At 37.0% G+C, this 72,089-nt stretch overlaps 2 protein-coding genes and 1 non-coding gene across 6 annotated transcripts; 1 reads left to right on the top strand and 2 right to left on the bottom strand.

Annotated features, from left to right (window-relative positions):
• The first annotated feature begins 14,158 nt into the window (after nucleotides 1–14,158).
• On the top strand, nucleotides 14,159–26,332 carry LOC145057490 (E3 ubiquitin-protein ligase UPL2-like). Its single transcript, XM_079005346.1, has 16 exons — nucleotides 14,159–14,304; nucleotides 14,391–14,532; nucleotides 15,020–15,115; nucleotides 15,197–15,403; nucleotides 15,475–22,362; nucleotides 22,439–22,723; nucleotides 22,804–23,008; nucleotides 23,084–23,343; nucleotides 23,443–23,639; nucleotides 23,822–24,869; nucleotides 24,944–25,090; nucleotides 25,187–25,267; nucleotides 25,382–25,607; nucleotides 25,699–25,838; nucleotides 25,922–26,028; nucleotides 26,122–26,332. The coding sequence occupies exons 2-16, from the start codon at nucleotides 14,434–14,436 to the stop codon at nucleotides 26,222–26,224; spliced, it is 10,089 nt and encodes a 3,362-aa protein (XP_078861472.1). The 5' UTR covers nucleotides 14,159–14,304; nucleotides 14,391–14,433; the 3' UTR covers nucleotides 26,225–26,332.
• Nucleotides 26,333–29,114: 2,782 nt separating this feature from the next.
• LOC145057489 (binding protein) lies at nucleotides 29,115–45,822 on the bottom strand. Of its 4 annotated transcripts, none has more exons than XM_079005342.1 (39): nucleotides 45,556–45,822; nucleotides 44,717–44,836; nucleotides 44,293–44,356; nucleotides 43,973–44,204; nucleotides 43,729–43,875; nucleotides 42,374–42,697; nucleotides 41,947–42,169; nucleotides 41,774–41,845; nucleotides 41,255–41,680; nucleotides 40,793–41,117; nucleotides 40,278–40,709; nucleotides 40,031–40,189; nucleotides 39,767–39,916; nucleotides 39,477–39,632; nucleotides 39,286–39,327; nucleotides 38,798–39,142; nucleotides 38,542–38,715; nucleotides 38,271–38,431; nucleotides 37,854–38,169; nucleotides 37,279–37,696; nucleotides 36,673–37,195; nucleotides 36,349–36,610; nucleotides 36,076–36,267; nucleotides 35,781–35,999; nucleotides 35,531–35,707; nucleotides 34,870–35,441; nucleotides 34,570–34,783; nucleotides 34,236–34,457; nucleotides 33,537–34,013; nucleotides 32,763–33,098; nucleotides 32,226–32,675; nucleotides 31,874–31,920; nucleotides 31,706–31,799; nucleotides 31,400–31,606; nucleotides 31,199–31,324; nucleotides 30,742–31,113; nucleotides 30,411–30,642; nucleotides 29,574–30,319; nucleotides 29,115–29,489 (listed from the first exon to the last, which is right to left on the bottom strand). In XM_079005342.1, exons 1-38 carry the CDS (start codon nucleotides 45,606–45,608, stop codon nucleotides 29,613–29,615), a joined length of 9,768 nt encoding a protein of 3,255 aa, XP_078861468.1. In that variant the 5' UTR covers nucleotides 45,609–45,822; the 3' UTR covers nucleotides 29,115–29,489; nucleotides 29,574–29,612. The 4 variants fall into 4 exon arrangements, with proteins under 4 accessions (XP_078861468.1, XP_078861469.1, XP_078861467.1 ...); XM_079005343.1 differs by having other exon boundaries at nucleotides 29,115–29,494; nucleotides 44,717–44,883; nucleotides 45,556–45,821; XM_079005341.1 differs by having other exon boundaries at nucleotides 29,115–29,494; nucleotides 45,556–45,821.
• Nucleotides 45,823–58,980: 13,158 nt separating this feature from the next.
• Nucleotides 58,981–59,087, bottom strand: LOC145060768 (small nucleolar RNA R71). Its single transcript, XR_013686952.1, has one exon. It is a non-coding gene; the product is annotated as a small nucleolar RNA R71 (small nucleolar RNA).
• Nucleotides 59,088–72,089: the final 13,002 nt, after the last annotated feature.

The following is a 72,089-nucleotide window of genomic DNA, read 5'->3' as shown; positions in this document are numbered from 1 at the left end:
TTTTGGTTCTAAATACGAACCTTGTACTGTGCATCGACGATCAAAATCCTTACCAGCACCTTACCTGATGTCAATGCCTGATGTGGACGAGTGCAATGAGACTGGAGGTCGTCAATTGTAGTGCTGATGGAGATCAAAATTGTATACGACATCCATTGAGAACATGTTCATTGAGAAATTGACAAGGGGGAGCCATTCGAAATCGAGCAATGTAGATTGAATGTAAAAAAAAATTAGGGTTTGTGCCTTTTTTGCGATGGAGACGTCTAGTGGCCAGAAACGTTTATCATCTTATTTCTTAATTGAAATAGTTAGAAGTTTGATTCAGGCTCCAAATATGACAATCGTTAGGTAACTCTTATCATCTGTTTTCTTGAATTGTTATTTTGGTTCAAGCAAGTTTTGTACCTTTTTCTCTATTAGATTTTGAATCAGTATATCTCGAGATGGAGGCTGATGCTAAAGATTCTGAAGATGAAGCAGGAGGCATTTTAACTACAGTTGTATATTCTTGATAATACAAATTCTTTAAGACTGTTCAAAACCATTCTGCAAGAATAGTTTAGTCAGTAAGAATATTATTGTTGTGTTCTGATAGAATTGTAGTTAATTATTTGTATGTTTAATGTGCAGTTGTTACAAGTGTATCACTACAAATTACTTGGTAATGAATTTCTGATAGAAATTGCTTGAAGAATGGATTGAAGACCAGATGGGAAAGGCTTGAAGAATGAATTAAAGAATGATCACACTCATTGTTTAAGAATGTTGTTATTTTTTAAGAATTATACTTGTTATTCTTTCAGAATGTTTGTTATTATTCAATGAATCACAATCATACAATGTAATTATTTGGTATATTATTAGTTCAAGAATCGATTTTGTGTATTATTTCAGAATGTATTTACTAGTTTATGGTTGGCATTTTGTCATTCTGACAGAATAAAATCGAAAAATATATTTACTAGTTTATGGTTAAAATTCTATCATTCTAACATAATAAAATCATATTTTTAATTTTAAATTAATTTTAAATATTCATATATTTAAAATAAAGGAATTAATTATCCCTAAAAATCCAAAATTTCCTTTTTTAATATAGGTTAATTGACTAAAATGCCCTTATGCTCAAATTTGTGTGATTATATGGTAAATGTTATCCTATTCTACTATCATAGACCATCAGATCATGCCTTTTGATTATATTCCATCCAATGGTTCATATCTGTGCATTCTGGCACACAATAGTTACTATAAACAAAATAATATAACCATATATATATATATATATATATATATATATATATATATGACCATAATAATTATTTCAAATATCATTCGCTTTTGTATTTGGTACTTCATCTATGATCACCTATAACAAACCTACGAATCCGGAGTGGTCTAAAGTCAAATCTATCTTCATACAGTGGTTGTACGGTACTTTATCCCAGTGTCTTCTCAATTCCATTTTAAAAGTCGATTTTACTGCTTCTCAAGTATGGAAAGGTATTGAAGAGCTATTCAGAGACAATAAAGAAGCCAATAGAGCTTCATAATGAACTTATGAACATTGTCCTTGGAGACTCAATAATTATAGAATAGTGTATCATGATCAAGAATATATCCGAGTTGTCAACTATTGAAGTACCTGAACGAAATCTTGTCATTTACGCCATCAATAGTCTACCACTAAATTTCGATCAGATTACCACAATGATCTGCCATAAATCTTTGTTTCCAGCATGGTTATAAATGTAATTCATGCTCACGATTGAAGAATAACGCATGCTACATAAGCAAAACCGCATCATTCAAGCCTTTCATCATGACCATGCCTCTGCATCCACTGTGCTCAAGGTGAATCATAACAACAATCAAGGTTCTAATTCTTCACGAGGGGGCGTAAACGGCGACCATAATGGTAGTTGGAACCACCTTGGTGGCGACAATGAGGGACGCTTCGGTGGTAGAGAAGGCGGCCGCCATGTAAAAACCTAAAATTTAGCAAAAAGTTGACTTTTAGTTAAATATCGACCAAAAGGGTAAAATGGTCGATTATGAGAGAGAGATAAGATTATGAAGTTATGACTTCATGAAAATGGACAATAAGAGTTTAAGTCACTTATAAGAGGTTAGATGAGTAAGTTCAAGAGAAATAATGCATGAGAAGATACATTTTGGCCAAAAGGGTAAAATTGATATATTTATGCTTTTTTAGCCAAGTGGGTGACTTAATAGATTAAGACGTGTATTAATTCATTGAGATATGACTTATCAAATGTATAAACTATGTTCCCACCTTTGTGTGGATATACATATCATAGAAAACGGGTAAGAAACAAAGAAGATATGAAGGTTAGAAGTTGGGACAAAAATGTCCCAAGGTTATAATGGTTGGGCTGCTGCCAAGCCAGAATCGTGATGAGTGAAGAAAGGGGTTCTGTAACATCCAAAAAATCATGATAAAAACTCTCATTTTTGTAAAACATTTCCACAAACCAAAATATATTCAACAACTGTTTCAAGACAAATCCATAAAATCAGAGTATCAAAAATCTCTCAAAACATATATAAGCAATAGGATGTGTACGATCACGCATTCGTATTGCCCCAATCCTATGAGGTATCTAAAACCATGAAACCAACAACTATAAGCCAAATCTTAGTGGGTTCACCCAAAATACCCCACACGACAATACATATTCAATGCATGCATAATAGGCCCCACAACAACAAACTGGATTGCCCCTAAGCCTACATCATGAAATTGGATAGCCCACTCCCGACCCACAACTCATGATTGGCTTGCTCTTGAGCCCATAACATAAGACTGGATTGCCTCCCGACCCTTAGCTTATAACTGGATTGCTCCCGGGTTTGTTGGCTTACAAAATAAAGCAGTACCGCTTCAACCCAACTGTACTATGTCGACATATGCAACAGATAAACAATAACCAGAAAATACAGGTAATCATACAAATCTACCAATCTAACAGATCACTACAACATAACAACATCCTATACACAAGGATACATAACACAATCTATTAGGTGCCATTGGTGCCTTCGACCCATGAGTACAATGGGGAAAACCCACCTCGATGTCTAGAAGACAGTTGAACTGATCACTGACCTAAAGTCAAACTTTGTCAAAGTCAACGATCAACGGTCAAAAAGTCAAAAGTCAACATCCAGCCAATATACGCCCAACATAGTAACTCAATGCCTTGCGTAAAGCTCAAGGAAACAAAGACGGGGGAAATCTGAGCTACACCCCATGTAAGGGGATTTACGCCCTATGCAAACCCCTGATGCCCTAACTTAATTATTAAGCCCTTAATTTAGTCCAATAACTGTTCCAACTTCCAAATCTCGATTTTATAAACATCTTAATGGATCTTAATTTTGGGATTAATTTGATTAATTGAAAGTGCAAGGACTGTTTGGTTATTTACTGAAAGTTGAAGCAAGAAGACTCTAGAACCCCATGGGATGGGGTGGACGAAAATTGGCTAGGAATAGCCTAGAATTTTTCGTTCATGGGGCTTAGGATAAGGAGATAAGGGAACTTTATTATAATATTAATTAATTTAGGCCTTATCCTAAATCTAAAAGCTACCTCATGTAGCGTTTAACAAAATTCTACTGAGCTTTTTAAATCAATTTCCACACACACACATACACACACACACACACACATATATATATATATATATATATATACACATAGAGAGAGAGAGAGAGCTAGGTTCAAGTATTCTAACTAATTATTGTACATCTTGATGGGTTTTGAGCATCCTAAGGTGCACATACAACCCTAGAAGCTTTGGAACTATGTTTTCTCTATTATACATGAAAAATGATTTCCAAAGCTTTAACATATCTAACATGCAATCCTAGGTACATGAATAGCAAAAATTCTAGATAGATTTACATACTTTTTCTTTGTAGTGAGTAGCTTGGAGTTTATGAGCCTAGCACCAATAGTATGGATGCCTCAAGTGGTGTCATAAATCACCAAAACAAGTTGGAAGCTCTTGAGAGAATAAGAACACTATAGAAATCGGCTCACCCTTATGCTCACACACACACTAGTGCCAATTATTGAACCAAAGACTCCTTTATATACTATGAAGGATTAGGGTTAAACCATAATACCCATGACTCTTCATTTACCTAGGATCCATTGGTTAAAAGCTACATGGACTATCCATGGACCTCATATACTCTTAGCCCATCCTAAATAAATCTTAGCCCAATCCATATATATAAATAAGAGTCCATATTTAACTAGCTCCATTTTGATCACTAAATTAATTCTAAATTAATTCTTGATCAATACTAATTAAATAATTATGATTTCATATTAATATATTATAACTAATAATATATTAATATATCATAAACATCTTATTTGTCACACCCTCGAACCAGACGGTGGAAACGTCTGAGGGCTCTTGTGACTTAAATTGAATACCATCACAATGATTATACATGAATCATAACATCATTCATCACCATGCATTGAAATATTACAACCGATATTGTTTACATTCAGTACATTGTTTTAACATTACAATTTCATAACATAAACCGTTTGATCATTAATCTAAGCAAAACACCATGATATAACTTGATACATATTCTTATGTTTACCTGTTACCTGAGAATACAAGTTATTTTGAAAACGGTCAACATATGAAATGTTGGTGAGTTCATAAGTCATGTTATGGAAAATGATTTTTGTGAAGTTTGAAAACCCAGAAAATCCGATATTTTCTGAAAAGAGTATTGTTTATAAAAAGTGTGAAGATCCGTAAGTATGCTTGTCGATTTTGAAAACATGTATAATTGTTGAACTTTGTATACATCACATAGGTAAAAGTGTTGAACTCCCCGGGAAAACCCGATGTTTTCCCAATGCGTAAATTACATGACTTGTTTATTGTTATACCGATACGACGATTGTTTTTGATTTCCCAGGTGACATTGGATTAATTAAGGGTTGTGAGTTGTTACAATCACACATTATTGAAAATGACTAGTTTGTAACTAAAAATTATGAACGATCCTTGAGGCGTAGTCCATACTACTCACATAATCCAACCACCCTGACTTCTCTTGTTTAACGTCACGAATCTGCTTACTCGGTTTCTCATAGCCCCATAACCGAGGAGAAAGGAGGGTAAGAAGCCTCCTTTATTTCCATAAGTTATTCAAGGCTATTGGGAATGCGAAAGGCACTTGGCCCGACTCGCATTTGACTTCTCGACTTCGCTAGCAGTACTAAGGGACCCTTGGGGCCCAACAGCACAATAGAGCTATTGAAAGTCCTTTTACATGGAATTAGGTCATAGAAGGCCCATTAACATGTAAGTGCGTCCCCTTCGGGCCCAAAGATCATGTTATTGGGCTAGCAAGGCCCAACAAGCACGATTTGAAACTTTCAAGCCCAAAGATTGAATATTGACTCCTCGTAGTTGTCGTGTGTTTATTGAAGTACTACGGTTATTTGATTTTTGTTTTGTTATTGATTCGAGATCGAATCAATTCGTTTGGTAACAATATTGGTTGTTGAAAGTGTATTTGTTATTACGTTTCGCTGGTAGTCGTGGATCTCGTATTTTTTCTTAAGGGATTTATTTGTTTAAAAGTAAGATTTTTACCTTTTCACAACCCTTCTTTTATAAAGTTAGCACTTTTAGTCCTTTATATAAAAGAATTTCCATTTTAGTCCTTAAACCATTTTTCTTGACACTTTGGTATCATAACTTGTTGAAAAGATATTTTTAACCAAATTTTGTTTTGTAAACAGCTTTAGTCCTTTCAGAATAATGTTTTCTCAGTTAAAACCCTCAATTTCGCAAATTTTACAGTTTTGGCCCAAAAGAGAAAAATTTTACATTTTTGGTCCTTTTTGAATTTGAAAAGAATTTTTGACCATTGAAATAGTTTTAATACACTTCAAATCCCCTGTTTTATAGAAAACTTCCTTTTCAGCCCCTCAAACTTGAAAATCTCGCATATAGGCTTATTGGGCCGAGAAGCCCAAGTTTAGCCCATTAAGTGTAAAATTTACATTTTTAGTCCTTCAAAAATGTTTTGTTTCAGAAAAATTATTATGGAAACTGTTTGGACTCTTTTGACCCTCCAGAAACTATAATTTGTCGGTTTGGGCCCTTAGTTTTGTATTTTTAACAATTTAAGCCCAAAAATGAGTTTTATGTTCAAGTATGTTCATCCTAACCATATAAACTATTTTTCTTGACTTGATTAGTATAAAATAGTTTAGGTTATGTTTATTTCCTTCCTCATGTTTTAGATCTCGGTTTTACACACTTGTTGAATAACATATTCATCACAAACACAAGATATCACACACATACATGCATCAAATCACACATAGCATACATTTACACATAGATATACACATTTACTTGTATTCTCCCCCATAAAAACTCATAAAAACCGAAAAGAAGGGGTACGAAACTCACCTTGGGTGTGGTTTCGGTTTTGGAAGGAAAAGATGAGAAGAATTCGATCCTAGCAACCTTTCATGGAAGATCTCGAACTTGGATGCTTCTAAGGTGCTAGATCATAAGTTTGAATGAATTAAGAGATGATTCTTGAATGAAATGAAATAGCTAGCTTATGGATCTAAGCAATATCTTACCTTAGATGATGATTTTTATGGAAGAAATCCCTTGAACACCTCTTAGATCTCGAAAATATGGAGAAGAAATGAGAGAGTTTCTTGAGAGAATTGTGAGTGAAATGTGTGTGTGTGTGCTTGGATTCGGCCGAGAGCAAGAGAGAGAGGAGAGAATAGAGGTTTTGAAGTGATTTGCATGAAAACATGAGATGGTGCATGGGAATCCTATGGACAAATGTGAGGTGGCATGGGAAAGTCAACTCTTCATTCTTCGGGTTGGGCTTGGGCCGAGAATTGGAGAGGGAAAAAGAAAAGGATTGGGCCTTGTATGCTTAAGCCTTTTTCATGGTTATGTTAAGTGATGTTTGGTCCAAATAAATATGAATGTGGTTTTTATGACCTATTAGGGCTAAATTAGGTTAATTATGGCCCAATATGGTTCATTTAAATGATTTATTTCATTTTAGGCCCAATATGGCCCAAAATATTGAAATAAATGGAAGTCGGTCCAATTAGAGCCCATTTTAAGAGTTCTAAGCCCAAGATAGTCAAATTGGAAGCTTATTGGTCCATTGGGCCCAATAAGGAAGTCCTAGTCCAAAATGGACTTAAACAAGAACTTCTAGGGTTTCCAATTGCTTATTGACCACTTGAAATGCTTGTATGAGGTGTTTGATTGAAAGTTTGTTGTCATGGAGTAAGCATCATACATGCTCTCATGTCTTTGATTCATAATTTGGCTTAAGTGTTGTAGTTACAAGGCACAAAAATTTCTAGTTGTGACATTATTCTCAAAAGTATATCCATAAAAGTTGTTAGGTGAAATGCAACCCAAATGGACCATGCCGGGTCAGGTCAAGTTGATACCAAATATAGTTACGGACTTAGGCACCTTATCCAACACATCTATCGTATGCTATGAGAATAATAAAGAAAATATGTTGTTTGATAATATAAATACGCTCAATCTTACATAACTATTGTCATTAACACACATTCTCACTAATTAAATCGTCTATAAGGTTATTATATACTTATTATTATTATTCTCATTTCTGTCAGAATGTTGTCAGAATGTTTTATTGGGTCGTATTCTGTCAGAATGAAAATGAGTGAAAAACAATGTGTGAGAACAAAAAAAAATAATTAACGAGAATGCATGAAAATGACGATATTCTTGTAAGGTTGAACGTATTCGCATTACTAAACAACTTATTCTCTTAGTAATTCTCATAGCATACGATAGATGTACAATAATTAGTTTGAATATAATAACCTAAGCCTATATATATATATATATATATATATATATATATATATATATATATAAAGACTATATTATATAAAAAGACTATATATATATATATATATATATATATATATATATATATATATATAGTCTTTTTATATAATTTTATATATTTCAAAAGCTTCCAGTTATTTTTTGTCAAACACTCTGTTAGGATTAAAACCCTAATTGTGATTTGATGAGCAAGATGCGGAAAATAAGAACAAACACAAATAAGAAGATATGTCGAATAATCACTCGATTTATTCAAAACATGAAGAATAAACTACACTTTCCGAATAGACTAAAGAATCTAACTCTACATAAGAAACCTCACAATGTGGTAGCTACATTTTGCCCTGCTCTTAACCCTAATTATGAATAATACATGACTATTTATAGGGAAAAGACAAGTCTTGAGCTTTTAACCTACACTTCATCAAGGGGGCCTATTGTCATAATCCATGGAGTACTTTGAAACCCTACAATCTCCCCCTCAAAGTATGGAATGGATGACAAGGTTTCAACTTCCAAAACAAGCGTCTAGCAAATAATAAATGATCTCGCAACGAGGAATATTTGAAGCAATCCACGAATCTTGATTCTTCAATAGTCTTCAAAAACGGGTTCTAGGATATATAAACCAAGCACTGAAGTAATGTCTTTAAACTTCATTTTATAATGTAATCCCAAAGATCTTCAAGAAAGCCAAACTCGCCATAAAAACCCATTTCAGAATTAAGAAACCAAATCACTTATTGTCTTTGAAGAACTCCCCCTCCAAGTCACAATGATCTTCAAATAAGCTAATTATATAAGCCACCAAAAAATATCATGTAACAACCCAAATTGTAAGATTTGTAACGCCACTTGATCGAGAAAATACTAGAAGTCGGAGATATATCAAGGCCTTAGAAGAGCTCGATGAAGAATTGCTACTATAAAGGCTACTTCTCTGTAAAAGATTTAGAAGAGCTCGATGAAGAACTGCTACTGTAAAAGCTACCTTCATAATTCTACCACAAGCTTTTATCAAAAAATTTCAAATTTGAAAAGTGAAAAATCCAATTTCGAATGGCCATACCAAATTCTCCCCCGATTTATAATAAAAAACATGATTATAAAGCCTTTAAATGGTCATGGGATTGATCTTGAATGGATAAAAAAATTATTATGCTCCCCCGCGACAAAGTGATATAAACAATGAAGTTTAAAATCCAAAAGAGTCGAAAAAATTTGACATTGTTGCGAAAAACAACTTTCCGAACCGCCAAGACTTGATGGAATCCTTAATTTTCTGTTCACGAAAAAATATGTGCATTAAAAAATCCAAAATTGTTCACCAACCCTTAAATTTGCAAGCTTTTCGAAAAATGGGTTGAAACCGTCACATTGCTGAAAGTTAGGGGATTAAAATAATAAATCTAAATCATATTCCCCTTCATTTGTAATAGTTTCTGGAAATGGTCCAAAACTGCCAAGTCATGAAAAGTATAGGGACCAGAACTATCAAATCGTTGAAGTTACAGGGACCAAAAATGAATCTTATAGTGTTCTTCCCATTTAGACGGACGATTAAAAAGATGGATTAGAACTCGTATACAAAACCTCCAACTTCAAAACTAGAAATCATTTGTTCCGAATTCCACACCAATACAAACACGAATCTAGTCTAAAACCAGATGCGAGCCGACTGGAACAACAAATCCAGGTTCGTTCCGAGTTTAGAAGCATCGACTGCGAGAGGTTCGATTCAAGTCCAATGGTGCAAATCAAGGCAGCCCCGAACCCTTGACCTCTCGCTCTGAATCAATCGATCATGGACCTAATGCAAATCTACTGTAAAAACCGAATCCAATCACAGGTTCGCTGCGAATTGTTGTCAACGAACGTTCGTAGGTAAGCTCACAATTTTGACTTTACAGTTTGAGCAATGTTCCCGAGACCCATTACACGTCAACAACAAGAACTACGAACCATGAAGTAGTGAACAGATGAGAACATCACAATTTCAATATTGACTTTCGCATTGACCACCAAGAACAATCGCTTAAATCATCCCGATATCATTCCTTCGCAGGTAACGTCTTTCATAATATTTCAATTTTGACCTTTTCAATTTTGACCATTGTTCATCCTAATAATCCCGATTTCATTCGTCGTATCTACTATCACCGTTGCATGTCACACCAATTGAAGTGTTTCTGCCTTGATCATCGAAACTAAATCTTGATAAACACAGGCCGGTCCAAACGTATTATGGGCCCGGGGCGAATGGAAAGAAAGGGTCCAAAATACATATTCAAATAATTTACAAAAATATGATAATATAAAGAAAAATGTTTATTCTAGTTTTTAGATGCAAAGTCATTAAAAATATTATCAAAGACGTAAATATTGAAAATATATAGTTGTATAACACAAATATTTGAAAGTATGAAAGTAAGATGCAATAATAAACAAATAAATGAAGGTCTGTTGTTATTTCTAGCAATTAGTACAAAATTTGTACGCTATAATATGTACATGTCAATATGAGAAGATTACAAAATGACCAAAAAAGAATATATATATATATATATATATATATATATAATACCAAGGGAGAAGATGAAGATCTTATTTCTACATACAAGGTGTTTGCTTTAAGAGTATAATTTTAGTTTCTTATATACTAAAAGCTAAGCAAGATGTAGTATATTGAAATAAGAAACATTATCCATATAAATTTCTAGGTTTTTACGTATAAACTTACAACCACTACATATTTTACAAAAAACCATTCTTTATAAGCTTCACAACACATTTACACTTTGCTTCAAACAAAAGCCAATAAAATGCAAAAATTCAAACAATCTATTTACTAAGGTGCTGTTTGTTTTTTTTTTTAAAAACTCTTCAAACCACTTTTTGCCCTGCGGCATAGCACACGTGCAACATTTTCCCTCTCGCAGCAGTTTGTTTTTTGGAAAACTTTAGAGGGTGTTTGAGTTAGTTTTTTAGAGGCCAAAAGATCTTTTAGAAAAAGATCATAGGCAAAAGACTTCTAAAAGCTACTTTTAGATTTTGCAAAGAAGGAAAATCAACTTTTTGGAAAAGTCAGGAAAACTTGACTTTTTGTAACTTTTCCAAAAAGATCTTTTGGCCTCTAAAAAGTTAAGCCAAACACCCCCTTAGACTCCAAAACCTCTGCGCGTGTGCTGCGTAGCGCAACACTTAATTTGTCTATTCAAACATCTTCAGCTTTCATTTTTTTCAAATGTTTTTTTTTTGGAATTTTAGTATAACTTATTTTTTTCTTAAACTTTTTTTAAACTTTGATTTTTTAAACTTTTATTTACGGATTTAATAAAAATTCTTTTTATAGTTTCCACAAATTTTTTAACTTGATTTTGAAAAAAAACTTTGATTTTTGTAATTTTTTTTTACCGTTTCGGTTGATAATATTTTCAGTTTCAGTTGCATCTTTTTCAACGTGTATAATTTTTATGAATTTTGTAGGCATCGTTTGCAATACTTTCTTAATTTTTTTTATTATAATCCTTTTTGTTTTTTTTTTTTTAAAATTAGTTTTTTTATATAATAAAATTGTTAGCTTCTTTTATATTTTTAAAATTTGCTTTTAAAAAGTTTTATATATTTTTGTTTTTTTACATGTTCTTTTTAATATCTTTTTCAATGTTTTAAGACTAGAATTATTAAAATTTCGCTGTTGAGAACTATTTTTCAGTTTATAAAATTGGTTTATTTAAATTTCAGTTTACTGCAGCAGTTTGCAGATGTTAAAAAACAAACATGCTTCTTATTATAGGCTGCAACCGTTTGTTCCACCTTTTCTGCTACAGAGGATTGCAGAGGTGGTCCACAGACTTCATAAATTTTCACTTCGAAAAAACAAACAACACCTAAATTACTAATCATATTCTTTCAACTTTGAATTATGCTTTCTACCAATACCAAACAAATAGAAAATATCATTTAGCATCATAAGGTTTTCAACTTAATAAAGTAAGCTAATAATATCTGTCAAGAAGTTTTGTTTACAACTCACGCAAGCCCAAAGTTAAACTTTCAATACAACATCCAAGCTAAAATCTAAGTATACAAACAAAAATCATAAATTTCTAATTAATCATGATACACAAACAAAAGATACAGTGATATAAAAACCTGGTAAACAAAGAAAATCCTAACTGAGAAGATATGAATCGAGAGTGAGAGTAGTTCATACTTGACAAAACGTTTTGATTAACCTGGAATTCTAAATTTATAGTCTAAGAAAGCAAGAATCAGGACAAATTTGAATGAAGGAAAATTTTCTGAATTTTGCCCCTGTATATGCATCAGTTTGTGAATTCATACTACATATTAAATAAGAAAACGACTAAAGAAGTTCCACGTCCAACAAAACGATTTCAAATTTAAAATCAGAGCAAAAACTACACACTAAATTTGGCCTTGTGTGCGTATTGATCTATCCCCCTCGGTGCTTGCGTTTCAGTTCCAATAAAAAAATCTATATTGAAGGCTAACATCGATTAAAAATTGAGCAATTTGATTGTTGTTCCATTTCAAGAAAACGATTTAGATTCCGACCATTCATAACTATACATCCAACTTGGGTTTAGAGATTTGAAATAACTTGAATTACAGAATTAGTGGCTCAAATTTTAACCAGATGTCCGCTTCCTTGTTGAATAGTTGATCCAATGGGCTATTTTGGGGCTTTGGGCCTTTAATGCAAGACTTGTATTCTGTAATGTTTAAAAGTACATATAACATACCTTCATTTTTTTGGGGACGGTCGCTCGGGTCGCCCACCGTCAGGACCGGGTCTGGACAAACAACAAATAGATCTCCTCAGAAATAATTTCAGAACAAAAATTCAATTCGATCGAAATTATAGGGTCTTCATCGGTTCTTGAAATGTTCATCGCCATCATCATCGAATATTAGACAAAATCTTGAATCTTCATATTTAATCCAAAATCAGAATCAACGATGATCAATTAAACCAAATTGATTTAAGAATATGACTTATTAGCAAGTCAAAACATGAAATGATTCCACTCGATAAGAGCAACAATATAACGAACATTGATCATGTTTCGATCAGGAACATGAATGAATCAATGAAATTGATAGTAAAATTGAATAGATTTGGCTTCAAATCGAAAATCGATCACGATAATTTCAACAATTATGAGAACTTGAATCGGCAAATCAATTTGATCTCAAACCACATGAAGATGCGAATCACATTTGATTAGAATTTGGGCTTAGAATTGGATATGAACAGTAATATATTACTCATTTTGGGCCAACATAGATTGAATCATAATGAAATGAATATGGACTTGATGATTTGGCTCAAATCATATCAGATCCAACGAAAAATAATGAATTGAAAGAGAATTGGATCAAATTACCACAACAAATAGTAGAAAACCTCATAAATCTTCATGAACAGAACTTTTAACTAGAATCGTGATTCTAATCCGCCAAAACACCAATAATCTTCAATAACTTGTGCAGAACATCATCAAACCAAGAGCCGATACTTCAAAAATCAATAGATCTTCAAAGACCTGCTCTGATACCACTTGTTGGGATTAAAACCCTAATTGTGATTTGATGAACAAGATGCAGAAAATAATAACAAACACAAATATGTCGATTGATCATTCGATTTATTCAAACACATGAGAAATAAACTACATTTTCATAATAGACTAAAGAATCTAACTCTACATAAGAAACTTCACAATGTGGCGGCTACATTTTGCCTCACTCTTAACCCTAATTATGAATAATACATGACTATTTATAGAGAAAAGACAAGTCTTGGGCTTTTAACCTACATTTCATCAAGGGGGCTCATTGTCATAATCTTTGAAACCCTACACACTCATATAACAAATAAAAACTACATTTTTCAGCTACCAACTAACAACTAGTTTTGTCAAATACACACTTAATGAAACTCAAAACAACAACTTTTTTTTTTTACTTTTTTTCATTTCAATCTATTACTCTTTTTTCCTTGAACTCTGAACAATGTATTATTTATGTGTTATTTTAAAGAATAAGTTCAAAAAAAAAAATCATGACTTTTAACATTCTAATTTCTTTTTAAAAAGCATTTAATTAAAATTACGTTTTTAGCCTTTCCCTTTCGAACCAAAACATTTCTCTCTTTCTTCTGCGCTTTGATTTGCTTTGCTTTAGGGACTTCATTCTAACACACGCTTAAACCCTTTCATACTCTCTCTCTCTCTCTCTCTCTCTCTCTCTCTCTCTCTCTCTAGATTCTTTAGTCAATTTTGATGTTATTAATCCTTCTTTCCTCCCTCTACACAACCAGGTCAATATCTCTTTCTAAGTTCTTTTTCAATCGCTTTGTTTCATACTTTAATCTTTGATTGAATCCTTCTTCTTTCGTATTTTCAGTATAACAGGAGTGTAGATGAGTGAAAAGACAGTCTGATATCATATGGCGGGTACCGTAAGATCGAGCTTGCCGTCGAGGTTACGGCAGCTTTTAGCCGGCGAAGGATCAATTGGCCCAAATGTTAAACTCGATTCCGAGACTGTAAGTTTTCGTTTCTTCTTGTTAATGTTCGCTTCATTGCGTTTGGTATATTTAGTTAAATATCAAGTGGTTTTTTTTTTGCTTGAGTGATCATTTTGGCAGGTGCTTATGCGTGTTGTGTTAATCCATTGTTGCCTTTAGGATTACGAGTTCGTTATTATAGTGTTGTTATTGATTTGTATGCATTTAGGGCAGCTTCTAGAAGATAATTCATGATTTTGGAATGGCATTATTGAAAGAGCATTTAAAGTTTACTATCATAGTAATTGTCCCAGGTCATGTACTGCATGATTGGCCTATTGCATTAGGGCTAGTTATTCTTGGTTTTCATGCATTTTTACTCCTGGTCTTTAGCTGCACTATGATTTTGAATGTTAAACATAGCACTTCTTGTTGGAAGCTGATATGAATCTTCTTGCAAATACAATTTTAATTAATATGCTACATCCACAATAAGTCAATTCTATGTGTTTTGTCTTATTTGCAGCCTCCAAAAGTAAAGGCATTTATCGACAAGGTGATACTGTGTCCATTACAAGATATAGCAATCCCCCTTTCAGGTTTCTCTTGGGAGTACAACAAGGTGATAGATCATATGCCATGTCACTTTTTTTTAACGGTTTGTCCAAGTGGCACTTGGCTAAACATTTTACTTTATTTTCAGGGCAATTTTCATCATTGGAGGCCACTGTTCCTGCATTTTGATACATACTTCAAGACGTATTTGTCTGCTAGGAAGGATCTCCTTTTGACAGATAATATCATAGAAGATGACATTCCTTTCCCAAAGCAATCAGTTCTCCAAATTCTTCGTGTGATGCGTATCATTTTAGAGAATTGCCACAACAAGGGATCATTTAGTGGCTTAGAGGTATGTTTCTATATTTACTCCAAATCTGTCAAATGTTCCTCTCTAAAGCGTGCTTCTGTTTTTTTTTTCAGCATTTCAAGCTATTACTTGCATCAACTGATCCCGAGGTTCTCATTGCCACCTTGGAGACACTCTCAACATTAGTGAAAATAAACCCCTCAAAGCTCCATGGAAACGGGAAACTCATAGGATGTGGTTCAATAAACAGTTGTCTTTTATCATTAGCACAAGGATGGGGAAGCAAGGAAGAGGGCTTAGGCCTGTATTCATGTGTTGTTTTAAACGAAAGAACACAGGACAATAGTCTATCCTTATTTCCTTCAGACTTGCCTTCTGATAATGGTAATTCCCAAAACCACGTGGGCTCCACCCTATACTTTGAGTTGCATGGCACAGATACAATTCACATTCCAGATCTTCATATGTGGAAAGAGGATGATCTATCGATAATGAAGCTTTTGGTTGAGAAGTACAATGTCCCAGTTGACCATAGATTTTTGTTGTTGACTAGGGTTAGGTATGCTCATGCCTTTCGTTCTTCAAGAATATGCAGGATGTACAGCAAGATATGTCTTCTTGCTTTCAATGTTCTTGTTCAATCAAGCGATTCCCATGATGAACTCATGTCCTTTTTTGCAAATGAGCCAGAATACACAAACGAGTTGATCAGACTTGTGAAATCTGAAGAAACTATATCTCCAACTATTCGTACACTTGCTATGCATGCTTTGGGATCACAGCTGGCTGCATATTCATCGTCTCATGAGAGGGCGCGTATTCTCAACGGATCAAACATTGCAGGTGGCAACCGTGTGATTCTCCTTAATGTCCTGCAAAGGGCGATTTCGTCTTTAAACAACTCAAGTGATCCATCGTCTATCACATTCATTGAAGCACTACTGCAATTCTACTTGCTTCAAGTGATATCAACTTCAAGTCCTGGGAGTGTTATACGGGGATCGGGAATGGTTCCAACCTTTTTACCTCTTTTAGAGGATATGGATCCTCTACACATGCATCTTGTGTGTTTATCTGTGAAGACTCTACAAAAGCTCATGGATTATAGTAACTCAGCTGTTACCCTTTTCAGAGACTTGGGAGGGGTTGACCTTTTGACCATCAGACTGCAGACAGAAGTGGATAGAGTGATTCATTCGAGTCATTCAACTACAGGAGATGATAGTTCAATGAGCATCGGGGAGTGTTCTCCTACAAGTGAGGATCTGGTTTCTTCACAGAAGAGGCTCATTAGGGTTTTATTGAAGGCACTCGGTTGTGCTACTTATGCTCCAGCAAACACTCATCAGAGTGAAAATGACGTTTCTCTCCCTGCCACTCTTGTAATGATCTTTCAGAATGTGGATAAATTTGGAGGCGATATATATTCCTCAACCGTGACTGTGATGTGTGAACTGATTCACAAAGATCCCACTTGTTATCCTGCATTGGATGAAGCCGGTCTTCCTGACGCCTTTTTATCAACAGTGACAGCTGGCATTCTTCCTTCTTCAAAGTCTCTCACTTGTGTTCCTAATGGTCTTGCAGCTATTTGTCTCAATGCCAAGGGACTAGAAGCAGTCAAAGAAACTTCGGCTCTGAGATTCTTAGTTGACGTTTTTACCCTCAAGAAATATGTCCTTCCAATGAGTGATGGTATTGTGCCTTTGGCTAATGCTTTTGAGGAGCTTATGCGCCATGTTACTTCCCTAAAACCAACCGGTGTAGATTTGATTATTGAGATTATCAACAAAATTGCTACAATAGAGGACAGTAAAAGTAAAGGTACAGGGAAATTTGGGGAGGTCAATGGGAGTGATGTTATGGATGTGGACACCGAAGAGAAGGAAAAAGGAGTTAGTGATGAGCAGTTCATCCAATTATGTATTTTTCATGTAATGGTGTTGGTTCATCGAACAATGGAAAATGCTGAAAATTGTCGATTGTTTGTAGAGTTAAATGGCATTGAAGCATTGTTGAAGCTTTTGTTAAGACCAAGTATAACTCAATCATCAGAAGGAATGTCCATAGCTTTACATAGCACAATGGTTTTCAAAAGTTTTACTCAACATCACTCTGCTTCTTTAGCACGTGCTTTTTGTTCCTCACTCCGGGATTATTTGAAGACAACTTTAGCAGGATTTAAGGTTGTTTCAGGTTCTTTTCTGTTAGATCCGGAATCCACACCAGATTCAAGAGTTTTTCCTTCTCTTTTTCTTGTTGAATTCCTTCTGTCTCTAGCTGCCTCGAAGGACAATAAATGGGTTACTGCTTTACTCCAGGAATTTGGGAATGGTAGCAAAGATGTTCTAGAAGATATCGGAAGAGTCCACCGTGAGATTTTATGGCAGATTGTGTTGCTTGAAGATGCTAAGATTGAAATCAAGGATGAAAATATTGACGGGGAAGAATCACAGCCTTTAGAAACCGATGAACAAAGATTTAATTCATTCAGACAGTTTCTTGATCCTTTAATGAGAAGGCAAATGTCGGGATTGAGTTCTGAATCCCAGTTTTTTGATTTGATCAATCTGTATCGCGATCTCACTCATTCTTCTGGAGCCGGTCAAAGATCACATCCCACTAGTCAACGGTCACATCCTGCTGGATCTTCAGACATGATGAGGTCACTCTCTTCACACATCACAAATTTGTTTCAAGAGCTAGGAAAAGCTATGTTGCTTCCTTCTAGAAGACGAGATGATACAGTGACAGTTACACCTTCTTCAAAATCAGTGGCTTCCATGATTGCTTCCATTTCACTAGATCATTTAAAATTTGAAGGTCATGTGAAATCAGTGGCATCCATGTCAACAAAGTCTCGCTACCTTGGAAAAGTTGTGGAATTTATCGATGGTGTTTTACTGGATAAACCTGACTCGTGTAATCCTGTTCTGTTAAATTGTCTGTATGGTCTTGGGGTTGTTCAGTCAGTTTTGACCACATTCAAAGCTACCACTGAGCTGATTTTTAGGGCTCCAATGGAGACTGATGAGGGGGTCTTGAAGCAAACTGACACAGAAGAAACGGTTAATGGTCTATTAGCCAACTATGGTAAACTTATGGATCACCTTGTGACATCATCTTTTATTTTGTCTTCATCTACAAAACATTTGCTTATACAACCGCTTGTAAATGGAGACATTCTCTTCCCGAAAGATCCCGAGGTTTTTGTGAAGGTTCTTCAATCCATGATTCTGAAAGCTGTGCTTCCTCTATGGACTCATCCCCAGTTCACCGATTGCAATGATGATTTTGTTTCTACAGTGATTTCTGTTATCCGTCATGTGTTTTCTGGGGTTGAAGTGAAAAATTCTGCATCGCGTCCCTCTGTACCTCCAAATGAAACAACTATATCCATGATAGTTGAAATGGGGTTTCCAAGATCTCGAGCAGAAGAGGCTTTGAGACAAGTGGGGTCCAATAGTGTAGAGCTGGCAACAGAATGGCTTTTCTCACATCCTGAAATAGTACAAGAAGATGATGAACTTGCTCAAGCACTTGCTATGTCTCTTGGTAATTCTTCCTCTGTTGCAGTTGATACTAATCAGCAGATCGAAGAGGAAACTGTACATTTACCTGCTGTTGATGACTTGTTGTCTACTTGTAAGAAGCTTCTAGAAACGAAGGATTCTCTAGCATTTTCAGTTCGGGACCTTCTTCTAATGATATGTTCTCATGAAGATGGTCAATACAAGTCAAATGTTATAACATTTGTAGTGGAGCAGGTGAAGCTGTGTAGTGGAAATGATGTCATGCTGTCATCCCTCTTTCATGTTCTTGCTTTGCTTCTAAACAAGGATGAAGACTTACGGGAAGTTGCTTCTAAAAGCGGTTTAGTTAAAGTTGCTTCGGATCTTTTGTCAAAATGGAACTCTGGCGTACATGAGAATGAAACTTTGCAGGTTCCTAAATGGGTGACAGCAGCCTTTCTTTCTGTTGATCGCCTTGCTCAGGTGGATGAAAAGATGAACACTGATATTTCAGAGCTGTTAAAGAAAGACGATGCTGGTAATGCAATAGATATAGAGGAGCAAAAGAGACTTGTTGAGATATCTTGTGGCTATTTGAAGAACCAGCTTCCATCTGAAACGATTCAGGCTGTTTTGCAGCTATGTTCCACACTTACAAGAACTCATTCTGTTGCTGTTAGTTTCCTAAATGCTGGTGGCTTGCCTTTGCTGCTATCTTTGCCTTCAGGTAGTCTGTTTGTTGGCTTTGATAACACTGCTGGATCTATCATTCGCCATATTCTTGAAGACCCACAAACTCTCCAGCAAGCAATGGAATCTGAAATAAAACAGAGTGTTGTTACAGCTGCCAGTCGACAATCTAATGGAAGACTTACACCCCGTAACTTCCTCATGAATCTGACATCTGTCATTTCAAGGGACCCCGTGATTTTCATGCAGGCTGCACAGTCTGTTTGCCAAATTGAGATGGTTGGTGAAAGACCATATGTTATATTGCTAAAAGACCGTGATAAAGATAAGTCCAAAGAAAAAGAAAAAGAAAAGGAAAAGGAAAAAACTCCAGTGAAGATCAAAGTTCATCGTAAACCTCCTCAGAGTTTTGTGAATGTAATCGAGCTGCTTTTGGCTTCTGTTATAACTTTTACACCTCCTGTAAAAGACGAGGACTCATCATCATTAACAGATATGGACATTGATGTTGCTTTGAACAAGGGGAAAGGGAAAGCGGTTGCTTCCACATCTGAAAATAATAGCCAGGAGTATTTTGCATCTATGGCGAAAGCTGTGTTCATTTTAAAGCTCCTAACAGAGATTCTGTTGATGTATAGTCCATCTGTTCATGTTCTGCTTCGAAGAGATAATGAAGTTAGCAGTGCCCAAAAGGGTGGAGTATTTCATCATATTCTTCATCAATTTCTTCCTTACTTGAAAAATAATAAAAAGGAGAAGAAGACAGATGTTGACTGGAGGCATAAACTTGCGGTCAAAGCTAGTCAATTTTTAGTAGCTTCTTGTGTGCGTTCTGTAGAGGCAAGGAAGAGAATCTTTGTGGAGATTAATAATGTTTTTATTGATTTCTATAATTCTTCTGAGGTTCCTCGACCCCCAGGTCAGAATATCCAAGCTTTTGTTGATTTGCTGAATGATGTGCTGGCTGCTCGCTCGCCTACAGGTTCTTCAATTTCTGGAGAAGCTTCTGTTACTTTTATTGATGTTGGTCTGGTTAAGTCACTTACACAAACCCTAAAAGTCATGGACTTGGATCATGTTGATTCACTCAAGGTTGCTCCTCTGGTGGTTAAGGTTCTAGAAGTGGTTACAAAAGAACATGTCCATGCTGCTGAGGGTAATTCTGGAAAAGGTGATAATGCAACAAAACCTCCTGATCATACTGAACATGAGCAAACTGAAAATGAAAATATCGTAAGTTCTGGCCCCACAGAACGCATTGAGACTTATCGTGGATCTGAAGCTGTTATAGATGACATGGAACATGATCAGGATATTGATGGAAGTTTTGCTCCCCCAAATGAAGATGATTACATGCATGAAACTTCTGAGAATAATAATATTAGGGCTCTTGAAAATGGTTTTGATTCTGTTGGAATAAGATTTGAAATCCAAGATGACAATCAAGAGAGTAACGAAGATGACGATGAAGATATGTCAGGGGATGAAGGGGATGAAGTTGATGACGATGATGATGAAGAAGAAGAAGATGGAGAGGAAGATGAGGATGAAGATGAAAACAATGATCTTGAAGAAGATGAAGAAGTCCATCACTTGCCGCAGCTTGACACGGATCAAGATGAACATGAACATGAAGTTGATGAAGATGATTTTGATGAGGACATGATTGAGGAAGAAGAAGAAGAAGACGAAGATGATGATGATGATGATGAAGACGACGATGATGATGGTGGAGTGATATTAGGACTTGGTGAAGAAATGAATGGGATGAATGTATTGGACCAAATTGAGGTATTTGGAAGAGACCATGGTTTTTCCAATGATGCCCTCCAAGTGATGCCTGTTGAGGTTTTTGGTTCTAGACGTCAAGGGCGTACAACGTCCATCTACAATCTTCTTGGGAGGACACGTGACACTGTTGGCACCTCTCAGCATCCACTCCTCTTGGAGCCTTCTTCATCTCATGATGGGCTTACTGACAGAAATCCAGAGTCAACCTCATCACGATTGGAATCAGTATTCCGGTCTTTAAGGAATGGGCGCCATGGACATTCACATCGTCTAAGCATGTGGGCTTATAACCAGCAAAGTGGTGGAACAAATTCATCTGTTATTCCCTCAGGCCTTGAAGATTTATTGGTTTCTCAATTGAGTCCCCCAGCTCCTGAAAAGCCACCGGAGGTTGAAACTAACGAACCTGAACCCACTACTGACAACAACAGTGTTGGCGATTCCATTCCTCCTGAAGGTACGGGTACTGAAAACAATGAATCTCAAAGAGACATATGTCCATCTGTTGAAGGTGTGAGCCAAGAAAGCAGTGAAAGTGGAGCCACGTTAGGAGAAAGTCTTCAGAGCCTGAATGTTGAAATTGGAAGTGATGATGGTGGTGAGAGGCAACCAAGAACAAATGGGAATATGACATCACTTGATAGTGTAACCGAGGTTTCAGAAAACCCTAGTCAAGAAACAGAACAACAAGATCAAGATGCACGGATTGACCCTGCGTTCCTGGATGCACTTCCTGATGGGTTGCGTGCTGAGGTTCTTTCTGGTCGCCAGGGTCCAGTGGCACAACCCGTAAATACTGAACCACAAAATGGAGGGGACAATGTCAATGGAAATGACAATGAAATTGACCCTGAATTCCTTGCAGCACTCCCACCAGATATCCGAGCAGAAGTTTTAGCACAACAACAGGCACAAGGGGCACAACGGTCACACGGATTGGAAGGTCAACCTGAGGAGATGGATACCGTATCAATAATCGCTACTTTCCCTTCAGAAATACGCGAAGAGGTATGTTTTTTTTTTGGCCTTACATTTTCCTTTCGAGTAATTAACCTAATTTTTATATATATATATATATCTTTAGGTTCTTTTAACATCGTCAGAAGCTGTTCTTTCCAATCTTACCCCTGCTCTTGTGGCGGAGGCAAACATGTTGAGAGAGAGGTTTGCGGGTCGGTTCAATCGGACACTTTTTGGTATGTACCCTAGAAGTAGGAGAGGCGAGTCTTCTAGAAGAGGTGAAATAGCTGGATCCAATGGGGTTGTGACACGTAGGTCAACAGGAAGTAAGCCTATTGAAACTGATGGAGCTCCTTTAGTTGACACGGGTGATCTCAAAGCAATGATTCGGTTGCTTCGAGTAGTTCAGGTAGTAATCCAGCCAGAGTGATTCTGCTCATTTTCCCTCACACATTCTCATCATTCTGTTGTTTTTCTTTTGTTATCCAGCCAATATACAAACCTCAGCTACAAAGACTGCTTTTGAATTTATGTGCTCATGCGGACACTAGATCTGATGTGGTGAAAATATTAATGGACTTTTTGGTCCTTGATACAAGAAAGCCCAATAGCATTTCAAATGCTTCTGAGCCTTCATTTCGGCTTTATTCTTGCCAGAGTCATCTCATGTATTCTCGCCCTCAAAGTTTTGATGGTAATACATTACAGAGCATATTAGGGTTTGGGGTTTATGTTTTTGTTTTATGTATATATTTGTCTCTATTTTTAGGTGTACCACCTTTGGTGTCACGGCGTGTTCTAGAAACCCTAACGTACCTAGCCAAGAATCATAAGTTTGTTGCCAAACTGTTGCTTCAGTTTAGAATCCTTCCAGAAGCTTCCGTGGGGTCACAAACTCTTGATAAGGCTCGTGGTAAAGCTGTCATGATTGTTCAAGATGATGAAACAGAAGGTTTCTTGTCCATCACATTGTTGTTGAGCCTCTTAAAACAGCCACTTTATCTGAGAAGTATTGCACATCTTGAGCAGGTAAAAAACTAAAAACTGTCTCTTCTTCACCCATATGCTAAAATTTCAACATACTCATCATTCTTTATCATCTTTTCTTTTTGTGTATTTCTGTCCCAGCTGTTAAACTTATTAGATGTCATCATTGATAATGCTGAAAGCAAGAAAGAGTCTGATCCTAAATCATCAAAGGATGATGATGATGCCTCTAAACCCTCATCATCTGGTGCTAATCAAGAAAAAGAATCTCATGATATTCTGTTAAACTTACCACAGGCAGAACTTCGCCTTCTCTGCTCGTTGCTTGCACGTGAAAGGTCTGGGTTTTTTTTTTCTTCAGCTATGCATTTTGATTTAAGGGTTTATGTCACATTTGATATTTACCTATTTTACCAATTAAGTTTTTCTAAGGAAAGTATGCTTACTTAACTTGATATTTTCATTTCATTGATGATATGAGAATGACATGTTTTTGTGAATAACAAAATCTTTATTTCAGTTTATCGGACAATGTATATACTCTTGTGGCTGATATATTGAAGAAGTTGGTTGCTATTGCTCCTCACCATTCTCATTTATTCATAACCGAGCTAGCTGGGTCCATGAAGAACCTGACTTCATTAGCAATCAATGAGTTACATCTGTTTAGTGAAATTGAAAAAGCACTGATCAATAATGCCTCCTCTACTTCAGATGGAACAGCAATCTTAAGGGTTATACAAGCATTAAGCTCCCTTGTTTCTTCACTTAATCAAGAAAAAGCACACACAGTTGTCGAAAAAGAGCAAGCTTCTGCCCTTTCACTAGTAAACGACATAAACACCGCTTTAGAGCCATTATGGATGGAACTGAGTGCTTGTATAAGCAAAATCGAGACTTATACCGATACTACCCCTGATGAATCAATACCCTTAACCTCAAAACCTTCCGGAACATTACCTCCAGGCACTCAAAACATCTTGCCATACATCGAATCTTTCTTTGTGACATGTGAGAAGTTGCATTTTGGGCAACCAGAGGCGGGTGATGATGTCAGCACTTCCGGGAAACTTGACGAAAAGAATGTGGCTTTTATGAAATTCTCAGAAAAACATAGAAAACTATTGAACGCTTTTATCAGACAAAACCCGGGACTACTTGAGAAATCGTTTTCAGTGATACTGCGGGTCCCACGTTTTATTGATTTTGACAACAAGCGGGCACATTTCAGATCAAAAATCAAGCACCAAAACGATCATCACCATCATCATCATAGTTCTTTGAGAATCTCTGTTAGAAGAGCATACATTCTTGAAGATTCGTATAATCAGTTGCGAATGAGGTCAACGCAAGATCTAAAAGGAAGGTTGACTGTTCATTTTCAAGGGGAGGAAGGTATTGATGCAGGTGGGCTTACTAGGGAATGGTATCAGTTGTTATCGAGGGTTATTTTTGACAAAGGAGCTTTGCTTTTTACAACTGTTGGTAATGAGTCAACGTTTCAGCCAAATCCAAATTCTGTTTATCAGACAGAACATCTCTCATACTTCAAATTCATTGGAAGAGTTGTAAGTCATTTTTATTAAAAAACTGAAAAATCCATGAATGAGTTTATGTGAGTGTGGATTGTTTTTATTTGTAGGTTGGGAAAGCAGTTTTTGATGGGCAGTTGCTTGATGTTCATTTCACAAGATCTTTCTATAAGCATATGCTTGGAGTAAAAGTAACCTACCATGACATTGAAGCTATCGATCCAGGTTACTTCAAAAACTTGAAGTGGATGCTTGAGGTGAGTCAACCCATTTTCTCCTACTACTACTACTAATAAAATTAAAAAAAAAAATCCATGTTTTTTACTTACGTATTTGAAAACTGTGACGTGCAGAACAATATCAATGATATTTTAGATCTGACATTTAGTATCGATGCGGATGAAGAGAAGCTCATCTTATGTGAAAAAACAGAGGTAAGAATTGTTGATTTAATTTCAGATTTTTTTTTTTTTTTACCTTAATCAATCAATGTTGAATGTTGTAACTGGGAGGGGTATTTTTGTAATTATTTATGGTGTTGATTGAAGGTAACGGACTATGAACTGATCCCTGGTGGAAGAAACATCCGAGTTACAGACGAAAACAAACATGAATATGTTGACTTAATTGCTGAGCATCGGTTGACCACTGCTATTCGTCCCCAAATAAATGCATTTTTGGAGGGTTTTAATGAATTGGTCCCTCGGGATTTCATATCCATCTTTCATGATAAAGAATTGGAGCTGTTAATTAGTGGACTTCCAGATATCGACTGTGAGTCAACTATTTTGACTTTTAGTTTGTTTTTTTCTTCCTTCCTTGTTATTGTTTATTTACACAGCAGTTTGTTTGTTTTGTTTGTTAGTGGATGATATGAGGGGGAATACAGAGTATTCTGGATACAGTGTTGCATCTCCTGTTATTCAGTGGTTTTGGGAAGTTGCTCAAGCTTTAAGTAAAGAAGACAAGGCTCGTTTATTGCAGTTTGTCACTGGCACTTCAAAGGTACATACGTGTATACCTTTTTTTTTTTAAAAAAAAAAATTAGTTTTGGCCCTGTATTTAGTATTTACATACATACGATGCAGGTGCCTTTAGAAGGGTTTAGTGGTTTGCAAGGTATTTCTGGATCCCAAAAGTTTCAAATTCACAAGGCTTATGGAAGCACTGACCGTTTGCCTTCTGCTCATACATGGTAAGATAACCATGTTTTGCTGTCAAATTACCTTTTTGCCCCTGAGAGTGAATTTGATGTTTTTAAATTAAATTTAAATATGGTTGGATGCAGTTTCAACCAGTTGGATCTACCGGAATATCCATCAAAGCAGCATCTGGAAGAGAGACTGTTGCTAGCAATCCATGAAGCCAATGAAGGATTTGGTTTCGGTTAACATTTATTATTATAATAACTTAAATCATATCAAAACTCATGACTCAGCAATGAATGTATATATATAACTCTACAAATATCAATTGGACAATATATATATATATATATATATATATATATATATATATATATATATATATATATATATATATATATATATATATATATATATAGTTATATACTGTACAGTTTGAGTTATACTTAAATGCCAACTTTTTTCTTTCATACCCTTTTCTTGTTTCTTTCTTCTAATGGTTAAACCAAACAAATTCCAAATTATAATGTTTTTATATAACTCAAAGTGTTTAGTGTTTTTCTTTTTATTGAAAATAAAAACACTCTCATGGTTAAAAACAGAAGAAAAAAAATCTTTCATTAGTTAGGCCGAAAAGAAAACCCAAATTGTGGAGGTTTTTATAGGATTTGCCATTTTTATAATAGCATATTACTAATTTAATAAAAATTTGTCCGCTCAAAAAAAGATGATTTAATCTTTGATCTCATTTGGAAACAAACAAAACTCTGCGATTTGTCCTAGTTTTAAGAGTTCTTTTTGATTAGTCAATAAGAGCCTACATAACGGTAAAAAAAAAAAATGTTGTAGTTTGTTAAGGGTGGAGGATATCGGACAATTTATGGTTAGACGTAAAACATAAACTATATAACGTAAAACATAAACTATATAAAAATTATTTGATACTAATTCTAATTTCTTGTTTTATATTTTGTATTTATTTATTTGTTAAAAAGATGGTTTATGGGTCGGAGAGAAAAAAAATCATTTTCATGTTTGTAAGCTATGGTTTCACCACATCTCATTTTTTGTTTGGCTCAGTGTCATATCACTCAACTCCTCTACTAATTTTCCATTTCACTTAGAAAAGAATCATTTTTCACTGTTTTTTAATGTTAAAAGACTTTATATGTACATGTGAAAACACAATTGAAAGAGAAAAATGAGGTGAGGGACAACACCTCATACTCCTCAATTCATCACACCCCACATCCCTTAGCCTTAGGGAAGATAGCAAAGAAATGAAAAGAAACAGAAAAATTCGTCATCCTAAGAACATCCATAATAGGAGAGCTTTGTAGAGGTTGTCTCGTTATGATTGGTTAAAAATCTATGGGTCACATACAATAAATGAAAAAACTCTTGTTAAAACTTGTTAATTAACAAACTTATCCAAAAAGCTTTCAATTAAAAAAACTCTAATAACATATATATATATATATATATATATATATATATATATATATATATATATATATATATATATATATATATATATTACAAGATTTATTTGTTATCACACACTATATAATACACATACATTGTTTTAAATTACTGCAATACTTATCATCTTTTATAATTACTTTTAGTGCAATACTAATACTCTTTAAAAAATATTTCTAATGGCATGTCAACAACTACTTTATATTTTTAACAAATATCCTAATTAATTATAACTAAAATCATTCAAGTTTATACTCTTGTATTTGTATGAAATTATTTTATAATTTAGAATTATTTAACTAATATCAATAAAATATAAACTAAACAATTTCAATATATAATTATCTTTATATAATAATATGTTAATATATGTAATAATCAAATTATATATATATATATATATATATATATATATATATATATATATATATATATATATATATCTCATTAATGCTAAACAAGATATTTAAATTAATGTTAACTTGATATTTTAATGATGTATTTTAAATGAATACTAAATTGATATTTAAATGAGGTTTTAATAATAAAAATGATATTGATTTAGAAATAAATACAGGAGAAAAATAAAACATGATGATAATCGAAAGCTTACCGAATTTTTCTTCATAAATAACTCTTCCTTGAGTATTTTTTTTCTTTGTTTTTGTCTTCAATGGTCGGAATCATAATAGAGTTTTTGACTATAGCTCTCTTATTATTCATCTTTCTCTTTTTTTGAAAAGTCATATTAAATTATTTCTTGAATGACCAACAGGCGTTGTAATGACTAACATGATTTTAATCAACGTTTTTCTTTAGAATAATTGAGCTTTCTTTTCATAATAATATAGAGCACCTGCAATTCTTAATAAAATTTTTGAGAAAATGCTATACACAAATTATTCACACGTATACTCATATAGTTTTTACATACTTTTGAAAAGCTAGCAATTTTCTAACTATGATATGGTAATGATTCTAGAATCAAAGTATACACTGATCACACTGTGTGGTTTTGGTCGGGCTTTCTTGAGGTATCTAATAACATTGTTTCTGCTCGCCGCCACAAATAACCAATTATTGAGTGGATTGAGGAAGAAAGTCAAAGAAATGGATACATATAGTGATACATGTGAAGATGATATATACTCAGTCATCTCAGACTTATCAATAAACCATAAAGATGATGATGAGGTTATACCAATAAAGAATTCTACTCATTGGTTTAAGTCACAAGAGAGGTAGATGGCGAGTTTGAAGGCGACATAGAAGATACTCATTTTCTTGTTTATGATCCCAAACAAAAATAGGACACAATCGTACCCATTTTAGGTATGAGATTATGTGACCATTCTAAACTTAAGCAAATAACCAATTATATTGTTGCTATAGGTTGTAACTTGTGGTATGAACAAAAAAAAATGATTCAAGAAGATTGCTAGTGAGTAAAAGTGAAGGAAAGTCATCTTGCCCTTGTAGCCCGTGGGATACTTGGATGAATCAAGTCAGCTAAATTTTTTTTTATTACAACTGGGTGAACAATGTTGAAATTCGCATAAAGTATATTTTTACTTTAGTATATACAATCTCTTAATTGTTTTATTAAAAGGTTGTAATGATTTTGCTTTGTTAACACTACAAGTACAAAGCATGAGATGAAAAAAAATATTTATAAACCCCTGAAAATGGGGATCGCCATTATAAGTTATAACTAACAATAACAAGAAAGGAGTTGATCTCATATGTACAAAGGGATCAACACATCTATGGTTACATTTATCATGATTAATTCATTATGTGTAATACATATAAGTTTATTAAAAAAAAAAAAAAAAAAAAAAAAAAAAAGGCCACATATAATGTACATGAATTAGTGTGTGTTAGAATGTGTCAACCCATAGTTTCACCGTTTTCCTTGGGAGTATTGAAAGGGGGAAAATGCACGAATATTTATATAGGGTACTACTGTCTGTGTATTGTTGTACATCTTGGTAATGTCATCATGTAAAGGGATCGGTTATATCATAATCTGCACTATAAAATACACATATGTAATAACGTCAGCAAAATACTTAACATATCTTCCTAATCATTTTTTTTTTTTTTAAAATACCTGAAGTGAAGTCAACTAAAGGTATGAACGTGCATGAAATCAGGTCCCAGAAGTAGGTGTAGGTGTAGTAGGTCTGGCTTTAATTAAAGTCCTGGAAACAGTGGTCCTACGAAGCTGGGGATTCTGAATGGAATACAAAAGTAAACTCCCATCCTTAGTCCCAGCCAACACACACTCCTCCTGTGTCACAGTCAAACAAGTAATGATCTTTCCAGCACCACTATACCTCCCAACTATCTCAAGCGACCTCATCAGCCTCACCACAATCTGTCCCTGATCCCCCCCACACACCACAAACTCACCACACCCACTCAACTCGATACAGTTCAACCTCCCGTTTGACTCGCATGAATTCAGATGCTTCCCGTTAATCGAATAAAGATGCAAACTCAAATCATCCTCAGCATAAAGCAAGATCCTTCCGTGCCTTGATGCCACCAGTTTTGACACCTGGCACCCCGACGGGTGTTGGAGGGACCGCAGGTATCTGCCTTTCCGGAGGGTGTGGAATACGCACGTCCCATCTTTTGATCCGCTGATCACTATGTCCAGCTCTGTGCTCGCGTATACACATGTGATGACGTCATCGTGTCCACATAGGATGTGGAATGGTGTGTCGGCGATGACGTGGTCTTTGCGGTGGGAGGTGTCGCTTGGGATCCCGCGGGTCCGCATTCGTAAAACCTCCCAAATCATCACGGTTGTGTCGTAGCTGCCTGTTGCTAAGATGCTGCCATCCGATGTGACTGTAGGATTTTTTTTTTTTTTTTTTTTAATATAATGAGATTTTTTTTCTTTTTTACAAAAAAGAAATGAAAGTAGGTTGCTATCTCTTACCGTAAACACAGCTAACAACATCTTTATGCTGTCTGACACTCTGCACCAATCGTCCATCATTAAGGGAAATGAGCTGAAAGCTGTTTTCCCAGTTGCCACATGAAACAAGAAAATTGCCAGATGGCGTCTGCATTGTTGTAAAACATTGTGCTCCAAGTTCAATATTTTCAGCCAAAGGGCTACCAATTCTACGAGGCGAAACCACATCAGCACCAATCGCAAAGTAAGGATCCTGAAAAAAATATATATACAAAACCAACATTTTATAAAAAAATAAAATACACCAATTATCATATATATCATCATGAACGAATGAATGAAACCAACCAACCTGTGAGCTAGAAAAGGTGAAGTTCCCGCCAGATGCCAATTGGGTGGTCAACCATAGTTTGACTGACATGGAGAGTCCCTGATTCACAAGGACAACATGTGACTCTGATATACCCACATACAACACGGCTGAAGGATGTGTACTTGTACTAGAAACTATCGAGGATAAAGTAATGGAAGAAGGGGCAAATCGTAGAGGGTGGGCGATTGGGATTGGTGGGCCCCTTCGAGGATGTTTCTTCCGGAAGATTTGAATCGGGGTTTGGCCGAAATTAGCAATCTGGTCTTCAATGGCTGCCCTTTGTAACTCGTCGTCCATTGTTTCTAAATCAGCAGCACCTTCGTATGTTAAATAATAGAAGATATTTGCTGCCTGTTATATTATTATAAATTATTAAAATATGCACCAACAACCAAAAACTTGTAATGAATTGTTGAAGTTTTTTTTTAAAGTTAACCTCAACTGCTGGTTTTCCACGTTGTTTGTAGCCAAAGATTAAATCAATCCAGTGGTGGAGATTTGAACTAACATATTCACTTTCTAGTGCTTCTCTGTTTATACTAATGAATTCTTCAGGTGATCCCTGAGCCAAAAACAGTTATAATGAACAAAAAGATATCTACCATTTACTTGAGAGAAGCATGAAATACATACATACCTTGGCCCAAGGAGGGAGGCCAACATCATTCAAAGGTTCACCATCTTGTTTCACTCCAAAATGGTAAGAGTTTGAGTTAACAAGAAAGTCTGACATGTAATAGAATTCAGGCACCAACTCCTTCACATCACTTGTATTAGAAAGGCAGTTCCGATATGTGCTCTCAATACTTTGAAAAAGTCGGTCTGCATGGTCAAATTTACCACCCTATAAAACAATAACACACATCTTATCTTACTTTGATCAAAATTCTACTACTTACTTTATGGAAGAAAAAAAACACACACACACACAAATAAGTATTACCTGCAATGTACGGTGGAGGCCTGTAAAAGGCTCTAACCTAAGGAGATAATATAGCACAATACCCATGCTTGAGTAATGAGATCCATAAAAGAAACTGCAAGATAATATTAAGCATGTTACTAATTTTATATATATATATATATAGGTCAAGATCACTAAAAGAATTACCTGGGGATATCAGGGTCAGAGAAGTTACGGTATCTATCTTCAAAAACCTGAAACAATAGCCAAACAAGTACCCTTAGCAAACTTCTGATCAAGACAATATTTTTAAATGGGCAAATGCATGTATTTCTTTACATATAGTAGCAATGTACTTGCAATCCTTTACTCATTACATTTCTTTATTGATAATATCACTATGTAACAAATAAAGTGTAAAGAACATGTTGTACAATGCTATTGTAGGCAAAGATATATAAGAACATTGTTATTATGGGTAAGTAGTATATTAAAGTACATTGCCATTCTCCGTGGTTTGCCCTTTTTTAAATTCATACAGAAAGTTTAATTAAATAACCTCAAACCGTTTTTGATCCAGTGCTCCAACAGGCTTTGAAAGATCACGAAAAGTAGAGGACTTGCTAAAATCAAGTTTGTCAGATGAATAATCTGCCACTACCCAAGGAAACACAGGATACTGAGTCAAGTCATTATATGATCTGCCCGAAAGGGTATTGAGAAGCATTAAATATTCAAAGTTTGTAATGTCTCTTCTCCTCCAGCTTTCTCTTGCAGTTTCAGCAAGCTCCAATGAAACACGTCTATCAATGAAGGAAATAACTCCAGATTTGTCTCTGTACCCCTTTGGAGAAACAGATTCATTTTTAGTGGAAACTATCAAGCTTCCAACATCTTTGGCTTCTTTATTTGATGCAAAATTAAAAAATATTGGAGCGGTTGAATCGTTGAAGTAAATCTCTATGGCAGTGTATCTGAGCAAATAGCGAGTCCAGTGGACAGCCTTTATCTATTATTAAAAAACCAAATATTTAAGGGAAATGAATTTGAAAAGGAGGAAACATTATTGATTTATAAAAGAAAAGAAAAAAAGAACCTTGCCAATTTCCCATCTTCTATGGCGCTTGATGTTTTCAGATTGCTTCTGAAGAAGATTACCAAGAACTGCATTTATGTTATCAGAGGCTTCCCCCTCGGATGTTAAATCTAAATTAAGTGGCCATTTCATGAACTTTTGCTTTTGTGCTGCTAAATTATCGCTTCTATTTGAATCAAAACCACCCGATGCTTGAATATTTCTAAAAACAGATGATCCACCTGTGCCTTCAACCAAGAACTCCCCAAAAAAATGTAGAAACTTCTTCATCACAGCCAAACGACCTGCTAGTTTCCTTTTTGGTGTAACAAGTACACATGGAACAGACATGAGCACCTGGCAGTTGATCAAAGTCAAAGGTATGAAGATATACATATGGTATATGATTATTTAGGCTTAAAATCTGGAGAGAACCTTTTTTTTTTTGTGATGACTAATCTGATCCATTGATTTGATCGAAATTCATTGGAAAAATGATGTTATTAGGAGTTAGACGCAATGGCATAATTGTAAATATGCTGACATTCAGCTACACTTTATCTATTTAACAAAAGCCACATGTCAATTTGTGGTTGGTGGGTTTGTTTTTTTCCAACAAACTTTATTTGGTTACAAGCTTGACATCATATTTGATAATCATGCCCTTACTGAATGAATTGATCAGATTAATCCTCACAGTTTCTCACGAAAAAAAAATGGTTTCTCATTAATCTCTCTTCTGATTATTTATTTATTTATTTATTTAACAAGTTTTCATATAATTAGGAGACATACCTCCGACTCTATTGAGCTAGTAGTAGTAGAGGAATGGTCTTTCCTGTCATGAAAATCCCTCTGCTGCTCACTTTCCTCTTTTGGAGCCTCTGAGTTCTGTCTCTCCAGTACATCTTCACTGGTGGAAGCCTTCTGCTCACTGATTTCAGCATCAAGTTCTACAGATTCCAAAAAACTTTCATCTGTAATCCTTCGAATCCCTTTAAGCAAGAACTGTTTCATTTGCTGTGGAATGTGAGCTGCAAACCCTGACTTTGTTTCGAGTGGAGCAGGAATAGTCCCATTGGTAGGAACAGTTGAAGGAGGATGACAAAGCTTTTCATTAAAATGATAATTTTGTCTTAACTTCTGCCTACGCCTCCATCTGTCTTCTGTCTTGTCAAGCTTCCAGTGTGTAACAATTTTGTTGGGGAATGGATTAGCTGACCATGGACCTCTTTCATCTATCAGAGTGCGAAGTATGTGTATCCAATTTTCCTGTTACAAGTTTGGCTTTTGTGTGAGAACAGTGCTACAACAACATTAAAAACTTGCCATAATTTTAAAGATATAATTAGCTTTGCATTATTTTTAAGTCTGTTTATTGTGTGAAAACAGTGTTGCAACAACATGTATGACTTGTCAACAGCAGAATCTGGAAAATGGCAATCATAATCACAAGCAAACACAGGAATAGCCAAGATAAAGCTTTAAGCTTACAGCAGTGACTTGTTGCTCCTCATCATGAGCAAGCTGGAAGGAAGCTCTTCTGCTGTCATCTGAGGCAAGAATAGAATTTAAGCTACTGCGTATATCATCTTCAAAAGCTCTCCATTGATTCAAATCAGAAGATATAATTTCATTCATTCTAACACGAAACTCAGCAACTTGTTTTGTTTGCTCGGCACGGCTATTTCTTAAATATTTAACCTCATCTGAAACCTGAAAATCGCATAATCATTGGATTTAATAAGATTCCATTGGTATTCAAACTAAGACAGAATGGAAAGTAATTAATGTGAATTAAAACGGAAGTAGCAATAATAAGACACACCGCAATACGCACGCGATCCTTTTGTATCAAGTTCTGGATTGTTCCGGATTCCTTTGAGACACTGCTTGTATCCAATAAATCATCTCTTCCAACAATACTGGTTGCCAACATCAGCTTCCCACAGTCAACTGCTTCACGGATCAAATGAGCAATGACATGAAACCGAGCACCATCATCCAACATCCCAAACTGGGATCTAACAGCAAGCAATGCCCTATGTGAAAGAAAAGCTTATAATCTCACATTCACCAACACTTACACTTATGAAAGAAACTTCAAAAGAAAAAGAAAAGGCAATACCAGATAAAAACTTGTAGTCGACTTTTGCTTTGCTCATCATCAGCAGAGAGGATACAGGGCAGTATGGGAATAAACTGTTGGACGCATCGTGAAGCTCTTTCAAGAGAAGATTTGCATAGATAAACAATCATAAGTCGAAAAGCAATTCTTGAACACTTTTCAGACCTTAACAGCATGGCTTTATCGATTACTTTGTTTGGTTTCCCACTGAGTGCATTTGTGAGTCCTCCTGACACAACAACCGCAGCCATTTCTGCAGCAGGAATGTTAAGTGACTCGACCAAACCACGTGCTCTTTGACCAAAAGATGGCCCTACAGATGATGATGATTTTGGTAACAACCTGCTTGGCCCTTTCCCATGCATTTCACTAATCACAACCCATAAATTGTCATACAGATTCCACCATGATTCATCCATCTTTTCAATTTGATTAGAGACAGACTGCTTGTGAGCCTTTGAGATATGATCATGACCATCTCCCTGAAGGGCCTCGTACAAAGCAGAAACAAGATCTCTATCATTTTCCAACCGAATGTGTTCAGGAGAGAAATCATAGCCACATGCTGGAAACTGCAATAGAATAAGAGTCAAAGAACATGCCATACCACGTAAATTACAGAGTCAAAGAAGCCAACCAAAAAGATATTAAAGGAACATACTGGAAGCTTGTTATCAAGTTCAGAGATCAGCAGCTCATCAACTAGTTTCAGAAGGTACAATGTATTGTCACGACATGGCTGTGAGGAAAGGATATTTTCTCTAGAAGATAAGTCCACAAGACGCTTCATCAAATCCTCATATATATCACGTAGCAGATACCAATACGACTTGCCACCCTGTATAAAGTTAGAAATATAAATCCAAAATGAAACTAGAAAGATTGTGTGACAAGTAAAGGGAACAGCATACATGTTCATATTGCATCAGGAGAAAATTCACAGTCTCTTCCAGAGGTTGCCATCCACCTTTTGATGACTGTATGTAGTGACATAGAACTAGAGAAAATAAGGTCTTCACATGGTTCTGCTCAACTAATTCAGGGTCACCATCACGTTGTGGTTTCATTTTGTAGGTTTTCAACACATCAAGCTTCATGGAAGCAACTAACCATGCTTGCCATCCATTTTCCTATAAATTTTTTTTTGAGTTATCTTAAGATTTGCAGTAAAAAAGTGGTAAGAATAATGCTCTTTGAACCTCTTACCATAAGTGCCTCAATGTTAGAGGTATTTGAATCTAGCAATTCAAGCAAATCTTCAAGTATTTTTATTCTTGAATTTGCATCCTCACAGTTAGACAGAAATTTGAAAATGAGAACCAATATTTGAGGTAGGAAGAACTGCACGTTGGTTCCTTTGTTTCTTTGCTTCTCAGGCTGATTATGTCTCTGTATAACCTGCAAAATCATTAGAGTGTTTCAGTTAACTACAGCCTTATAAAAGTAGAATGACAAAACTATCCCCACAAGGGACATCACCTGTTTCGGGCTAGCACCACCGAGAAGAACATCGAAAAAAGTTGCACAAAGAAGATCTGTCTGAGGAAATCGGAACAGCCTGTCTGACATGGCAGAGAAAATGGGCGGCAGCCTTAACTCGATTCTCTTGGGGCCTTCTAAAAGAGTCTTTGATCTTCCCATGGCTAAAGTAAAGAATTTTGACTCCTTTTTCTCAGATGGGATGCCAACCAAAAGTCTTCCCAGGAATTGCAAACCGAGCAATCGGATTGGTTCATAGCCCCTACAATAAATAAAACAAATCAAAATAGGATTGGCCATGTTTTAAACACAAGAGAAACATACCTTTGAAGCAGATTGACAAAAAGACGACAGCCACCAACTACAGTGACTTGCTCAAGAAAAGATGCAAGCAGTGATTTTTGAGAAAGAGCTCGGATAATCATATGTAAAATGTCCTCAATGCATGCCATGTCTTGACTTGTCTCAAAAAAGGATACAAGCGATTCAATATCCGACACTGCAATATGCTCCTTAAGACTCATTTCACCAATACTCAGTAAAAGCAGCCGGATTTTTTGTATTTCTTCTTTGTTGGGTCTCTCTCCAAAATCTTTGTTGGTTATAGGCTGCAAGAGAGGTTTGCTTCCAGCAATGGGAGAAGGCATTTTATCCCAGTAAAACTGGTGGATTATATCAAGAACACGTGGAAAACGACATAAAGATTTTAGAAGCCTTGGATCATTATCGAATTGCTGAATGAGAAACATGTATAGTTCTCTTTGCACGTTGTAGGCTGCATATACCCAGATGAAAGGATTGAGAAATACATGCGATATTGCATCCTCCACAAGGACTTCAGCCAAGCCTGTATGACGATTAATAAATAAACAATTATTCCATGAGAATATTTTAAAAAGACTACACCAAGAAATCTCAAGAGTTACCAACCACAATTTGAGATGACATTTAGCATATGTTTGAGAGCCGATAAGGTATCCATATTAAGTTGTTGGGAAGGGAGTGACTGCAACAGAAAACCAAGAACCGAAAATCCAGAAAGATTGAGCATTTGCTGTTGATTTGAGAGGTTTTCATCTAGAACAGAGGCAATAAGCTCAATGATTTCAGCAGTTATGCGCTCTTTAGTTATAGGTGTCAGCAGATTCTGACTGTCATTCTCGTACAAATCGATGCGGGTGAAGAGAGGGAAAAAGACAGAAACGCCCCCAGCACAGTAGATAATCTGTTGCAACAATCGGCGAGAGCATAGTTGAGTCCCATTTTTAACAGTTGCCTCAAATGAACTCTTGTCAACCGCATGATCCAGCAAAGATGAAACATTAAATAACGCCCTGCGATTACTAGCCTGAAAATGAGAACAAACGTAAGAATTCTTTAATGGCCATAAGCAATGTAAGAGAATAGAAAATTTTGCCCTTCTTTAATTGACTAGCTTTTAACAGCAGACTGTAAGAGAAAAGAAAATTTTCATGTATATTATCAGGGAAACTTGTAAGGAAAACCTGTGCATTGAGTCCAAATATAATCTTGGAAGCCAGACCATCTTTGGCATCAAGAACCCCACTGGGCAGTTGGTTATCAGCAGACACTGTAAGTTCATTATCAAGAAAAGAGTACATATAGTTTGGGCCTAGGAAATTGATTCCCTGCACTTGTTCAGGAGTGATGGCATCATTGAAGAGATAAACTGGACCGATTTGACCAAAAAATGGAGATGATTCTTTGCTGGAAGAGGAAGTGATATCTTCTTCATAAGAAAGCAAATTAATCGGTGCTCCTATCATGCAACCGGTCAACGGTTCATTGACTTTGGGATAGCTGAGCAAATAAACATAAAAAAGACAAGCAATTATTTATTTACTAAAAGTTAGTAATAGAACAAAATCATAAAATTCTTCTTAAAACCAAATGGTTCAGACCTGCATTTTTCTGATGAAACAAGAGCTCCATCCAGATAACATTTTACTAGACTCCCTCCTGAGAAAGCTCTGCCAATACTGTGAGTTAGGCACAGAAAATGCCATTTTTTACCAACAAGATTGAGAGGAAATGAAACACACTGTTGCTTCTGATATCTTGACTGCAAACAATAAACAAAACACAATTAAAATGTGCTAGAAAACAAAATATACATATATATATATATATATATATATATATATAGTCTCTTATAAAAACATATCATTCTACCTCAAAAATAAGCCTATCCTTTGCAAGGACAGCCAAGCATCCTCTTCTACTATCCGAAAGAAAACTAAAAAGCCCCATTGTTCCATTTGTAGGAAAGCTTTCTACACGAAGCCAACAAGAAAAAGAATATCCTTTATAAAGAGGTAACTGCAGTGGCGTGTTGATTATTATTCCCTGCAAGAAAAAAAAACTGAGTATGCAGATAAATAAAAACAAATACCCATCTGATCAGTCAATTAAATGCAACCAAACTTACAGAATCATTTCCATCAAAGTTAAAGAAGGCTGTGGGTCCCTTTTCATTTAGCATAGATGAAATATTGGTTAATAATAATGAGCAGTACTGCTGGCGGGTCCCCACTCTCTCACTTCGAAGTAGAGCAAATATTTTGCGAATTTCTTTCCCAGATACACTATGTCCACCAGTGACCTGAATTAACTGCCCAATTTTGAGGACAACACTGTCATTATCTTCACAAGGAAACCAGTCAAGAAGAAAACTAAGTGTTCCCACTCGGACACATGAAGCTCTATTTGATATGGAATCTCTCAGTAGATGAAGAAACATGTTCAGCCCTTCATTTCGCATCGAGTCACTGCTCTGCCCAGTTTTAAGATGGAACAGTAAAGATTCAGAATGATTTATGCGTAATCATTATAAAAAAGAATCATTGCTAATTTGCTAGCTTCAAAGGAGACCAAGATAACAAAATAGAGATATAAAGTGGAAGATGATTAACCAACCTTCTGCAATACACTCAGATAAAGCAAGATAACATCTTCATTCTGATACCAAAAAAAGGAAAAATATCAGCTCATGAAACACAAAGAAAAAAAAAACTTATGGACTTAGGGGACTGTTTCTTTTTTACTTAATGGTAAGGGTAAAATGGTCATTTAGTCTCATTCAGAAGGTTACTTAATACCAAACTTACCCTCATAACAGGATTTTTTTTGAGATCAAACTTTCCATCAACAAGCATATCAAGTAGAGCAGTTAAAAGACCTGCATTGGGTCTTCGGTGGCAGAAGTCCAACAGCAAACTTTGCAGTGTCCGATAACCTTTTCCAACAAGAGCTCGGAAAGCAGTCTACACAAAATTCAGGTGTCAATAATGTTTTATTAGAATTTAGAAACCAAAATAAGCTTATTAAACAAGACACAAAATTGCAAGGAGCAGTAAATCCTACACAACAAATAAGAAAAAAAAAATGAATCTAGTACCTTGGAGGCATCATTACCCGTAAGCAGAGAGGTTAGAGTTTGAAGAACATTTAAAACCAGTTTTTCACCCTCATCATCTTCAGCATACCCATGCAATAAAGATACAACATGAAGAAAACACTCACCATCACGGAACAAAGTCTGGAAGTACTGCAAATATATAAAAGAAAAAGAAAAAAAAAAGTAAGACTCGTTTTGACTTTTGACTACACCACAATGTATAATCATATACAAAATTATGAAATACATATCAAGAAAATATACCATCCGGTCTTTCACAAGCATGTCTCTCATCCCAACCAGTAGATCAATTGATAGTTTTGCAAAGTTTTTCTCCCTTTCTTTGAGATGTGTAAAGGTTTCCAAGTATTTGGAACATAAGTATAACTTTGCCTTTTGGTCTTCTTCAGAAGATGGAATGATCTGCCAAAGTCGAATACAAAAAAAGGCATTGATACGCAAACACACATATGTATATAGAATAAAGAGAAGAAGAAACTAGAAAGTATACCTTCATGAGGGCAAAGATATAAGAAAGCATGGAACTTCTCAAACATTCTTCCCAGAAAAGATCAAACAAACAATCGATACAAGTAGAACTATTCAAAACCAAAAACTTTGCTTCTTCAGTAACCGAAAAGAACTCTGCAAAAAGCTGCATGCAAGCTTCCATACTATCCCGCCAACCACGAACATTCTCTGGTGACTTTGATTTCTTTGAAATTTGTGAACTACTCCTTTTACTTTCAGGTTTTTTGGATTCTTGAGCTTGAATACAAGTAACTTTGACCACACGAGGAATTGCATCAAGTGTCTTAAAAGAAGTAAATGTTTTCTCAGGTGCAAGCTGCAAAATGTGGAGTAGACACTTTGCTAGACCAGTGGTAACCTCAGGATTACAAGCAAACAGTTCCAGGGCATCTAACAGCACAGAACATTCAGGCTGCCATAACAAAAACAATTAGATGCATAAGCAATACTATCTGATAAAATAAGTTGTCAGGAGAAAAAAGAGAAGGAACTTACCATATTATGTGAAGTTGCATCCAGTGTTGCAGCAAATTCCACAACAGAAATTACATTTGTTTGAAGGATATCAGTTTCATAGCTTGGTACTCGATTGTTAGTGGATCTTGAACGAGTAAAAGGCTCAGTGCTCCATGGGCGATCATCACTGTAGTTAAAATAAGCTTCAGGAATTACTTTTGAACCACTTCCAAAATAGAAGTGCTCTGAAAAGATAAAATCCCACACCCCTTCTGACCGAAATACATCCAGTGATGAGGGGGATAAAACTAGAATCTTCCTAAATACAAATAGCACATAATGCTGCAGCGAATACAGAAATATTCTGCAATCAAATGAAGACGAAAAAAGTTAAATGTTTTTTTTTTGGAGGAGACCAAAGCCTCGGCAAACAATAAAAAAAAAAGTTAAATGTTAATGTGAAAAGAATATGAAAAGAATAGTTGTGAGAAAATGATTCACCTTAAGTGGCTAGGAAGCTCATTTTGATTTGAAAAGGCCTTGATGCTTGGAAATACAGTTAGAAGAACCCTCATCATGAACTTTATTGAAAGTTCCCCATAGACAGAGGAAAATGGAAAAGTACTACGACCCGATTGCACTTGATGTGATCTTAAATCCTCTAATGGGATGATAAAGGAATAGAGGGTTTTGCTCAAATTAACAGTATAATTACTCCAATATTGACAACTAGGTTTATTCACAGACGAAGAACTTTCTGTTATTCCTGTACTCTGAATATTGGCTTTCAAATCATCCTCCACCGATGAGTTGCTTCTTTGTTGCATGAATTCTTGAAACACAAATGCTGGCAAACAAAAGCTATTTGCAAATTTGTGCACTCTTCCATTTTCACATAGAAATTGCAAATTGTTCAAGTTGCCAAAACTGTAACATGGTTAAGTGCATCAAATCAACAGTATAACGAAGTGATTTCTATTTTTCACTGATATAAAAAAATGGGCATAAATGAAAGGATACACAGCTTCTCTGAGGACCTCCAAAGAAAGAACATGGAGCTGCAAAACCCACATTAAACGATTTCCATCTCCACTAAAAAACAATGTGAACCAAAAAGTCATGTCAACAAAACATAAAACTATCAATGAAGAAGATATCCAACTAAAAACACAAAAAGACAATGGATATGTTACCTTCCATGATCAGAAGAAGATGAATTCCTTGAACTTAAAGAGTTAAATGATGGAACTCCCAAACCATCCAACAACACCTCAAGGCCCCCAATGCTCCGAAAATGATTTTGACCACGTGGGTTATCAGTCAATGCCAACTGAAGAGTCCTTAAAGTCATATACTGAAGAGACGAATCTGTCCATTGTTCTTTTAAACTTAATCGTCTAATCACCCGCAACAGCTCTGAAAACACCATTAAAAAGATTAGCTCCCTTTATACAAAAAGCCTAATTTAAAGTGCAAACAGGCAAACAAAAAAGATTCATGGAAACCAATAAATCTAGGAAAGAATGAAAGTGACCAATAAATAGCCCATTTTTATTTATCTCAGATATTCAAATGTGTTTAGTTCTCAACAGAAAGTAAATCTGAAGATGCATACCTTACCTACTAACCAATTAAGACCACCAGCTTCCATCACTGATATGACTGCCTTCTGATGCCACTGCAATCTTTTTTCAGAAAGAGGATCTCTTGAATCAATGAAAGGTTCTGGAGTTGTGGCCATCTTTTCAATACTATCCTCCAAGTTGTCAACATCTATCTGAGCTTTTCCATATATATCTAGCTGTAAATTGATAAACCCGCATAAAATTGAAACCACATGTACAAGTATTTTTTGTAAAACACCAGCCTTTTGTACATTAGAACTCGATAAAGTTTCATCAGCTGAAAGCGCGCCAGCAATGGTTTTCAATTGGACAACAGCAGCTGAAACAAATATTGCAATGTTAAATGCTAGAAAAGAATAAATACAAGAACACAATGACATATACAAGTTTGCATTGTCTACTTCATATACAGAAATGCAAGTGTGTAGTAATCAGATCTGGTAAATGTTTTAGGTTTTTGTTTCTATTATGAGATTAGGCCTGCATTTTATAAATAGGATACAACCTAAATAGGAAATTTAATTTAATAACGTAAAGATCTCATGTAGCCATGTTCTATAAATAGTTAAATACTATATCTAACACTCCTCAAGTGGGAGGAAAGATGTTAATGATACCTAACTAGTTGCAAATAAAATCTATTTGTGTTTTCTATAGAAAGTGCTTGAACTCTGAAACCCCAAAAAATATCATTTTAAGTGATAATAATGTCATCAAGATTCGATTGGACAACCCTAGTGATACCTCAAGAGCATTAAATAATCTTCTGAACTCCTCAATTACTCTAGGGGATTAGGGGATAGTCTAAGACCATATAAGAGCATTGTCAACATTCATTAGATGTACCTTCCTCAACAATTAACCTAGTGGGAGTTTTGTGTATACTTCTTGAGTTCTTTCTAAAGAATGATATTAAGGAAGGCAATCTTTACATCCAACTAACAAAGGCAAGTGATCGATGATATCTAAGGCAATACAAATACAAATAGATAGCATCTTGGCCTAAAGAAAAGGTTTCATCATAGTCATATGAATCCCATTATTCCCATAAGCCTACAAATAGTCCTTTAAAAATACAAACACAGATCTCCTAAAGCAATAAATCTTTTGTTGGCAAACCTCATTGGTCAATTACAGCATACAAGACGACAATCTGAGCATTAAAAACTACACAATATCTTAGTCAAAAAGCTAATGGCTAAAAGAGAACATTAGGATCTGTAGATCGAATCAAAGACACTATTCGTTAGGTTCTGAACAAATCTGGAAGATTATTGATTAAACAGACAAAACATATCACAAACAATTTCAGACAAAAAAAAGCAAAAAATATTATAGCCTGAAATATACCTTTCATTAGTGCTGTCAGCTTTTGAATACCACCATAATAGCCCAAAACTTTACAGTTATGCATTGACCGGGTCATGATAGTCAAACATTTTAAGACACGAAAACCTTCAGGTGTAATGACCAAGTTACTTGAAGAACCTGATATGCCTGTCAATGAAGGCAAATCATTTATGTTTATTGAAATAATTTCATGCAGGAAATATAAGCCAATGAAGATTAAAAAGTGAAAAATAGGTTAACTTACATTCAGTGACCATAGCTGTTATATTTGTAACTTCTTCTATCAAGATCACTATGATTTCAGCAGGATGTGCAGTAGAACAGCCAATGATAACCTCATCAGGATTTTCAGACTCCTCCCCAGATGCAACACCCAAAGCAGCTTCTGTGGAATTATCTAAATCTAATGGCTCCCAATTCTTGTATATTACAAAAAATTGTTTAAGAAATATATGAAAAGCCTTGTGTATTTCTGCCTGGAAATTAAGACAAGTCAATGTTAAATGATGTATGACAAACTTCAATTTTAATCGATAAATAGTTTATGCAGTGACATCACAATACCTTTTCAGAGACACTTTGATATCTCTCCCATAGTGCAGATAAAATTGCCTCATCACCAATATCACTGAAAAGAAAACAAAACTGGAAGTCTTAAAAACTCTGCATGTACTCAAGAAATAAAAAAAGAACAAGCAATTAGACTGCATTTTTACCTAATAACATATATTTTTCGTTTATAGATGAAAAAAAGCAACTCTATTTAGGACAATGCATAGAAGAAACAATGCTCCACAAATGTATCAGTTATTTAATACATGTAAAACTTCTGTATTTACAAATAACAACACTAGATATAATCATCTAACACACATCAGTAGTCCCAGCCTTTACACGTAAGGTAGACAACAGAAACACTACAAATGTAACAGCTGTTGACTATATGATAATACCTAATCACTTTCTTGAAATCAGCAAAAAAAAGTACCTGAATTTAACTTTTGGAGATGGAACAGGGAACTTATGAGACGCTGACCCTACACTATAGTCACCACCATAGCCAGATGTCCTTCGAATAAGACCAGCAACACCTCTTACAATGTTCATTCTTCCACCGCCAATATTCATACACAATCAAGACTTATACCCATCAAACTTCAAAACAATACAATCCACATTAAAACAAAAACAAAATAACTCGTTTAATTCAACATAAGTGATCAGGTTTTCTTGCAAACAAAATATGATAGAACAGAAAATGTTCAAATAACTGGTCTAACAGCAATTATAATCCACACATACACACACAGAGCTTAAGCATTCATTTGTTTTTCTTGGAATGTAAAATTAGTTTTTCACTCTCAGGTATGCTATTTATGTATTAATTCTAGTTCATACTTTAATCTGAGAAGCTAAATAATGATGGAATAAACTTGTTGGACACACAATCTCAACATTACTTTTGCTTTCACTGTATCTAATCATCTATATATAGTTGGGTGATTGCTGTCAAATATATGTGATACGATCAAGGTAGTTAGCTTACTATGCAAAGGAGCATCATACTATCAACTGTCAACAATATTGAGAAATACAGATACACAGACACATTCAGCATTGACGTCCTTTCGCTAACTTCATAACTTTTGTTACTTAAGTCGCATAGAATACAAATGAAATAGTACAGACAGTGTTGGCTTATATTACTTTCGGAAAATTGATGATTAGCTATGTGCTCCCATGTTAGCTTTCCGGTTAACATAGGCAAACAAAATAGCAGATAGAGAAATTATGATTTTTAATTGTCAAAGATATCCATCGAAATACCTAATTCGCCGAAACTTCGTTGACGAGAATCCGCCCTTCCGATTGCGGATCATCGCTTATGTAGCGAAACCATCGAAAAAAACTGAAATTGTTCGACAAAATTCCTCTTCTACGTAGACGTTCAATAGATCTAACTGAAATTATGGTCTTATTCTGTAATCTGATGCTGATTTCTTCTCCAAGGTAATTAATTCCACTTGTTCACAAAAACCTTAGTGAGGAATTTAACGAAAAGGGAACAAGAAACAAGAAGAGGATCGATCGTGGAGGTTGAAGATGATCGAGATTATAGCATTTCCAAGAAGCACCCTTTGGTTTTTACTCTTGTTCATTCGGGACACCCTTTTTGTTTTATTTACGTTTAGTAGCCCCTTTTACATTTGGGAAATCTTCCTTAAATTCCTACATTCCAACTTTATTTATGATTTAGCTATGATTCTTTTTTTTTTTTTACAAAATAGCCCAAAAAACCCTTCAAAGATATTTGATTTTGGGAAATGTGTCAGGTTTCTCACCCCCTTTGAACCAAAGGTGGGTTAATTGCAAACGGATTTCAACCCTTCAATCTCGTCTTAGTTATTTATTCACTAAAAATAGTTACATGTCTTTGATTTTTCACATTACCACGATTATATAATGGAGTAATCATCCCAAGAAAATTAGGAATTTTATGTTTACGATGAGTAAGAGGATGGGGATTTTAAGGATGTTCTAATAGATGTTGAATTAGAATATTATTTCAAAGCGGACGAATGTAATGATGATTTTTTGAACACTCTATATGATGAAGACATCAATATATTTTCCTGATGGTGTAGTCTGGTGAAGGAGATAGGAGTGGAGTATAATACACCACACACGATCCGATTGTCATATAAATTAAGATGAAGATAGGAGTGGGGTAAAATACACCACACATAATCCAAACTGTCAAATGAAATAAGATGAAACCAACTATTGGTAAAAGGTATGAATCATCATATCAATCGCAAATTTATCAAACTAATGTTAATTAGTAAACTCTTTATATAAATTGACAAGTGCCCCTATTGTTTTTGAATTGAGGAATGATTGTGATTTGTATATTGTTGATTTAGATGCTCATGTATGTACTTGTAGACTCTAGGATATATCAAGAATATCTTGTATGGTGTATCATGTACAAGCTTCAATAAGAATGATGAGGTCTGCCTCATTTAGAAGCCTCGACCTTGGTCAATGCCTCATGTGGATTCGGTGTCAGCGCACCTATGACACCATCGACGTAACTGAAATCTAGACATTGGCTAATGCCTCGAGGCCGATTTGGAATTCGTGCTTTCAAATTTAAACCGATGACATATCACATCATCAACATAATTTAAAGGAGATGAAGTTGTATCTGAATCTAACCGAGATGCAGCTAAATGATATGTTGAAGAAAAGACTTTAATATTATCAGTTTATTATAAACAAATACAAAGACCGACCAAGCCATTGAAACCACTAACATCTCGACAATATCAAAGTCATGATTGATGATATCAGGCTCTGTCTCAACATGTCTTTTAGATCCAGTTACAACTCCATATCCTTCAGTTATGTCGACGATGTAATACGTCATTGATTCAACGTTTGGTAAACGTTGACACCGAATCGGCCCTAAGTCATCAGTCGAGGCTGAGGTTTTAATTTTGTTGACAATATCATACACTATCGGTTTAGCTTTCAGTGTGTGTCGATGTTAAATCTACTAGAGGCATTGGCTGAGGCTGAGGTTTTGTAACATCCCAAATTTTTTTCAAACTTTGAAATACTATGGTTATAAAAACATTCGAGTATTAACCCACATTTAACAAAAACCAATCCCACAAAAACATTTATGATTAAAACATTAAGTGTTACCATTAAGCATCATAAAAAAAACACAGAAAGCAAATACGAATTACATCTATATATATATATATATATATATATATATTAAGGAACTCAACAAGTTCCATTTTATATGTCAATACACATCATCTAGCTTCTATCAATCATCACTCTATCCTTCTGTATAACTTGAGATACATGGCATAAAAGAGATATATAAGACAATAATGTCTCGTGAGATACGTGGGTTTGTAACCCAAAACATTTGTCACATTTTTATCGAAAACAATTCAAAACATTTACATGAAAATCATATCATATAATGTCATATAATTTGATTTGTTTCCAAGTTAAGTGGCAAGGTGAAAAGAACAAAATCATTCCATCAAGGTATCATGCTATATCAGGATATCTACTTCACGAAGGGAAGGTACAATCTCAATAGATTTTTCTAGTTTCTCTTATGAGGTATCATGGTTCGGAAAGTTTTCATTATACAATTTTTACTTTCTTTCTAATTTCTCTTATGAGGTATCATGGTTCGGAAAGTTCGCGAAGGGAAGGTACCATCCCAAGGACTGGATGGTCCACCAGAGTTATGGGACTGGAGGGTCCCACTGAGACACATTAACCGGAGGGTCATACATAGTTATAGCCTCGAGTGGCTAAAGAGTTGTATGTGGTATTTTGGGGAACTCACTAAGCTTCGTGCTTACCGTGTTATGTGATATGTGTTACAGGTTTTCTCAGGATCACGGAAAAGCACCGACTTGATTGTACACACCAAAGCAGGAGTTATGTTTTGAGGATCTTGGAGTACGAATCAAACAATTATGGAGTTGTGTTTTGTAAATTAAATCAATGAGATTTTTGTGAAACGTGTTACGAGAATTATATGATTTTAAAATGAAAAATTTGTTTGAAAATTTATGTCGTTACAAGTTGGTATCAGAGCCTTGGTTTGAGGGATTCGGATGCACCTTCGGGTATATCTGGACTCAAACTGAGGATTTGAAAAAAAATTCAAAAAGAAATGATTTTTCTAAAATGAGCAAGAGTTTCTAAGAGAAAAACAAGAATGAGCAGTGTGTACAATCAGCCAGAGCCCGAACGGTGATTTCCCAAAATACCCTTACTTATTTGTGTTATGAGTTATTATTAAGATATTAGATATGCATGCTAGAAGAGAGGCTAGGTATTTCATATTTTAGGGCTAGAGTTGCCTGATTTTTGTTGCCTTGGCCTAGCAATTTTGCTATCTGTGATGTGCTTTGAGTATGTGCGGAGTAAAAGTATCCAGCAGAGATCTTTTAGAGAGAACTTGAGTAGAGGAGTAATCTAGGAGAGATACTTAGAAGATCATCAGAGGAGCCTACTGAGAGAGTAATTAGATACCCGCGAGGAGTAGAGTTGCTTGAGTTCGGTGATACCTTTTGAGTGTGACTAGAACAAGTGGAGTGGTAACCTGGAGTGGTTTTACGTGTTGGTAGGGATTATTCAATGCTCGAATGTTGCTTGATCCGTGCTTTGCGGAACTCTTGATGATGGGAGTCAACTACTAAGCGAATATGACGATATCCAGGAGGTAGATGGTTGACATCATAAGGAGTTCTTCAGCAGCTGATGACAGAGAAGTGTGAGAACCTAGGAAGAGCCTAGGGAGTGACCTTTGTCAGATGAGTACGCTGATAGAGGAAAGTATTCGCAGGAGAGCGACCAGGTATGACGGTATTGGTGATTGAGGAGGTTGAGCAGCTACTTAGGAAATCTAGAATAATTCGTGTGGAAAGTATGGGTAGATGTGACATGTCACAACTAGAAATTTTTGGTGCCTTGTAACTACAACACTTATGTCAACTATGAATCAAAACATGAAAGCATGCATGATGCTTACTCTATGACAACAAAATTTCAATCAAACACTACATACATGCACTACAAATAGTCAACAAATAATTGCAAACCCTAGAAGTCTTTGTTTAAGTCCATTTCGGACTAGGACTTCCTTATTGGGCCCAATGGACCAATAAGCTTCCAATTGGAATATCATGGGCTTAGAGCTCTTAAATGGACTCTAATTGGACCCACTTTCATTTATTTCAATATTTTGGGCCATACTGAGCCAAGAATGAAATAAAATATTTAAATGGACCATATTGGGCCATAATTAACCTAATTTAGCCCTAATAGATTATAAAAATCATATTTATTTGGGCCAAACATCACATAACATAACCATGAAATAGGCTTAAGCATACAAGGCCCAATCCTTTTCTTTTTTTTTCTCTCCATTCTCGGCCCAAGCCCAACCAAAGAAGGAGATTTGACTTTCCTATGCCACCTCACATTTATCCATAGGATTCCCATGCACCATCTCATGTTTTCATGCAAATCAACTCAAAAACCTCTCCTTTCTCCTCTCTCTCTCTCTTGCTCTCGGCCGAACACAACACACACACACACACACACAAAAATTCACTCCATTCTCTCTAAGTCTTCAAGAACATCTTCTCACTTCTTCTTCAAAACTTTCGAGATCTAGAAGGCTTTCAAGGATATTCTCCATAAAAACTCATCATCTAAGAACCCACTAAGTTCGAGATCCATCCAAGGAACTTGATAGGGCCGAAAATAGCACCAAACTTCTCCAAATCTTCTTCAAAACTGATCCACAACTCAAGGTGAGTTTCATACCCCTTCTTTTCGGTTTTTATGAGTTTTTATGGGGGAGAATACAAGTAAATGTGTAGATCTATGTGTAAATGTATGCTATCTGTGATTTGATGCATGTATGTGTGTGATATCATGTGTTTGTGATGAATATGTTATCTAAAAAGTGTGTAAAAACCGAGATCTAAAACATGAGGAAGGAAATAAACATAATTTAAACTATTTTACACTAATCAAGTCAAGAAAAATAGTTTATATGGTTAGGATGAACATACTTGAACATAAAACCCATTTTTGGGCTTAAAATGTCAAAAATACAAAACTTAGGGTCCAAACCGACAAATTATAATTTTTGGAGGGTCAAAAGGGTCCAAACAGTTTCTATAATAATTTTTCTGAACAACAACATTTTTGGGGGACTTAAAATGTAAATTTTGAACTTAATGGGCTAGATTTGGGCTTTTCGGCCCAATAAGCCTCAAAATGCGAGATTTTTAAGTTTGAGGGGCTGAAAATGCAACTTTCTGTAAAACAGGGGATTTGAAGTGTATTAAAACTATTCCAATGGTCAAAAATGCTTTTCAAATTCAAAAAGGATCAAAAATGTAAAAAATTTCTATTTGGGGTCAAAACTGTAAAAGTTGCGAAATTGGGGGGTTTTAACCAAGAAAACATCATTCTGAAAGGACTAAAGTTGTTTACAAAATAAATTTGGGCTAAAAATGTCTTTTCAACAAGTTTATGATACAAAAGTGTCAAAATAATGTTTTAAGGACTAAAATGAAATTCTTTTATATAAAGGACTAAAAGTGCTATTTTTATAAAAGAAAGATTGTGAAAAGGTAAAAATCTTACTTTTAAACGAATTAATTCATTAAGACAAAATACAAGATCCACGGCTACCGACGAAACATAAAAACAAATACACTCTCAACAACCAATATCGTTACAAAACGAATTGATTCGGTCTCGAATCAATAACAAAACAAAAATCAATAAATCATAGATTTCAATAAATACGCGATAACTATGAGGAGTCAACATTCAATCTTTGGGCTTGAAAGTTTCAAATCGTGCTTGTTGGGCCTTGCTAGCCCAACAACATGATCTTTAGGCCCGAATAGAACGCGCTTACATGTTAATGGGCCTTCTATGACCCAATTTCATGTAAAAGGACTTTCAATAGCTCTATTGTGCTATTGGGCCCTAATGGTCCATTAGTACTACTAGTGAGGTCGAGAAGTCAAATGCGAGTCGGGCCAAGTGCCTTTCGCATTCCCGATAGCCTTGAATAACTTATGGAAATAAAGGGGGCTTCGTACTCTCCTTTCTCCTCGGTTGTTGGGCTTATGAGAAATCGAGTAAACAGATTCGTGGCGTAAATCAAGAGAAGTCAGGGTGGTTGGATTAAGTGAGTAGTACGGACGATGCCTTAAGGATCGTTCGTAATTTGTAGTTATAAACTAGTCATTTTCAGCAATGCGTGATTGTAACAACTCACAAACCTTAATTAATCCAATGTCACCTGGGTTATCAAAAACAATCGTCGTATCGGTATAACAATAAACAAGACATGTAATTTACGTATTGGGAAAACATCGGGTTTTCCCGGGGAGTTCAACATTTTAACCTATGTGATGTATACAAAGTTCAACAATTATACATGTTTTCAAAATCGACAAGCATACTTACAGATCTTCACACTTTTTATAAACAAATACTCTTTTCAGAAAATACCGGATTTTCTGGGTTTTCAATCTTCACAAAAATCATTTTTCCATAACATTACTTATGAACTCACCAACATTTCATATGTTGACGTTTTTCAAAATAACTTGTATTCTCAGGTAACAGGTAAGCCGAAGAATAAGTACCAAATTATGTCATGGTGTTTTGCTTAGATTTCCTAACGAACGGTTTATGTTATGAAATTGTAATGACTAAAACAATGTAATAGATGTAAACAATATCAGTTGTACTATTTCAATGCATGGTGATGAATGATGTTATGATTCATGTATAATCATTGTGATGGTATTCAATTTAAGTCACAAGAGCCCTCAGACGCTTCCGCCGTTCGGTTCAGGGGTGTGACATGACAGGTAGTATGGGCCCGTACTATTGAAAGAAGAGGACCTATACTCGATACAGGGAGAATTTCCAGAGGTTCTAAGTAGTAGATTGAGAGGAGATAACATGGTTGGGGTACCATGATTCATAGCAGATTGAGAGGTGATCACATGGTTTGAGTGCCATGATTCGTGGCGGTTAGTGCTTCTGGTTTTACCAGTTATCCTGTGGTGGTTGATTAGTTTGAGATCAGATAATACAGTGTGGGGCCAGAGGGCCATGCCAAGCAAGTTTTAATGGAGTATACCTTGAAAGGGAAATCGAGTTCGTTTCCGAGGGATTTTATTGGTGAGATGATAGTTAGAGTCGCAAGGGTCAGGGATGAGTAAAGATGATGCTTATTAGAGGATCGAGGTATGAGTCGAGCCATCGGCTGATGGATGAGAGATCACCTTCTGCGGAAAGAGTTGCGTTGTTCCCGTTTATGGGAGAAGTGAATGAGATATCGAGTTCAGAGTTTGGAGGTAAACCTTGTGGGGTAACATATGGTGGTGGCCTTTTCATCAAAGTATTTGGGAAGTTTGTTTGTTGCGAGGTATTTTTATACCACGAGAGAGTCGTCAGTGGGACTAAGATGGAAGAGAACAAGAAGGTGCCTTATTGATGGAAGCATACTTTTAGCAATAGTTCGAGGTGATCAAGAGGAGTATATCGTGGCGGTGACTCTCGTTGTTTACGTTTTGTATATTCTGTGAAAGTAAGGCTCTTGCTTTTATGATGATTCCCACAGTGAGAGGCTGGTCGAGGAATCAAAGACGAGGTGTGTGATAGTGCATTATTCTCGGACCGAGAGTCAGGGTTATTTTGGAACAGTTGAGGTATCCAGCGATGTGTTAGTCTGAGGTTTTGAGATGACCAGAGGCAATCAAGTTGGGAGGATTCTGAGATTCTTGTATGAGTTACTGGATATTTGGAGTCACTTGGTTTCCATTTGGGAAGATCATTGAGTGTTTGCGTGGTACGTTCCAAGAGTCAAGTTGTAACGCCCGTAGATCCGGGCTAGTCAAATTAGAAGCAATAAGTGTCGAAAAAGACTTTTCGGAAAAAGATTATTTATAATAAATAGTATTAACCAAGTTGTAGAATATGTCTCAAGGTTTCCGTACATATAAAGAACGCCGAAATCCGAGTTATAACGAAGAAGTTATGGCCCGTCGAAGTTTTACGGCAAAACCGGCATGACACCGGGAGACGTAAATAGTGAATTTACGATGGAGGACTTTTTAGCCTTAGTGATCTAAACCAAAGTTTTAGTATATGTTAAACCGAGAACATCCATAAAAAGAACGCCCAAATCTGACTTCGTATGAGGAAGTTATGATTTTTCTAAGATTCGGCTTAGCAGTGCATGGCCCGAAACTCGAATTTTAGTTCGAGAGGTTTTTGGCTTACTCAACCTTAATGAGAGTTGAAGATCTCACTAATAGGAACTCAACGGTAAAAATATGGACGAAAACGGATTCTGTATGAAGGGGTTACGAATTCTTCGCGGTCATTTAGCAATCTAAACTCCTCCTACTGTTAAATTTGAGATTGGTTGAGAATTATCCGACAGAGTCTAAACTAAACTTGTAGATCTTATTTTTACCTACACGTGGATATAAAGAATGTCAAAAACGGTAGGCCTGTCGAAAAAACCCGAAACCCGTTCTACCCACCCGACCCGTTCCGAATTCGGGTAGAATGGGTCGGGTAGAACGGGTAACGGGTATGAACATTCGGGTAATAGGTTAACCCGATAATAATATAGGTCGGGTTTTAGGTATGAATATTTATTTTCGGGTATACCTAAATACCCGAATTCGTTTTTTAAATAATACCAAATATACAATGCAGTCACGTACGCACACTTTAAATAAAACAAAACTCTTCGCCTCCTTCTTATGAACGACAACTCGACAGTCAACGCAAACTTGCAAAGGGAATACGGCGCTGAAGCTAAAGTCCTGAACCGTCATCACAATTCTCAGTTTCTCTCTATCGCACGTAATGAAATTAAAAAAGTACATAACATATTATAATGATTTGTATTTTTATTATAGATGTACTTGTTAATTGTATGGAGTATTTTCCTACCCAATTCTCTATTAAACCAACCAACATGTAAAAAAAATATCAGTAAGTGTCATTTAAGAATTTTTCGGGTATACCCGATAATTACCCGACCCGACCTCAAACCCAAATACCCGAAACCCGAATTACAATATAGGTCGGGTATCGGGCATTATTTTCTTAAGGAAATACCCGTTCTACCCGAAACCCGAAAATTTTACCCGTTCAACACCCCTAGAAAACAGAGCTCGTATGCGAAAGTTATGAATTTTTGAAAATCGGCTGATTTCCACCCTATGTGCGATGCCACGTGTCAGCACCAGGTTGCGCCTAGCTGTAGCCAGCCTGGCTCACGACGTGAGCACCTTAAAACTCACTACGTGAGTGACCCTCCAACCTCCTATAAATAGAGATGCCCCCTCCATTCATTCTCACACCTCCCCTCACTTCCCTCTCTCTCTAGAACTTCTCTCTAGCCCCAACCCCCCCCCCTTCCCCCCGAAAAAAAAAGCCTAGGGAGCCTCCCTAGCACGAGGCGGAAGCCCCGGAGCGCCCAACGGCTTCGAGAAGAAGAGCCTTTCGGCTTGGGAACGCTGCTCCAGCGGTGCCTGGTTTTGAGAAAAACCCGCTGTAAGTGAGCTATGTCTACCCTATCTTTAGTATAGCTTATGTTTTAATATAGTAACGTTATTAGGAACTTATAATGAGTATGTGGGCTATTATTATGAGTTATATAAGAGTGTTTCTTAACGATTATATAATAGTAATAATATCTAGAGTATTAATTAGTCGCGGTTAACGTTAGACTAAACTCTAGTGGTAATGATACTAGGTTTTGTCCGAGGGAAATTGTTTTAATAGTAACGAAGTGTTGTCCGAGTACCGAGTCATCACCTTATCAGGTGAGTGCATAGTTACTTTCATCTTATACATAGATATGAAGTATTTTATATAAATTACGTGCTATGTGTGCATATTATCTGAGTGCTTGATGTCTATGCTAAATGAACGATTGTATACATGTTTTAAATGATTTAAACTGTATATGTATTTTATATCTACAATAATGTTGGGGTAAAACATGGGTAGATGTAATAGATGGAATATGAGTTGGATGATGAGTTGAGAGGTGTTATAGACCACGAGGTGAGGGTGAGAGGTGGACGATGTGAGAATCCTTTTTTCCAAATGATGGCTCCATCATTCAACAGAGTTGGATGACAACCACAGACTATTCTAGACAGTCCAGTGGAGCACTACCAGGCTTGCAACATGTAGGTGTTGTGAACGATGTGTTCAGCCGGTGTACTCTAAACCCTGGTGTCCATGCATACTTGGTGCCTAAACCTTGGTGATCATGCAGACTTGGTACCTAAACCCTGGTGATCATGCAGACTTGATGCCTAAACCCTGGTGATCATGCAGACTTGATGCCTAAACCCTGGTGATCATGCAGACTTGATGCCTAAACCTTGGTGATCATGCAGACTTGATACCTAAACCTTGGTGATCATGCGGACTTGATGCCTAAACCCTGGCGACTATGCAGACTTAGTACCTAAGCCCTGGCGATTATGCAGACTTAGTACCTAAGCCCTGGCGACTATGCAGACTTAGTGTCCGTTGTGTAAACCGTGGCAGCGATGGACTTCGTGCCGATTCCTTAGGATGATCCTTAGGAATGAATGAACGAGAGATAGTTGATTCTTAGGGTAGATCCTTAAGAATAAAGAAGATAATGGGGATGGGTAATTGGGTTGATTACTTGATTGATTAAACATAATAATTATATTATTGTGGGTTGAAAACCCTATGTACTCACCAGGTTTCCCAACCTGACCCACTCAGTTTATTTGTATCACAGGTGTCGATATGAAGTTACATTTCACTGAGAGATTTAAAAGAGATGTAGATCACTAGTGTAAATAAATGTAAGTTCGGTTTATGCTTATGTTTCTGTATTGACGATGACATCCCAAACGTTTTAAATGAATAAAATATGTTTCTTCAAAAATGTTTTGATAACGTATTTATCGTGTTTTTCTGGGAACAAATTCCGCAACATTTTTATGAAAAGAAGAACTCTGATTTTTATAAAGCATCAACAAAATCGGTCTTTTCGGGCCGTGAAAATGGGGATGTCACACAAGTGTGATGTACCTGGTGAAATAGTCTATGGAGTAGATTGTTGGTATGCCAATTGGTGATGGTTCGAACCCTGAGTGGGGGAGAACTGGGTATTCTATTGAGAAGATCAACAATTCATTCAAGTGCAACTAGTTATGGAGATCTATGGTGCGGGCACATGAGACCTGAGTTATTGGTGGTTGAGGCAAGACATCGTGATATGCTGTGATGATGTACCAAGGTACCCGAGTGATTTTGTTCCAGTGGGAACCTGATATGTGCATAATTAGTTAATTATTTAACGTATATTCTTAGTTATTTTTGATTAATTATGAGAATAATGTGGACAAAAGGTACTTAAAATGTTGAGAATTGTGTTTTCAGTCCAAAAGATATGCTTGGATGCAAAAAGGAGAAAAGGAGAGCGAGTGAAGATTAAAGAGTGAAAGAAGGAGATCTACTCGGCGAGTAGATCGACCCTACTCGGCGAGTGCACGACGATATGCCAGAAGATAACTACAACTGCTAATTCCAGACGGATAAGTATGGACCTACTCGGCGAGTTGATTCTGCTACTCGCCGAGTACCCCCTGTTTTGGGATATCTATAAAAGACGAATCCTTATTCCAGGAGGAGGCACTCCTGGCGATTTTTGAAGGATTAGCTGCAACTAAAAGATTCAGAAGGCGCTAAGGAACCCTAAGCTTCAAGAGTTGGAAGAATTCAAGCAATTAGGTTAATTCTACCACTTAGACTTAGGAATTAAAACATGTTTGCTTTCATAAACTTTGTTTTTATGCTTGTTTCTACTGCAACTATGAGCTAAACTCGTTTTTGTTTCTGTTTGGGGAATACCAAAGAACTCCTATGGTTTAATTATTGATTCTTGTTTAATTGTCTATTGGTGATTTATTAAATTAAGTTTGTTAAAGAACCTTATGTATTAATCACTACTATTTTCTGTTAATTGGAAGGCAATTAGGTTGCATGAACATCACTTAATTGTTAACCTCATATGTCTATGTGAATGCTAAAACGTATGCTTGGAAGTAATGAGTATGAAACTAAGATTAATAAGAAAATAAGAAGATTAATGTGTGAGCTTGTTTGAGAAACCATCAACAAGAGGTTAATTGAATTAATAACTTAATTGACCATTACAAATCTTATTTAATCCAAATAATTAATCTAGGGAATTAATTAGTTTAAACACTCGATCAATGCTTAAATTAGTTAATTGTCTAAGGGTTAGGAGTAATGAACATGAACCTAACTATTATCATTGGTAACCAATAGCAATTAATCCACCTTAACTTAAATAACCATAGGAGTGAATTGGTTGAACCTAAATAGAAACATCTTTATCAAATTTGGTGAATAGTTGTTGCTTTAGTTAATTAGTTAATTTAGTTTGTTTAAGTTTCTAGTCTTGCAAAACTAGAGAAAAACCCTTTACTTTCATTATTTGTTTTAGTTAAAATTAGCTATTAGTTTAATTGTCCGTTCCCTGAGTTCGATACCTTACTTATCAATCTATACCACTTAAAGACAGGTTCACTGCCTTTGTGTGCTCAAATTACTAATAAAAAGTAGGGATAAAACTAGTTGAATTTACACACATCAAGTTTTTGGCGCCGTTGCCGGGGAACGGTTCTAAATAATTAAGCTAATTCCTAATTTTTTCGATCCTTTGTGTGAGTTTACTTGCATAAAGTTCATTTATTGCAATTAAGTAACTAGTAATTAGGTTTTAGTATCTATTTTAGTTAGGTTAAAACTTAAATTTTTTTTTGAAATATCACTAATACTCGCCGAGTGCACTCGCACCTACTCGGCGAGTAGCAGTTTAATCAGCAAATTTTTTTTTACAATCTTTTTGTTCTTTTTACGTTTTTTTTATTTGATTAATTTCAGGACTCTCATGACCAGAGGAGCAAACACACCACTGGTACCCCCGTTTGAAGATCCCGAAACCGAATTGAAAAGAAACAAAGGGAAGGACGTGGAGAGTTCAAGCACACCAAAGAAATCACCATTGTCCAACTTGAAGACTGTTTTTGGGAAAAAGAAGAGCAGTAAATCAGGAGCTTCTAGCGCCTCCTTGACAATTGAGGAGCCAATTCAAGAAGATATTGGATACGAGACCGAGGAAGAAGAGGAGGCAACGTACGAACAAGAAACCGAATCGGAGGAAGAGTTAGCATTCACTATGGCTAACATTGATGAAATTCCCATGGGGGAATGGAAGAAGAGGATGCACGACAACCATGGCCCGGGACTTGTGCAACCCGCAATTCCCGCAACTGCTACCTTCGAGCTAAAAGGTCATATCCTAGCTGCGCTCAAGGAAATACCTTTCTATGGGAAAGATCATGAAGATGCCTACAAACATTTGGATGAAGTAAATGATGTTGCTGATTACTTCAACATTCCAAATGTAACCCGCGAACTCAATTACTTCGGATGCTTCCGGTAACCTTCAAGGGTGCTGCTAAGGACTGGCTCAAATCACTTCCCCCCGGGTCAGTCACTACTTGGGCCAAAATGAAGGAAGAATTTATAGATCACTTTTGCCCACCATCCAAAATAGCCAAACTCAAGAAGGCCATTGCAAACTTTGAACAGCAAGCTGGAGAATCTTTATATGAAGCATGGGAAAGGTACAAAAGTCTGCTACGAAATTGCCCACACCATGATCTAAACAGCCAGCAAGAAGTTTCCATCTTTTATGATGGAGTCAATGTCACAACCCGGCAGTTGCTAGACTCACAAGGCCCACGATGTTGCTATCCAAGAAACAAGAACAATGCTCAGGAACCAGCAAGCATCCATCCACAACATAGAAACACAGCTTGGGCAACTTGCTCAACAACTAAACCAAAGGTCACCGGGTGAGCTTCCTAGCAAAACCGAGAACAACCCACGAGGGGCGCAAGTAAATATTGTTACCACAAGAAGTGGGAAGATTATTACTCCCCTGGCCCCCATTCGAACTGAAGCAAACAAGGACTCACAGAAGGAAGGAAAGGAAGTACAAGTCGAAAATCAACACTCACAATCTGAGAGTCCTACTCGCCGAGTAGGACCGATGGACTCAGCGAGTACCTCTGCTAAAACAAGTGATCAGCCACCCTTGAAACCATACCAGCCTCCAATACCGTACCCAGCCCGAGCCAAGAAGGAGAAGTAGGAAGAGGAATATCAGAAGTTTCTTGATCATATTAAAACTCTTCAAATAAACATTCCTTTCATTGAAGCCGTCATGCAAATGCCCAAGTATGCAAAGTTCCTTAAGGAACTCCTCACTAACAGAAGAAAGATGGAGGAAGTGCAGAAAGTAGTACTTAATGAGAATTGCTCCGCCGCAATGCTAAACAAATTACCAAAGAAGAAGGGTGATCCGGGGAGCTTAACTTTGCCTTGCCAATTTGGCAACTTGGCTGCAATTCATGCCTTAGCTGATTCTGGAGCAAGTGTGAACCTTATGCCATACTCGTTCTTCAAGAAACTGGACCTTCCGGAGCCAAGGCCAATTCGGATGGCAATTCATTTGGCAAACAAGACTGTTACTTTCCCAAGAGGCATATGTGAAGATTTGCTAGTGAAAGTAGACAAATTTGTCTTCCCGACTGATTTCATCATTCTCGACATGGAGGCGGATTCGCAAGTACCAATCATCCTTGGAAGGCCCTTCCTCAACACCACTAGTGCCATCGTAGACATGAGAGATTCTAAGCTCACATTGCGAGTTGGGGACGATTCAGTGACATTCGGGGTAGACCAAGCCATGAAGTACTCAAGGAGTAGTGACGACACGGCATTCTCAATCGACATGCTTGACGAATTATTGGAAAAAGACATACCTGAAGACTCCAGCAAGTCTGCAGCTTTGGAAGAAGAATTTGATCCAGAAAAGGACTTATTAGAGATTGAAAGGCTGTTGGAGGAAGCGGAGTATGAAGAAATAAAGAACCAAGCTGAACGCCCTACTCGCCGAGTAGACCCGATCTACTCGCCGAGTACAACTGAAGAAAAGCAAGAAGTCGCGAATGCCGCCACCAACTCGCCGAGTACCAAACCTGCACTCGGCGAGTCCGTTACTATGCACAATAAATTGGAGCTCAAAACACTACCTGACCATCTGGAGTATGCCTTCCTGGAAGAAGGAAATCAGAATCCAGTGATTATAGCCTCGGATCTATCCAAGACGGAAAAGGAGGAACTTGTACGGGTGTTGAAGAAAAGGAAAAGAGCCATCGCATGGAGCATCTCTGACATCAAGGGAATAAGCCCGTCCTACTGCTCTCACAAGATCAACTTAGAAGAAGGAGCAAGACCGGTGGTGCAACATCAAAGAAGATTAAACCCGAACATGCAAGAAGTCGTCAAGAAGGAGGTGGTCAAGCTTTTGGATACGGGAATCGTCTACTCCATCTCCGATAGCCCATGGGTGAGTCCGGTCCAAGTGGTGCCCAAAAAAGGAGGAATGACGGTCATTACCAACGAAAAGAACGAGTTAATTCCAACGCGAACGGTAACCGGTTGGCGAGTGTGCATCGATTATCGAAAGCTAAACGATGCCACTCGCAAAGACCATTTTCCCCTTCCTTTCATAGATCAAATGTTAGAGAGACTATCTGGCCATAGCTACTATTGTTTCTTAGATGGGTTTTCAGGGTATTTCCAAATACCCATAGACCCAATGGACCAAGAAAAGACCACCTTTACATGCCCCAGTGGGACCTTCGCCTATAGACGCATGCCATTTGGACTATGCAATGCACCTGCGACATTTCAAAGGTGCATGACCGCCATATTCCATGATATGGTAGAAAAATTTATGGAGGTCTTTATGGATGACTTTTCGGTATTCGGATCTTCTTTCAATGACTGCCTCACAAATCTTGACTCGATGCTTGCTAGATGTGAGAAAACCGACTTGGTCCTAAATTGGGAAAAGTGTCACTTCATGGTCAAGGAGGGTATAGTTTTGGGACATAAAGTCTCTAAAAAGGGAATTGAGGTGGATCGGGCAAAGATAGACACCATTGCCAAATTACCCCCACCAACTAATGTGAAGGGCATTAGAAGTTTTTTGGGACACGCAGGTTTTTACCGGCGTTTTATAAAAGATTTTTCCAAAATCACGAAACCTCTAACACAATTATTACTAAAAGATGCACCCTTTAATTTTACTAAAGAGTGTTTAGAGGCATTTGACTTTCTAAAAGAAAAATTAACTAATGCCCCGATCATCATAGCACCAAATTGGAACTTACCCTTCGAGATCATGTGTGATGCTAGTGACTATGCACTAGGAGCGGTCCTTGGACAAAGGGTTGATAAGCACTTTCAACCCATCTATTATGCAAGCAAGACCTTAAATCCTGCCCAAGAGAATTATACTACTACTGAAAAAGAACTGTTAGCCGTAGTTTACGCTTTTGACAAGTTTCGCCCTTACTTGGTTTTATCTAAAACCACTGTTTTTACTGACCACTCGGCTATCAAGTATTTGTTTTCCAAACAGGATGCCAAGCCAAGACTAATATGATGGGTGCTGCTTCTTCAAGAATTCGATATAGAGATACGAGATAAGAAAGGAATGGAGAACGTAGCGGCCGATCATTTATCTAGGCTCGAGAACCCGGCGTTGCAAGAAGATAACGAGGGAGACGACTTTCCGGATGAATACATTATGGTGTCCGTGGGAGAGGAGCCATGGTTCGCAGACATAGCTAACTATTTAGCTACCAATTACGTCCCGAAGGATTATAGTAGTCAGCAAAAGAAGAAATTCTTTGCAGAGATCAAATATTACTTTTGGGACGATCCATACCTCTTTCGAAGCTGTGCGGATGGAATTATAAGAAGATGTGTGTTCGGAAAGGAGAGTCGACGAATACTAGAACATTGCCATAGCGGGCCCACGGGAGGACATCATGGAGCACACTATACCGCGAAGAAGATCTTTGACATTGGGTTCTATTGGCCCACGATCTTCAAAGATGCAGCCCAATATGTCAAAGAATGCGATGCTTGTCAAAGGGTGGGAAACATTTCATTCCGTAATGAAATGCCACAACATAGCATTCAAGTGTGTGAGGTGTTCGACGTGTGGGGCATTGACTTCATGGGACCATTTCCCACATCCAAAGGAAACAAGTACATCCTAGTGGCGGTAGATTATGTTTCGAAATGGGCGGAGGCGCAGGCTTTACCTACAAATGACGGACGGGTAGTGGTACGATTCTTAAAAAAACTATTCTCCTGGTTTGGTGTTCCGAAGGCCCTAATTAGTGACCGTGGCACACACTTTGCCAATGATCAATTGGACAAGGTGCTCAAGAAATATGGGGTGACCCATAAGTTCTCCACATCATACCACCCACAAACGAGTGGACAAACGGAAGTGACCAATCGAGCCTTGAAGCGTATCTTAGAGAAGTCGGTGGGAAGCAACCGCAAGGAATGGTCGGATAAATTGGATGACGCGCTATGGGCATTTCGTACCGCTTTCAAAACACCTATTGGTACTACACCATATAGGTTAGTTTATGGAAAGCAATGCCATTTACCGGTTGAAATCGAGCACAAGGCATATTGGGCGCTAAAGAGGTGCAACTTTGACATGGAAGAATTGAAGACCAACCGTCTAATGCAAATGAATGCCCTTGAAGAACTCCGAAATGAGGCTTATTCTAGTTCGTGGCTCTATAAAGAAAAAACCAAGAGATGGCATGACCAACGAATCAAAAGCAAAGACATCCATGAAGGCCAAAAAGTACTACTCTTCAATTCCCGATTAAAACTTTTCTCGGGCAAACTCAAATCAAGGTGGGATGGTCCCTTTTTGGTCAAGACGGTGTTTCCTCACGGGGATATAGAATTGATCTCAAAAGATGGCACACCATTTAAAGTCAATGGCCATAGAGTGAAGAAATATGAAGAAGGAGTCCCCCGAAATGAAGGATTGGAGGAGCTGCTGCTGTGCGGAATCGCAAACACGTAGAAGGGGCGGAGTCTAGCTAATGACTCCATCAAAAGAAGCGCTTCTCGGGAGGCAACCCGACTTTCACGTTTGCATTTTCTTTCCTTTTCTTTATTTTTCATATTGTTTTGTTCATTCTTCTTCATTTATTCTACTTCTCTAAGTGCTTGAGGACAAGCTCTACTGGAAGTGTGGGGTGGAAAGGCTAAACAAAGGAATTAATATAGTAAAATTGGCAAATTTACAAAATTTTTTCAACCTGAGACATATACTCGGCGAGTATATCGATTATACTCGGCGAGTAAATGTTCGCTTACAGTCAAATGACCATAACACGCGTATCTACTCGGCGAGTAGCCGGTTTAAACTCAGTAAATTAAAACCTGTAAAAATTACTATTATTCAACATTTCATCTCCACACTCGCCGAGCATCTTCCCTCAGCCACCTCTCAAGGGTTCTTCAAGATCTATTCAATTTTCTTCCTCTTTCTCTTCATTCAAGCAACAAGGTAACATCTTTACCCTCTAATTTTATGAAAGGTCCAATCTTTATCACATATCTTCTCTTATTTGTTATGATTCCGGATTTGGGGAGTTTTTCCCAATTTTTAGGGCTTTGATTTACTCATGAATTAGAGGTTGTTTGGAGTAATTTCTTCAAGAACTATGGTTAGATAAGTAATTACAACAAAACCCTATGAACAAATCGGACTATTACACAGATTACACAGATCCGATCTCGATCTGTCAAAAAGTTCATACTACTCGGCGAGTATGTTCGTGTACTCAGCGAGTAGGTCCCAATCAGATCAAATTTTTTTTTTCCTGTTTTAACTATGGGGTGTTGTTTGTTGCTGTTTTTTGGTATGTTTATGCAGATAGCATGGCAAGGAGAGGACAGTCATCACGTGGAGGAGGCCATGGTGATATGCCATGGTTAGCCTTTCAACGAATCACCTCCAAATCCTCCAAAACTCGAGCCCTAAACAGGTTGGAAGCGCTGCGACAGAAAGAAATTCACTTGCCCACTGCAGTGGATTGGGGATGGATGGGTAATGTCGGCTTGGAAGAGGAACTTACTCCATATTTGGTAAAAGATTATAACTTGGGTTATGCCAACATCACTTGTGATGGTTGGTTGCAATTGTTTAAAATCCAAGAGCCAGTCTACGCGGAGTTGTGTTGGGAATTCTTTGCTACCATTTCATTCCGAGGTGGTAGTGAGTATTACAACCCAAACACGATTTCGTTTTCTTTGGGAGGAGAGCTGCGACAATGCAGCATGGTCGAGTTCTCTTGACGGTTGGGCATCTACGATCAAGACATGTCGATGACAGAATACTTTGAAGCCTTCTTGGAGAATACCCACAAAGAACTTCCCGAGGGGGTGGTGGCGTCGACATGGTGGAGTACAATTGCTAACCGGGTCTATATACCTTCCACTGCTCAAGAAGGGCATATTCGTTCTCCAATCCATCGACTCATTCACCGATTCGTTGCAAGCACGATCAACATGCGAAAGGATGGGGATAAAGTTTCCACCCTTGATATCTTTTATATGTGGAGTATCATCACCCCCGATGTCTTCTGCAACCTCCCATATTGCATTGCTAAATTTCTTGCGGAGGGAGCGGTTAAGGAAAAAATCAACTCGAAGATCAATGGGGGTATGTTCATTACTCGGCTTGCGCGATCATTTGGGATCTTGGAATTACCGCAAGCTCAAATGCTGACGATTATCCACCCTCCTCCGTTCAACACTGCACTTTATAGGAGGGCTCGGATAGTGGAAAAATTTGGTGATTCTTTTACTATCCCGAATGAGGACGAGCCGGCGGTCCCCGAGGAGCCGGGAAGGCGGGTTAGGCCGAGAAACGAGCGGGTACGAGAAGACCCACCGGTGATTCCGGTGGAGGATAACGAGGGGTGGAATCAAGTGGAGTATCGACGATACTTGGATGATATAGGGCGAGGGGTTAATTACACCAATCAATCCTTCGACTATCTTTTCCAACAAATGCATATTGCCCCGCGACCGGGACCCGGCTATCCTTACATCATGAATTGGGACGAAAGGATGCAAAGAAGGGGTGGAGAAGGAGGTAGTGGAGCTGGGATGGACGAGGAAGAATGAAGATTTTATTTGCGTTTGTTTTGTTTGATTATGATGTTTGTTTTAAGACAATTGTGGATATGTTGAACTTGGCTATGTGGTTTGAATATTAGTGTTACTTTTAGTTTTCTTTTCAGGTATTGAAGATAGGAAGCATGCTATTTAGGAATGGTCAAGAGAGGAATGAGAGTCTTTATGAGTGCTTGTGGAGTCTTGTTCCTAGGATCGAGTCCGTACGAATCGAGAGTTTATTAAAGTGTTGCTGTTTAGGAAGTTTACTAGAGAGTGCATTTATATCAACACTAGAGTAAAGAGAGACAGCGGTTAAAAATTCTGGAAATACACCCTATACTCGCCGAGTGCACTAATACTACTCGGCGAGTACATCTGCTTCTGCCCGAAATACGTTGCCAGTCAACTTCTACTCGCCGAGTTTAATCGCCTACTCGCCGAGTAGCCTGCTGCGAGAGGAATTTCTGATTTGTTCTGGCTAGTTTTTCTGCGCCATTCATACATTCTTTATGAGTTACTACTGAAGATTGTGCAACAACCCTTTTTCCTTGGAGTTTTCGAGCTATCAACCACACGAGACGTATGACACCCGTGCCATGGATGAGCTGTTCCCATGGTTAAAGTCACTAGAAGAAGGAGTTGAAGAGGAGAGTGTCAACCTAGCGACTGCTACCCCAGGGGAGTTTGTTCCAACTTTCTCTCTATTTGCATTTTTAGTTGTTATAATATGCAATGAGGGCATTGCATAAAATAAGTGTGGGGTAGGGGGTTAGTCACATCTTAGAACACTTAGAATCTTAATTTAGGCTAATTTTTAATGCTTAGGTCTTAAATTAGAAAATTTTGGTAAAAATTAGGATTCCGTATTAGAATTGTGTTAATAATTGCATGAGAACCCAAATGTTTAGTTGAGCCTATACACGTTCTAGTGCATCTGTGGCTTCCTTATTTCAGTGAAATCATGAGACAAAAACACGACCTTGCTCAGCCTGAGGGATGCAATATGTTTAGCAGCCTAAACCTGAAATGTATCCAGGAAAGTTTTTATCATTAGCCAATAAAGGTTGAGATTGAGCGCCCCTGCTTAAGCATGTAGGTTTTGAGTGAAAAAAAAAGTGAGTTAATTAAAAAAAAAAAGAATTGCAAGAAAAGTTATAAGAATTTTGGAGCTATCAAATTATGAAGATCAAAAGATCAAAATTCCAAGAAATCCAAAAAGTTGAAGATACCAAAAGTCAATACAAGTTGGTGAAATTCAAAGAAATCCAAGATCAAATTATCAAGAAAGTGAAGAATTCAAAAGAATTCCATAGTGGTATCGAAAAGTTGTAATTCTAGATTATGTATGCTTGGGTTGCTCAATTAAAAATACCTTGAGGGTAAAGAGATTTTCTGAGGATGGATTCGGAGGGTTGCATAAAATGAGCATAGTTCAGGGTGAGTGGGCGAATGTTTATGAGGATTGTGAGTATTTGAAGTATGGGGGGTTTTTAGGAATTTTAGACACAAATGCATGCGTTATGGTCTTGGCATAATGGCTGGGTTGGATTGGAGTTATTAATGTGATTTTAATATGTTTAAAATTTAGTTTTGCTTGGGGGCAAGCAAAAGTCAAGTGTGGGGTATTTTGATATGTGCATAATTAGTTAATTATTTAACGTATATTCTTAGTTATTTTTGATTGATTATGAGAATAATGTGGACAAAAGGTACTTAAAATGTTGAGAATTGTGTTTTCAGTCCAAAAGATATGCTTGGATGCAAAAAGGAGAAAAGGAGAGCGAGTGAAGATTAAAGAGTGAAAGAAGGAGATCTACTCGGCGAGTAGATCGACCCTACTCGGCGAGTGCACGACGATATGCCAGAAGATAACTACAACTGCTAATTCCAGATGGATAAGTATGGACCTACTCGGCGAGTTGATTCTGCTACTCGCCGAGTACCCCCTGTTTTGGGATATCTATAAAAGACGAATCCTTATTCCAGGAGGAGGCACTCCTGGCGATTTTTGAAGGATTAGCTGCGACTAAAAGATTCAGAAGGCGCTAAGGAACCCTAAGCTTCAAGAGTTGGAAGAATTCAAGCAATTAGGTTAATTCTACCACTTAGACTTAGGAATTAAAACATGTTTGCTTTCATAAACTTTGTTTTTATGCTTGTTTCTACTGCAACTATGAGCTAAACTCGTTTTTGTTTCTGTTTGGGGAATACCAAAGAACTCCTATGGTTTAATTATTGATTCTTGTTTAATTGTCTATTGGTGATTTATTAAATTAAGTTTGTTAAAGAACCTTATGTATTAATCACTACTATTTTCTGTTAATTGGAAGGCAATTAGGTTGCATGAACATCACTTAATTGTTAACCTCATATGTCTATGTGAATGCTAAAACGTATGCTTGGAAGTAATGAGTATGAAACTAAGATTAATAAGAAAATAAGAAGATTAATGTGTGAGCTTGTTTGAGAAACCATCAACAAGAGGTTAATTGAATTAATAACTTAATTGACCATTACAAATCTTATTTAATCCAAATAATTAATCTAGGGAATTAATTAGTTTAAACACTCGATCAATGCTTAAATTAGTTAATTGTCTAAGGGTTAGGAGTAATGAACATGAACCTAACTATTATCATTGGTAACCAATAGCAATTAATCCACCTTAACTTAAATAACCATAGGAGTGAATTGGTTGAACCTAAATAGAAACATCTTTATCAAATTTGGTGAATAGTTGTTGCTTTAGTTAATTAGTTAATTTAGTTTGTTTAAGTTTCTAGTCTTGCAAAACTAGAGAAAAACCCTTTACTTTCATTATTTGTTTTAGTTAAAATTAGCTATTAGTTTAATTGTCCGTTCCCTGAGTTCGATACCTTACTTATCAATCTATACCACTTAAAGACAGGTTCACTGCCTTTGTGTGCTCAAATTACTAATAAAAAGTAGGGATAAAACTAGTTGAATTTACACACATCAGAACCCAACAGTTAATTATCGCCGGAGTGAGATTGTCTAAGGGTGTATATGTGCTGAGACTAGCGCCTTGCCTGCGAGAACTTACATCTGGAGTGGTGGTGCATAAGCTAGGTGGGTGTAAGCACCTATCTATGTCGAGCTGCGGAGCATGAGTTGGTGAAATCAGTGTGGTGAGGACTTGATGATGAGGTTATGGGGTGATAAGAGAGCAAGTGAATCCGAGTGGGAGTAATCACTTGGGATTATCATTAGAAACTGTTGAGTGAGCCCATGGTGAGTCAGTGGAAGAAAGTGTCGTGATACTACGGGGAGTCGTAGTATTCACTAGATATTGGGAGAGAGTTGTGATATTGCGGGGAGCCGTGGTATTCACTAGTCAACGAGAGAGTGTCGTGATACTACGGGGAGCCGTAGTATTCACTGGTTAGAGAGAGAGAGTGTGTGTGTGTGTGTGTTGCGATACTATGGGGAGCCATAGAATTCACAAGTCAGTAAGAGAGTATCACAAGACTACAGGGGAGGTCGTAGCACTCAGTAGTTAATTGATAAGGGTGAATATTGTTCTGTCGGGAGCTGTAGTATTCACTAGTCAGAGTATGGCGCAAAGGAGTTCTTAGGCTTGGGTAGCCTTACCACTTGAGTCTTCAGGGGCCTGGTTGCCGAACCAGGGGCGAGACGGGGGTCTCCGTGTCAGTCGAGAAATTGTTATATCCCAGGTTGATTAGGGATTATCGTAATCGGAAGGAATTGGAGAGATGGTGTGTGCATAAATCCGCAAATTTTGGGTCATGAGTTGAGTACCAGATTGGAAATGAGTGGTTCCAATTCTCCTGTTGAATCAGACTCTCGAGCTCAAGTCTGGATCCATTCGTATTTTGAATAGGCGAGATGAGGTTCCGGATTCGTGGATGGGTTTCATTTTGAGAGGGGTATTGACCTTCATCTGATATCTTAGGCCGGAGTGGATCAGTTTCGTTGGTATGGGAGGAACCGCGAGACGCATGGAACCAGCGGATAATAGATAATAGAGGTCGGAAGTGAGACGATTTCAAATGAGTTGTAGCATTCTCTTAGGGTAAAGCAAACTTTGTGACTTGTGTGTCACGATGAGCCGAGATAGTTATCGTGAGAAGGAAGTCGGTGAGACGTTTTTGGTTTGCAATGAGTAACCTTTGGAGGTTCATCTTTTGGAAGGGGATAATTGAGAGGAAGTTGGGGCTTATGTCTATAGATGTCATAGGATGCCTCCAAGCGAGCATGATCTTTCATTGTGTTTGAGTTTTGGGGTTCTTTCCTTCCGATGAGTCCTGATTGTTGTTCAAATGGTGGGTCCTTAGGGGATTATGACCTTTCCGTTCGTTTTGAGTTGCGAACGGGATCGATTAGAGAATTAGAGTTAGAAGAGTGTTATTAAGTCTGTTAGCCGATGGGCGATTAGTAGAATGATGTTTTGCGAGGGTGGTATGGCAGGGAGATAGACTACTAGAGTTTGGAGAGTCAGATCGAGTATCGTAGCGACAGTTGGGTCTGTCCTTCTTCGGGGTTGGGATTTCCTATTGGGTTTAGGTGTTTTTGAAAGAGATTGTTGTATTATATGAGGTCCTTTTGGTGGTGCTTCTCAGATTATTGGGCTCGGCCTATGTGTTGATAAGGAGCGATTTTGAGGGCGAAATCTAATTCAAGTGGGGGAGAATTGTAACATCCCGTTCTGGATAGTTTCGTGATTTAAGGCCCATGAGCCTTAATTCAAGTATGATAAGGTTTTGAGGATTTGAAAGAGAAAGGTTTAGGCCCTTTTGGGATGTGGGTAAGGTAGGTTGTGTGATAAAAGAGTTTCGTTTGTGCTTTAGAGCCCAAATGTATTGTTAAAGGCGTTGGTTTGGGCTTTACATGAACTTTGGATCTGAGTTCGAGTGGGCTTCAGGAGGAATAAAGTTGATAGAAGTGTAGGGCTTCTCGTTACCTTTTTGTGGATATAAGGATCGTCAGAAACGGATTTATAACGAAGAAGTTATGACCTTTTCAGAAGTTTTGTGGTTTCAGGCTTAGCCAAGTACACTGGGCGTACTAGTGAAGAAGGAAGTACGCTAGGCGTACTGACCATGGGTGGTCGCGAATGTTCTTCGGAGTATGTTGGGCGTACGCTGATCAGACCTGAACCCTATTTAAGCTCATTATCTCATAACCTAACCCTAATATCTTCAGCCTCCATCCCTCTAAACCCTAAGCCCCCATTTAAGTGATTCTTGAGCATTTTGGTGATTTAGTGAGTTTTTGGTGCATATTATGGAAGAAGGAGTTCCTTGAGGAAGCATTTCTTGGCTTGGAGCTTGTGGATCCAAGCCCTAATCAGGTTGATCTAGCTCCGGAAAGCATAAAGTTTGAATCTTGGTGGCTTTCTCATGTGGATCTAGTGGGGTGATCTTTGTTATGTTTGGCTTTTGAAGAAGAAGGAGCTTTGAAAGAGAACAGCTTGAGCATCTAGCTTTTGGATCTATGTTCTTCTCTTGTTGGTGCATGTTCTAGAGGTATCAAGTTTGAAACTTGCTTATTGTTGTGCTAGTTTTTGTTTTGGGTCCATTTTAGGGTTTATGTCCCAAAGCTTGAAGCTTTATGAGTTGTTGAACTCCAGAGCCTAATATATGTCCCTTTAAGTGTTTCTAGTGGAGAGGATTCATAAAAATGAGGCCTTAGACGTTGGAACCACCTCATGCATAAGATATGAGCATTTTTCGGAGTAAAGAGTAAGAGTTTTTGTGTTTGGGACTTGATCTGCCATGAAAAGGCTTAAAGTCACGAGCTTTATTGTGTATGAGCCTTTATGGAGACCAAATCTAAGAGTATAGCTATGGTCTTAGTGGATTAAGACCAAGGGAGTGGAGATAACAATCCTGGACATACGCTGAGCGTAATTCCAGTACGCCCCGCGTACTGACCAGGTGTCCCCGATGGCCAATCTGAATTCGTGAGTACGCTGAGCGTACCAAGGGAGGTACACCCCGCGTAACCTCACTGTGGATTTTTGGGCTAAGTCTCATTTTGGGCCTTGAGTGTTGGGCTTGGAGTTTGGACTGGTTGTAATAGAGTTTTGGACCAGAGGAATATGTATATATATTGTGCTTTGAGCCCTTAAGTGGGCTTGCCATTCAGATTTGAGAATTTGGGCCTCGGGAGAGTCCATTTATTATTGGGCCTTGGTGGGCCCAATGGGTTTAGATTATTGATGGGCTAGTTAGTGGGCTACCTTTATACCTAATGAGTGAGAGTTTGGACTTAGTTCCTAATTGGATGAATTGTGGGTTTGGCTCAGAGATAGAGGCCAGTGCGTAGCAACAACGTTTTTAGGGGTTGTTCATCATCCGAGGTGAGTCTTCTCACTATACTTTACCATGAGTTGTATCTTCGTGTGACTGAGATGTCTTATGTACTTATCTGTGTATTGTGATATCCTGCATTATTTCTTTGTGATTTATGTTGTGTATTACTCAGAGTTTATAGAGTTAGGACCGGAGGGTCCACCAGAGTTATGGGACTGGAGGGTCCCACTGAGACACATTGACCGGAGGGTCATACAGAGTTATAGCCTCGAGTGGCTAAAGAGTTGT

This window comes from Lactuca serriola, chromosome 6 (genome assembly GCF_051521515.1).
Source record: "Lactuca serriola cultivar US96UC23 chromosome 6, Lser_US96UC23_V15, whole genome shotgun sequence".
Taxonomy (NCBI): domain Eukaryota; kingdom Viridiplantae; phylum Streptophyta; class Magnoliopsida; order Asterales; family Asteraceae; genus Lactuca; species Lactuca serriola.
The sequence above is the reverse complement of the archived record's forward strand: the minus strand, read 5'-3'. Positions and strand labels throughout refer to the sequence as shown.

Bases quoted from the DNA above. Each gene is read 5' to 3' on its own strand.
- LOC145057490 (XM_079005346.1), top strand. From the start codon at position 14,434: ATGGCGGGTACCGTAAGATCGAGCTTGCCGTCGAGGTTACGGCAGCTT. The intron at 14,533-15,019 runs GTAAGTTTTCGT...TCTTATTTGCAG, and splicing joins TTAAACTCGATTCCGAGACT to CCTCCAAAAGTAAAGGCATT. The intron at 23,640-23,821 runs GTCTGGGTTTTT...TCTTTATTTCAG, and splicing joins TCGTTGCTTGCACGTGAAAG to TTTATCGGACAATGTATATA.
- LOC145057489 (XM_079005342.1), bottom strand. From the start codon at position 45,608: ATGATCCGCAATCGGAAGGGCGGATTCTCGTCAACGAAGTTTCGGCGA. The intron at 40,190-40,277 runs GTATACTTTCTA...CGACTTTGGCAG, and splicing joins ATATCTTTGCCCTCATGAAG to ATCATTCCATCTTCTGAAGA. The intron at 36,268-36,348 runs GTGATGTCCCTT...ATGATTTTGCAG, and splicing joins GTGGTGCTAGCCCGAAACAG to GTTATACAGAGACATAATCA.